The following is a 71,015-nucleotide window of genomic DNA, read 5'->3' on the forward strand; positions in this document are numbered from 1 at the left end:
TTCCCTAGTCAGACCTTACCTGGAATACTGTGTCCAGTTCTGGGCACCAAGATTTGAGAAAGATACAGAAAAATTAGAAAGGGTCCAGAGGACAGCAACAAAAATTATCCAGGGCTTGGAGACACTGCCCTGTGAGGAGAGACTGGGAGAACTGGGCATGTTCAGCCTTGAGAAGAGAAGGCTGAGGGGGGACATGATATCTCTCTATAAGTGCCTCAAGGGCTGTCAAAAAGAGGAAGGCCAAGAGCTCTTCTTGCTGATGCCGGAGTGCAGGGCACGGAATAATCAGTTCAAGTTGCGACAACCCAGATCCAGGCTGGACATCAGGAGAAGCTTCCTCACTGTCAGAGCAATACAACGGTGGGACCAGCTGGCTGGAGAGGTGGGGGGCTCTCCCCCACTGGAGACATTCAGAAGGAAACTGGGCAGCCCTCTGAGTGGGATAGTGTAACATGGTGTCTTGCAACAGCAGGGGGTTGGACTGGATGGCCTTCATGGCCCCTTCCAGCTCTGCTATTCTCTAATTCTAAGTGCAGTCAAGGGGTGGTATGGACAGGCATTGGTTCTGCTTTGAGCACCGGCATAGACCTTCCACAAGGCATGCGCAGGCATGTCGACCTCTTTCCCAGTGGGAGAACAGCTCCCCTCTTTCCAAATAGCGGCAGATCTGCTATTGTTTAGCCATTTCCGGAGTGGTAGTGAATTTGCTCCCTGCATCACCTCAGCAGCTTCCAGTCTCCTCCCTTCTTGTCCCATGCATTGTTATGACATTACATTTATACCCCAACTTTTTCCCTCTTGAAGGAGCTTGCATATTCGTCCACCTTTCTATTTTATCTTTGCAAAGCCCCCAATGAAGTAGGTTAGGCTGAGAGTCCATGATTGGCCCCAAGTCCTGTGGTGAACTTGCCGGAGCTTCCTGGGTTTTAGAACCTGGATCTGCAGACTCCCTGTCCTGCTTTCCAGCCACCGCACCTCGCTGGTTCTGCCAAAAATCTTGCAACCCGGAGCCACAAGGCTGTCCTCGGGCCAAGCTTCAGCACTGTCCCCCATTGTGGAGACATCGTGACCTTCCTCCCCCAGTGCCTCCATCTGACTCAGCATCTGCAGCAGAGCAAAAAACTGTGGCAGCTGGGTTGGAGTGTAGCATTACACTGTAGACGGGGGTAGGAGAGCCCGCTCAACTTCATCCCACTGCTTTAGAAAGGGCAGAGATGATGAGCTGTGTGGAAAAAGCCACTCAAGGAAGGCATTTTCAAAATCGCCCTCTTTTCAAGGGAACTTTAGCCCTACATTAGGGTTAGGGGTGTGCACCAGGGTAGGGTTAGGGTTACAAAAACGAGGTGTCCAGGTTTGATTTTGATGGTTGGAATGTGTTGAGAATGGGCAGAAATGTTGAGCTGTGCCAAAAAATCTACTCAAGGAAGGCTTTGTCAAAATTGCCCTCTTTTCAATGGAACTTGACCCCTATATTAGGGTTAGGGGTGTGTGCAGCTTAGAGTCCCGCACTGAGCAGGGGACTGGACCTGCTGGCCTTCTTGGCCCCTTCCAAGTATTCCTATCCCACCTTTCTCCCCTTGTGGAACTCAAGGTGGCTCCATACGGTTCCCAGGCGGTCTCCCCTCCAAGCTCAGGCCAGCCTCAGACGTGCTTAGCTTCACCCCGGTGGTTGCCTTATGCCCCTTCAGACCATCCCGGTTGCTGGGGGATGCGAGTGGGAGGGGGCTGCTGAGCCATGCCTGGTTTGAGGGCTTCCCCAGACATCCAGGTGGCTCCTGTGAGCACAGAACGCTGGCCTGGACGACCCTTGGTCCAATCCAGAAGGCCTCTTCTTCAAGGCAGATGTGCTCCTTTTCCCTGTGGCCACCACCTGCCCACAAGCCACGTGACGCATGGAGTGGGCACAGTACAACCGACGGCCTTCCAAAAATTGCGTGCCAGCCAGTTTTTCCATGAGCCGACTATTGCAGCAGGCAAGCCCTCTCCCTCCAGCTTTCCCTACTGCCCACTCTATCCCAATCCCCAATATTTAGCTGCAAAAAATAATATGCATAATATGAATAATTGGGATGTTTTGGGAAGGAGTCCTGTAATGAGTCCTCAAGAGCAGGGATTGGCTGTTCCCCTTTGAAGGCGCCTGTAGTATCCAGTTGTAAAGCCACTCACAGGATGATAGGTTATTTGGGTCCTGGTTACCTGAAGGAGCGCTCACATCCATATATGCCCGGCTGCCCCTTGAGATCGGCGGGAGAGGCCCTTCTCCGGGAACCCTCCGTGAAGGAAATTAGGAGGGTGGCTACTCGGAGGAGGGCTTTCTCAGCGGTGGCGCCCAATCTATGGAATGCGCTCCCCAGAGAGGTCCGCCTGGCACCGTCGTTATTTGTTTTTCGGCGCCAGGTGAAGACCTTTTTATTTAAGCGGCATTTTAACTGTTAATATTATTAGATTTTATCTGGCCAGGGCAGCTTATTTTATATTGTATTTTTGTATTTTTAATCTAAAGTTTATATTTTTTTAAATTTAATATTATAATTTTTTTAAATTTATTGTTGTAAGCCGCCCCGAGGCTTCTGCGAATGGGGCGGCATAAAAATGTTTTAATAAATAAATAATAAATTTGCCATTATGATTATATTAACCACAGAATTCTTGCACTAGCAACTCGCCATCTAGTGACACAATGTGGAACTGCAAGCAAAGCACAGTTCATTAGCTTTCCATCCTTAGCTTTTCTAATACAATTTTAACTCGTCCCATTGATTTAAGTGGGTCTACAATGCCTAAGATTAAATCCTGATCCAACCAAATATTCCGTAGCCACTCCAGATCTTCTTTGCTTTCCGTGAACCAAGCTGTATCATCTGCACCTCAGGCGTTGATATTCCAGCCGCCGATGTTGACCCCAGTGGTGGTTTCTTCCAAATGTTCATTCCTCATAACTATTTCTGTGTGTAGGCTGAATAGTGTACGTGACAGGATGCGACCTCGCCAAGTGCCTTTTTCAACTCTGAACCGTTTTGTGTCTCCATATTCCATTGTTACAGTGGCTTCCTGATCAGAGTACAAATCATGGAAATGATCTTGTCTCAACAAGTGTATTTTTATTTATTGGATGCCTGTATAAATAGGCTTGCTTCCTTATGACCACAGATCTAATCACCGTGAAAGCAAGACTGGTGTATCTTGAGGCAGAGGGCAAAATTCAGGTCTCATCCTGTTTCTTCCCTCTGCCGAACATTTGGTGATTTCTTGCCTTTACAATTTCCTTCCTGCAAAGATACATTTTTCCTAAAAGATTGAAAATTCTGGGCAGTGCTGGACATTTTCCCATCAAACAAACTTAAGTTTGTGCCCTTAGTTGTTTGGTAAACATACCTCGAAAGCACAAAAGAGTGTAAAGAGCAGAATCTATCTCCTTGGAAAGACCACAGGAATGAGCAGAGCTGGCTGGAGTCGGGGGTCAGACTAGATGGCCCAGGAGACCCCTTCTGTTTCTATGTTTCTTATCCACAGGCATAGCCCAGCCCAGCCAGCCTTCTCCATTTGCAGATTAGAGGTTAATTAGCTATCAGGCCCCAGGAGATTTAGTCTCTCATGATGAGAGGTGAATTTTGGATGGTAATTGGGATTCTTGGCATTCAGAGCTGTAATTGTGCTGACGCAGAATCTGCTTCTCTCAGTCCTTTCTGTTGGCACAGAGCTCATCAGAGTGAAAGAAAATGTGTCTTATTTTTTATTTTTAAATTTAAAATTGTCCAGACCTTTGGGTTGCCCCCAGACCTGCTTGCTGGGGGTTGCAGTGCAAGGTCGGGTTGAGGGAGGGTGGCATGAGGCTGCTTGTGAGAAGGGCCCTCTTTCGTTTTTATTTTGAAAAACAGTTTCTGCACTTCTGCGAATGGTCAGGAGTTTCCAGGCCTGCTGATAACTTTCTCTGCCTCACTCCTCTGTGTGTGTGTGTGTGTGTGTGTGTGTGTGTGTGTGTGTGTGTGTGTGTGTGTATTGGCTCCACGAGCAATTTTACTCACAGCATAAGCTTCATAAACAGATGAGACAGGACTTTAAGAGCCAAGGGTTCATGCAGGCTGGCATTCTGCTCACACAGGGGTTCAATAGCTACCCATGGGCCCCCCAAGTTGGACAGGAATGCAACAGCACCCTCTAACCCATGTTCCCCAGCACCTTGTGCACTTGGGCATATGGCCACTGAGCCAGGAGGCGGCGCAAAGCCTCCATTCCTCCAGGAATTTACCCAGTCACCTTTGAACGGGCGGCCATCAGACCTCTAGTGACAAATTCCAAAGGTGAACGATGAATTCCAAAGTTTAGCCATCCGCCGTACAAAGAAATCCTTCCTTCCTTCAGGTCTGAACCTCTCAGCAAGCAGATGGCCCTGGGTTCTAGTTATGAGAGTGCAAAATGCATGGTGTGGACTTCTTCCTCACCATGCATAATTTTGCACACCTCCGGCACGTCTGCCCTTGCTTGCCTTTCTTTCTAAGCAAAGCAAACCCGGCTGCTGAAACCTTTCCTCATGGGAGGAGCTGCAGCCCCTTCAGCATTTTAGTTGCCCTTATCTGCACTTTTTGCAACTCCACAAGATTTTTCTACTCCAGCTTTAAGAAAAAGAACTACTACTCTGCTTTTAAATCAGTCCCAGGCAGTTTGTTTCAGAGTAAACGGATGTATCATAGGATAGGCAGGGAACTGCCTTCAGCAAAGCATCACAGCAAATGCAGAGGGCAAATCAGGAAGTGGATTATACAAAGACAGTGTGAGCTAGTGGTTAGAGTTTTGCCTGGGTCTTGGGAGAGCTGGGTTCTAGTCCCTACTCGGCCATGAAGCTCACGGAATGACTTTGAGCCAGTCCATCAGCCTAGCCTGCCTCACAGAGTTTTCATAAGGACCAAATGGCAAGGAAGGGGAGGATTGTGTTTGCTGCTGGAAAAAATACTTTGAATAATTGAATATGCCTGGTCTTTGGTCTTTCCAGTTCCATTTGGCCTGCACTGGCTGGCAGGAACTTTCGGGGGTTTATGGAGAGGGGTCTTTTCCAGTCACACCTGGAGGGGCCAAGGATAGAAACATAGAAACAGAACGAGTCAGAAGGGGCCTCCCGGGTTATCTAGTCTGACCCCCAGCTCCAGCCGGCTTCGCTCATGACACGCCCACCATGTGCACATCCAGCCTATCCTTGAACACCTTCACCGATGGGGCCTCAACGACCTCTCATGGAAGCCCATTCCACACCCTCGGGGTCCTGACTGTCAGGAAGCACTTCCTGGGATCCAACTTGAACCTTGGCTCCCTGAGCTTTGCTCTGTTGGAGCGCGTCCTGCCTTCCTCTGCGGGGGAGAACAGGTCTCTACCCACCTCCGTGTGACGCCCCCTCACGTACCTGTATGTCGCCAACAGATCCCCTCGGAGTCTCCTCTTCTCCAGGCTGAAGAGACCCAGTTTCCTCAGTCTTGCCTCATATGGCATCCCCTGCAAACCGGCCACCAACCTTGTGGCCCTACGCTGCACTGACTCCAACCTGGCTATATCCTTCCTGTAATGAGGGGCCCAGAACTGAGCACAGTACTCCAGTTGCGGGTGCACCAGAGTTGTATAGAGTGGTAGTAATACCTCTCTTGATCTAGAACCAGGATGGAATCTTAGACCTTCTCTTCCACATATTTTTTTCTCAGGGAATTCCCTCCTTAGGATAAGAACAGATTTGCAGAGCTTCTGTGGTTCAGGAAGAGAATCCATTTTTAAAGATGAACCTTTGTAAGAGGACAAAAAGGACCGGATGCCTGCCCTGCCCATTCTGAAGGTGGAGTGTGCCTCAGCCGGTGTTGACAACGAAATGCTTTGCAGCGCACGGGCACCCGTCTCACAAATTTAACCTTTTAAGTGGTGGTTTTACTGCACACTGGTTAGTCTTTAATTATAACAGCAGTTATTATTATTACGATGCAATTGTATTATTAGAGTTCTTTCCCTTAAAGGAGCAATAGATCACACTCTTCCCCACCCCCCCACCCTTTGTCTCTGCCACTCTCTTCAGAATTAAAGTTTATTTTGTGTCCATCTCTCTCTTGGTGTAACCCAGCAAATCGGCACTTTGAGTCATTGAAATATCACTTCTGGAGCAAGGGGACACATTTCAGTGGAACGCTTTCAGTTCATGCGAGAAGCAATTTCAAATGACAGGCCTTTCTGACCAGCAAAAAGATGCCTATAATTATTCCTAACCTTCTGTAGAACATTTTCAAAACCTGATGCTAATGCATAATTACTCTAATTCCCTATTCAATATTCCAGCAAGTAGGTACAAATTTCTTTTAATAATAACAATAACAATATAAAAATTCTTTTGTTAACTGCAATTTATTCTGTTTGGTTGGCTTTAATTATTTGAAGTGAATAGTTGAATATTGTTTGGTCTTTTTTTTCTTTTTAATTCCTTTATTACCTTCAGAATTTATGCTGAATATCAAGGAGGAAATAAAAGTATCTGTCAGTTTTATTCAGCAGAAATGATCAATCCCAAATAAAGCAAATAAACTGCCTTCTCTTAAAAGCATACGGCGCAGGCCTTGTTTCTCTCCAAAATGTTAACAAAATCATGCCCTATCAAGCCATCAAAATCAGTGGCTAAATCACAGAACTAGGGGCTCTCTGTCCCCTCTGATAATTTCTGCCACCTCCATCAAATTTTGGGATTCCCAAATCACACGCCCAAGTGAGGAACATCATGGCATGGAGAAATGTGATTTATTTACCCAAAGAAGAGCTCTGCAGAGAAAGAAAGTGCACCCTTCCAATCCCTTCTAGTTTGTATCCGTAATGTCTGCAACAGCTGGAAATTTGGAAGGGAAGACGCTCCTTACGCAGACTTCCATCAGCACATGCCCAAGAAGAGTCCGAAAGTCCAGGCAACGGCACAACTGCCTGCTCAAGACCCAGCCGCGTCACATTTTGCAATGGATAGAGGGGGCGTCGCATTGCTTTGCAGAAATGCGCGTTCCTTCAGCAGCTCAGCTTAGGGAAAGCAGAGAAAACCGAGAGGGGGCTGGAGGATGCTGGGGTCTCCGGGCTTTGAAAAGGTGGCAGCGCCATCATTCCAGTGTGGCGTAGTGGTTAGGAGCTGGGACTGGGACTCAGGCGATCCGGGTTCGAGTCCCCGCTCAGCCATGGAGCCCACTGGGTGACTCTGGGCCAGTCACAGTCTCTCAGCCCAACCTACCTCACAGGGTGGTTGTTGTGGGGATAAGATGGAGGAGGAGAAGGATGTAAGCTGCCTTGAGCCCTTTGTAGGAAAAAGGCAGGATATGAATCAGAAAAATAAATAAGTAAATTCCTGCAAGCCCTGGTTCCACAACAGCCGAGGCCAGGATCAGGAAGGGGTACGCTGGAGCCCCCATACAACTAGGTTTACACCGGTCCTTTAAGCTGGTGCTAGAAATGCACCAACAGCCGTCAGAGGTCACAACAGGTTGGAGTTGCGTGCGTCCTGAAGGCATCCACAACCAATCTCCAGGTGTCCATATTCTGCCCCCACTGAGGCTGCCCAGTTGTCCTCAAGGGCGGTCCCATGTGGAGCACAGTACAGCAGTCCAGCCTGGAGGCAACAGAACATTCAGAGGAACTCAAAGGCCCTCGTGGCCTAGGCCTCCCCCTGAGCTGCCCTCCAGGAGCATCCCCAGGATGGTGCGCTTGGTCATTCAAGGGGAGTGCAACCCCCTCGGTTCCTCCATCCAGACTGGCCAGTTTCCCTACCTGCAGTGCCTCCATCTTGTCTGGACTAAGCCTTGACTTCTTTCCCGCCTCCATCCCCAAACACCTCCAGGCACCAGTTCCTGCCTTTGGCACCTCCAGCCCCAGGAGAGCCAGTACTGAGGCCACCGGTGCTGTGAAGGTCCTTCAGCCCAAACCTTTGAACCAGGTTCAGATAAAACCTGGGGGAATCCGTCCCTCTTCAGCTTGCAGGCTTTCCTCTCCTGGCCAGGCCAGGCCAGTCTTGGAAAGCGAGCTGAGCCAAGGGGAGGCCCACAAACTCTCACGGAATGAAGGCTGCACAATCAGCAATCTTCTTCCACAGCAGGTGCAGCGCTATAAATGGTTACGGCAGGTGGCACGGGGGGTGGACGTGATCCCTGGTGTGGGCACAGTCCCCAGGAGCCTGGACTCGGGGCTGCCGCAAGCGGGCGGAGGGATTCCCAGGCCCAGGACGGATTCCTCCACCTCACTACCTTTGAATGACGTCTCCCACAGTTCCATGGAGAGGTTGAGATGTACGGGCACCCCTGTTCCACTGAAAGGCAGCGCCTCGAGGGCCCTCCAGTGGCCCCAGGACGCAGCCGAATTCCCCCACATGCTCAATACATGCATGTAGCGATCTGGCAGCTGTGGAAGTACAACACAATCTCTGCAGCAGCACAATCCCTGATCGGTGAAATGTTCCTGAGTGACCTTGAGTGCTACAGAGGATGCATTGCCCTCCCTTGTTTCCGGGAAATCGGGGTGCGGGAATCCCAGCTGCATGACCGAAGGAGCGCCACTGGCTTGTCAAAATAATTGCTATTTTGGACTTTACGGTCTTTCTTCTTCTTGCCCTCTGACAATCTACTTCTCACTGCACACAGCCATGGATTCACTCTCGGTGTATATTGGTTCTTGCAAGAAACAGCTTCTGTTTTCCTAATCAAGGCATTTTGCCCATGAGGCAAACCCACTTCACAGAGAGAGACAGAGAGAGAGAGAGAGAAAGTGCTTGAGGGACTATGCTTTCCTGATCATTCTCCAGGCTGTAATTGCTTGTAATTCTTACGCTTCGATTTCAGAGACTTCCAGGGAGCCCTGATTCAATCGCAGTGTGGGCTGATTTGTTTTTTTCACACCAATTGACTTTTGAAGTAATTAGGACTGTGCTGCTGAGCTTTCCACAAAACAGAACAGAATGATGCCTGCACACACAAGACGAAAGATGGCCAAAGTCCATGAACTGTTAATTTCTTAACGGGGCTTTCCAGTTCCAAAGTGACCGTCTTGTCGTTACTAGTACTGAGAAAGCCTGGGGCACTTCAGCATTAGACTGCTGTCCATGGTACTGAAAGCAATTTCAATCACAAACTTGATCCAAACACTTGTCCCCCATCAGGAAGTTTTCCATGATCCCCACAGACCACGGTGGCTTATTCAACCCACAGTGGATTGTGCTGCTCTCTGGTAGACATTTTGAAAATCCATCCCCTGTTGTATGATTACCATGGCTTGTCTTGTCATCCAAACTGGGGCAGAAAGGTTTGCTTGAAGGTTAAATAGCCCTCAAGTAACCCTAAGAGAGATCATGGGTTATTTGAGGGCAGTTTAACCCTCGAACAAGCCCTGCAACCCAGGTTCAGGTGACACCACAGTCACGAAAAACCACAGCTGGGCTGTAATGACCTGAATAAATAATTCAAATGGCTGTCAGCACATGCCTTAAAAAATCCACGGTGTGCTCTGGGGGCCATGCGAAGCCTCACCTGAGCCATGCCCAGAGCAGGTAACTCAAAAGTCCCAATGGGGTGGCACATTTGGTCAAAGTCATTCCTAACAACCTCTTATACTTCTGCTTCCTCAATTGCGCCATATCAACAAAGCTGTCACAAGAAGCGTCGAACCTGTTCCGTGTTGCTCTGGGGGGTCAGACTAGACCCCAACCTGTGGGAATTGCAAGAAGCAAATTCCTAAGACCAAACTTTCTGATTTTAGGAGCTGACCAGCAATAAATTAGAAACGGCGCGCTGTCTTTCCATGCAGGTTTTTAGGAAAAGGCGGGATTGCTTGAGCCGCCTCCTGCAGGGTGATGCTTTGTGCAGGACCCGTTAGTGGATGGCTGCCAAATCCCCTTCTCCCCAGATGATTCCCAGACCCACAACGAGGTGTGCAGGGCTCTCTCGACCGCTGGGCCCCTCGTCGATGCACAATCCCTGCACTGCCCTTCGTCCACCTGCCGCCCCTGCCGTTCCAGTGGGGCAAATCCCGACAATGGGCAGGCATGAGGTGTTTCATTTCTTAATTGCACGAACCCCTCCCCCGCTTCTTTTTGTTCGATGACACAGAAAAGATGGAATGCCTGTTGAGCAAGCCACTGAATGAGCAGTGGTTGCATCTGTTGAGGGAAGGGACAGAGGTAAAAAATGGAAGAGGCAGAGAAAATGAAGCTGACCATGTGGAAAGTGGGGAGGGTTGTATTATATCCTCTGCTGTTGGGTAAAGTGGTTGCTTTTGAAGGCGTGAGCACTGATTGCTGTGCTCAGTGGGCATGCGGCTCATGGGGCGGAGGGAGAGGGCCCCATCGTGTGCCAGATCTTGTGGGGGGCGAGGGTCACAAGAGCATAATAAGAGCTGTGCTGGATTGGACCAGGGGTCCGTCGAGCGTTCCCCCAGCCACCCAGAGCAAACTCACAAACAGGAGAGGATTGCAACTGTACTCTCCTACCTATGCTCCCCAGCATCTTGCCTCTGGTGCTGGAGCAACATAGAGCCACTGGGACTAGCTGCACGGGGTGCCTCCTCCTCCACGCATTTGTCCAGTCTCCAAATGCCGGCCAGAGCGGTGGCCATCGTGACATCTTGCGAAAGTCTAGAGTTACACCACGCATTATCTGGAAGAGGCTCCCACCAGTCCGACCTCATGGGATGAGCCGAGTGGATTCTGGTATTGTGCGAGAAGGCACACGACTGCTCCCGTATCCACCTTTTGAACACCGTGCCTCGTTTCGTCATGCTCTTCTCATTTTCCTGAGCTAGTGTTCCAGCAGTGAGATGTTTGGAGTTGCTGGCCTGGGGGGGGGGGGGGGGGGGGGGGGGGGGCGTGCAGGGGACTGCCCTCCACATCTTCCCCCAACCGCACCAGTGGGAATGACCCCTGACCAGGCAACGAGGTTGCGGCTCCAGCTACATGATCCCACCGTCTCCATCCATGTGGAAGATCCAGAGTGACTTCTTCAGCAACCGGTGTCAAAATGAGGCCTTCTTGTCTGAGGGAATCAATTGCACAAGGCTGTTCAGGGACTGGTGGACGGGCTTCCTTGCCAGCCTGGGTAAGAGCGGGCCTCCCCTCCTCCAAGCCCCTGGAGCACTGAGCCCCTGCTACTAGCAAGCTAGGAAAACGATTTGCAGGCCAGTCAGTTTTGTGGGCTCGTTTGCCAGGCTGCAAATGACAAGCAAGCATTTAGCCTGCGCCATGTCCGCACCTCCACCCTGGCCACCGTTTTTCTGAAGACAGTTTGACAAAATGAGTATTTTCCTTGCAAACTTCCGTGGTTGGTTCCCTCTGTGCTGCCTGTCTGCATAAACACACTGCAAATTGGAAATGAATTTCAGAGATTGTAGTATTTGGAGGCTGACACACACACACACACACACACACACTCATCATCCAGAAGGAAAAGGGGGCAAAACCTTTTATGTCCTTAAATTAGTCAGATTCTGGCACCATTTTCAAGTCCTTTGAGGATTCCCATACAGATGATGAAAGTTCTCTGGCGCCGCATCTTATGTGAGATGAAAAGCTGCTTTGAACTTCTAAGTACTTCCAAAGTCCTGCAGCAGGAGAAATCACAGTGCTGCCCAGAAGAATATTATTTCCATATTCACAACAGGACATATGAATATCAGAATTACTAGAGATCCCCTTTCTGTTCTGTTCTGTTAGCCCTGAAGAGGATGGATACATCTTAATCCGGTGTCAATCCGCTTTGACCCTTCTGCCATGGGTCACCCTGCTAGGAGACCAGCCTAGCAAGACAGTCTGGCTTGTTCTCAGCTCCTCTGACACTCCCAAGCACCCCACACTCTAAGCATGCTAAGAGGGAGGCTTCCAGGAAGCGGAAAAGGGAAAAGGGAATCCCTTCCAGAGACCTCGTTTCTCTCTCTTTGGCCACCCTGCACCCGAGTCCTCGACAGCACCACCAGTGTCCTATCAGAGGCTGGGGAACCACCACAAGTCTTTGCCTTTCATGTTTCCCCAAAGTAGATGCCCACTGACTATTCCTGTTAGAGTTGTCACGTTCGTTTGCCATGTAATGGGGCATTTTTTGCTGTTTTGGAAGGTGTATTAACTATCATGTCTTCAGAGCTGGTGTTATGAGAGAGATCAGCCTTTTTCCCCTGTGGTAAAAGCGTGGGAATTGATATATGAAGCCACACCCTTCTGTCTTTCCCGTTTTCCCGTTTTCTTTTCTCATCCCTATTCCATTGCCAACATCGCACAGCTCTCTTGCTTGTGGCATTTTGTTACCTGGAAAGTTGTCTATTTTCATAAAGATGCAAGGAGATCCCCTTGCCTTTTTATGGAGAGAATAGATGTTGGAAAATTGCACCGTGCAGAAAATTGCACCATGCAGAAAGTGCAAGCCAAAACAAACGGCAGGATAACTGATCATTGCAGGGGCTGATAGTGTCTGTGGTTATTTTCCAAACTCTCTCTCCCCCCCCACCCCCACCATCCATGTAAGCTTCATGGTGAGTGTGGTCGAGATGCTGGCTCTCCCAAATCTTAGTCCTACACTCTTAAAACAAGCAAACATCCTCTCTCTTTCCGCAAGTAAAATGGAAGGCAAGTACTCTCCCAACATGGAATAGAAATGGGATCGCCTACAGCACTCTGAAATGGTGTAGACTTTTCCACTGGACCCATGGAAGTATTCGCCACCTTGTTCCCAGCTTGTTCTGCTGCATGCGGAGGCCTCATACTGGCTGGCAAGCTGAGATGTGGGAGCCCTTTCCCTGTTGCTGGTACATTAAGGAACTCAGCAAGCGGATTCAGTGGTGACAGATCGCCCTGTACACTCACAAAGACCCCGTGGGACTCAGCCCCGAATGGCCTGTGAACACCATCCTAAGGAAAATTCCCCCCTTCACCAAATCCTTTTCTACTTCCAGTCCCCTGTCACCGGCCCCTTATTTTTTATATCTGAAAACTCAAGTCAGCTATCCAAGAGAAGTACATTTTTGGAAAGCTGAGGAGTAGGTGAGTCAAAAGCCCACAGAGAATTAGTTAGAAACCAGATGATTTGTTCAGCAAAACAAGAGTCGGGAGAAATCTTATTTGCTAATTGTCTTCATGATTTGCAGAATAAATCAGTTGCATGACAGGCTGTTCTGAGCCTTGCAAGCAGTCAGATATCAAAGAAATAAATATGCAGGACTCCCCGGGGGTGAAAAACCTGGATTGCTAATGCCAACATCAGTAACACTAATCCTGCCTAATCGAGAGCACGCAATGAGCTACATCCTCTGGCCCATTCTGGTCATTTGCTTATGGAAAACTATGCTTCATGTTTGAAAATAAGGGTTGTCTTTATGAAACTTCAATTATGTTATGTAGATAATGGAAATTACTAAACCGCAGAGAAACATTTTGTCTTTTGGGCAGATGCTGTGTATGAATGCTGAACAAGATTAACATTGGGAACACCGTAATCTGTTCTGAACGACTAATATTGCTCTGGAAGAGAGAGAGAGAGAGAGAGAGAGAGAGAGAGAGAGAGAGAGAGAGAGAGAGAGAATATTTCTACTCCTCTGTTGTTCAGCATCTGGGAACTCAAATGGCTCCTCACTTTCCATCTACAGATTTCTCAAGGTGCGCTCGAGAGGTGCAATCATTTATCATCTTGAGCAGGGACTGCAAGATTTAAATAATTTCCTTCCCCAACCTGGAGCCGTGCAGATGTTTGGGTTACAGCTTCCTGGGGCTGGGGCCAATGGGCACGGAAGTCCAATTCATCTGGAGAAGAACAGGTTAAGGATGGCTGTGCTGTAACAGTTGTCGAAAGGAAGGAGTTTGGATTTGAGATTTATGTAGTCACATCTCCATGCTAGACATAAGTCACCGGCTTGAAAAACCTGCCAGGTGGGCCATCGATAACATCACAACTAACTTGGAACTCTTTCTAGGTAGAGGCTGTGCTGGCTGAAGATTATGGGAGTTACAGTCCAACACATCTGGAAAGAACATTTTTAGAGGAACTGTGAGTTGGTGGTGTGCCAGCTCTGCCGAGGATTGGAAAGGCGCTTGTTCTGGGTGGGTGAAGCAGGAGTGGACAATGGGAGAATCCCTGGAGGCTTCTACAGACATAAATGAGTTTGCACAATCATGGGGGGAAATACACCACAGCAGCAGATTGTGAGCCCCTCGTTAGCATAATAACCCTCGCAGGATCCCAGTTGCTGAGACAGCTGAACCCAACAAAACTATGGGATGGTTTACCATAGTGCAGTGCTGACAATTCCTCCCACGTTTCTTCTGACCGTCCACATCCAACTTCATTGGAAAGAAACTCAAAGGAGAAAATAAAACCAGATATTCAGACTGTTTCAGATCAGGAAGGCCACCCGGCAGACCAGAATATCGGAGAGTTGTGCCTGCACAAGTAGCTCAGCTGCTTCACGGTAATTAGGCAAGGTCAAACGCCACCAAAAGAAATTCAAGATGAATTATAAAATGTCCCGCGAATAACCCTGCAGGGGAAGATGAAGGATGACAGAACGGAGAAGGCACTTGTTCCGGCTGCTAGAACGGAATAGGGCTCCCAGTCCAGTAATTTTGCTCGGCCTCATGCCCACCCCTTCCTTAGAGATCAGTGGCAAACATTCCCTAAGCCTAGCCTTGCTCCTGGGACAAGAAAAGCATCCCTTCAATAACCTCCAGCTATTTTCCCTTTCAGCTATTCTGATCTTGGCTGCCTAAAGCACAGTCCTTGCTGCAAGACATGCCTCTTGACACTTCGGAGAGGGGCCAACTCTTAGGCCGCTGCCGGAAGGCGTTCTGCCTTGGTTTCTCCAAAGGAAGAGGGAAGTACGGCAAACAAATTTAGCCGCAGAGACTGAAAGGGGGAAACCATCTGCCGATAAGGCGGACAGCAGTGTGAGACACAGTCCCTGAGGCATGAATATAGAAGGAGGCAGGGCGGTTTCAGGAGCGGTAAGCCTCACAATCCCCAGCCTCATACTTATGGAAGAGTTCCTTCCCCCTTGGCAGCAAAAGCGGCAGGTTGTTGGAAAGATAGGAATCGAGAGGGATTACTGCCAAGCAAACCTGAGTTTCCAAAGCACATCTGCCTGGTTCGCTGTGTTTTATGTAGGCCACGGTGGGTAATTTCATGCCTGGGGCACGTGCTTTATTTCACTAAAATCTTCACCAACTGGAGCCTGGTGCAGAAGGTGCAGAATTACAGGATTCAGGATGTGGCACTTGCTCCGAGTACCAACACTGAGTTCCTCCACACCGCCAACCACTCCCAGTCCAGCAAATCCTGATCTGCCCAGCTTTGCCTTAAGAGACCAGTAGCAAAGCTTTCCCTCCGTCTCCCACTGCTTCTCGGACCTATACGATACACACACCGATTTCCTCTCAACCATTACTGATTTTGGTTGCATCGATAGGCAAAGAGCTTTATGTGTGTTCTCAAAGGGAAGCACATTCACACGTGCACCGGCTCATTGCTGAGGGTTACTTTTGAGCATCTTGCCCTGCATCACTTTCAGGAAGCACTTGTAGGACAATGGGTTCGATGGAAACAGTCCAGTGTTTTGAATGTCGGCTTTTAATAACTGAATTATTTCATATTTAGTCCACTCATTCTCCACCCACACATTCCTCAAACTTATCTTTTATTATCTTAAAAATAACAACTGGGCCAGAAACAAAATGCTCTATCTATCTATCTATCTATCTATCTATCTATCTATCTATATAAAAAAAATAAATGGGGTGTGGACAAATGCAGTAATACAATGCATAATGGGGGAAGAGCCAGTGCAGCGCAGTTGGCAAGAGCGTGGGACTGGGACTCAGGTGATGGAGGTCCTGGTCCTCACTCAGCCATGGAGGCCACTGGGTGACTTTGGGCCAGCCACAGACTCTCAGCCCAACCTACCTCACAGGGTTGTTGGTGTGAGGATAAGGTGAGAGGAGGAAGAGAATTGATAAGTCACCCTGAGCTCCCTGAAAGGATAAAAAGCTGGGATATAAATATGACAACTAGAATATTTAATAAGTCTCATTCAAATTTAGTCGAAACTGGCCAAAAGCAAATTTAACCATTATTCTTGGGATAGTGGATTAACCAAGATACATTAAAAGTATGTATCTTATTTCACCAGTTCACTAGCAATTTCATTAAGAAACCTGCAAACACCCTGCACTTCCAGACTAGTCCATTTAATATCAGATCCCTCAACTTAGGTCTTAGAACTTGCTCAGGAATTCTGCTCTTGGTCTGAAAGACGGGCAACACCCCTCATGGAACACTCAGGGCAAGGCTACGGGGATGCTTAGGGCAAAATCCATCTTCTTGGTATTAGCTGTTGCCCAGAAAGGATGTTCTATGAATTTCTAAAGACATTGCCCAAATGGATTGAACAAACCGGTAATTCCTTCAACTGACTGCACTGTGTCTGATTATTTTAAGACAGGCCTTCTTGGGGTTGTGCGTAATTCAGTCTTTCACATGCAAGCCCAGAATTTGGTATCTAGAATGAGATTCAGCCTACTGAAAAGGCTCCCTGACTATCAAAGGGGACTGATATACGCCACTGCAGAAACAAAAGACCACTAGCAGCTACACACTGCAGATTCCCTGGCTGAGCAAAATGACAATATTGGAAAACTAGAAATGCATCTTTCATAACCCAGGACACCCTTCATTTTCACTCAAACATTCCAAACAGGTTTTCAGACCTGGACAATTAAGACATCGCATCAAAATAATTGCTTTCCACCCCAGTAAGGTAAAATGCCGTAATCTTTTAGTGTGATGTACCCTGCTCTCACTCTTCCCAGCCCAGCAGAAAAGCCAGTTTTAACCAAGAGCTGTTCTCTCTGTGACTTACTTGGGGGGTGGCGAGACTATAATTCAAGCCCAACAGCATGGATGGTCTGGCATAGAAACAGGAGGTGAAGGAGCGAGGAGATACAGAGTCCAAGGGCCAAGTCACACAGGGAGTCAAGTCTTCAGACATCTGCTCCCAGAGTCAGAATGTGAGACTCCAAAGTGAGTTTTAACAAGCAAGCTCCTAACCTGAGGATACACTTGGCAGGAAGATCCATTTTCGGTATGTCGCATCCCAGAACAGGATGTTTACTGGGATGTTTCAGGTATCAGTGCAAAGCAGCCAGTCAAGTACTGGATTTAGAGTGGATGCACACTTCTTCTGACTGGGGCCCATTGCTACTTTTGCTGTTCATGGCAGGATGCTGTGTGGACCTTTCCTATGATTGTGGGCAGTATCTTCCTTGAGCTGCTATATTTACAGACCAGCAGCATACCCTGCTGGAAGTTTGGAAAAGTACAACATCTATCTTTATTAAGTAAGGCTGCATCACTTGAAGGGGAAATCTGAAAAGAAGCCCGCAGCTCCCAGCATGCCCCAAGCCAAAAGGCCCAGGACTGTGTGCTAAACCTTTCTGTGTATTAACAGTGGCCCCCCATAGAATTATTATATTGCTGAGAAGCATTTGAGATTAACATTCCCTAAACATAGCCAAAGCAGCCTGCCCTTCCGAATGCAACTTCTATTTCTCAAAAATGGTTTGTTAGTCACCTGGATGCTTGCCAAATCCATATACAGATAAATTTTTACAGTATAATTTGCCCATAAGCTGTGCACCCAGTGCCAAAGGTCCTGTTAGTTAAGCAGAAAATTAAAAGTAGGCACTATTAGGCAAGAAAGATTCAAATTTGGGGGTAGAACTTACAACAGAGAGGTCACTGGCTCAAAGAGTGTGGAGAATTTGGGAAAGGTTGAGCCCAATGCAGTTAGCCACAGAGATAAGGGGAACTAATATTCCAAGACCAGCTCACTCAAGCATCACTGCAACAGTTTTGATTTCCTGTCTATATAAACGGTGGCTAAATTGATCTCTCTCCACAAATTTGCAGAAAGGGGCGAATGGATAAAAAGCGCCCGACGCTGCCCCTGCTTCTTAACAGCGCAGAGAGAAGGAACGTAACTGGAAATATGCAGGCTGAGTATCTGTCCTGCCGGCAGCAGCCAGGACCCCCCACAGAAAGGGAGGCCTAGACTAGACAGTGAGGACAAGCGCACACAGCCATGGTTTTATTCATTTTAATGACGACTATTGGATGTCCAAATTAGGCAGCATTGAGGGGAGGGAGAAGAGCCAGGCAGTCCCTGGGTGCGCAAACAATGCGGATTTGAATACACATGATAAATGTCATATTAACAACAACAGTAAAAAGGTGACTTCCTGGTGAGGTTTCATTTCTGGTTGTCCGCTTTATTCCTCTAATGTCTCCTTTTTGCCAGTCTCTTGTCCCTCAAAGAGCGGGTATTTGGCCTCCACATCAGCCCAAGTTATGTTCCCGTTGGCAAGGTCCCGAACTATGGCAGGAAGCTCAGAGATCTGGAAGCAGGCACCGAAATGCACTATCAGACATCACTGGGCATGATTTGCACAGCAGAAATCAATACAAAGCCAGAGAAATCCTACAGTCCCAGTTGCAAGAAGGGAGCTGGAATGTTCCATCTTGCCCCTTGAGACATGCAGAACACAGTAAGCACAGATCAGAGTACATATAAGGTTCTTGTACCTTTACCCCAAGGCTCTCCACCTTTGGTTACTTAGTACTTCGTTTTTTCCCAGCTTCCTTGGAGTCTCACTGAATTAGGGTAATAATTCCGAAGGCTAGCAAGGACTAGGAGCCCTTGCAGAATCTCCAGAAAGCTGTGCAGCTAAAGCAAGCCTCTCCTTCTCCTGCAACTGTGTCTTCTTTCTACCTGTACAGGCGACCATCTTTTCTTCCTCCTCAGTGGATCATTCTTTTAGCTCCCTCTGTCCATAATGTCATGGGCACATCCCAGCCACAAAAGAGGCCAAGCTTCAGCGTACGTTGAACTTTCAGAGTCACCCATGTATTTTTTCCTGAAGTTGCTTGCTCTGCCACCCACCCCAAAGATACGGTCCACATGCAGTGGCAACACATTGAGTTAATCAATTGGCCCAACTGGAGGCTGTAGCATGACGTGTGAACCTGGACATGAAGGGTTATCTGTGGGTTAAACAACCCAAAGGTAATCTATAGCTTGTTCTTCAGTTAAATTTGGGCCATCTAAAACAGTGTCCCGATTCACATGTCACATGCAACAACTTTTCGTCAGCAGCTTGTATGAGCGCACAACCTGGATGACAGTGGGTCAATTAACCTTCAATTTGCTGCTATTATGCATGAACAGGGCCAGCGTGTCGTGTCATACCTCAGCTCTTATCTGCCGCATCGAGTCCCGGTCTCTTAAGGTGGCAGTGTGGGGTGTCCTGTTGACAGTGTCAAAGTCAATTGTGATCCCAAAAGCCACACCAATCTCATCTGTTCGGGCGTAACGCCGGCCGATGGACCCGGATGAGTCATCCACCTTGTGGGAGACCCCGTTTCTGGTGAGAGCGTCAGCTGATAGAAGAGCAGTGGGAAAGCAGAGATGAGAACAATTCTTATCTATTTGGCTGGCTTTAGAGAACTGAAAACGGAATAGCCACAGAACTTTGCTTCTGGAAGCCTCCACTCATACAAGTTTGACACAAGTTAACTGTATTTGAAGTTGGGACTTTCTGTGAGCAGCAGCCCTCCCCGCATCCCAGGCTTAAGGCAAAATATATCTTTTAAAGCTGGGGTGGGCAGAAGGTAGATCTGGATGCAGTGGCAGATGGCCAAGAAATTTGCAGTGGATCATTAAGTGTTACTCACTCCCAAATTTTTCACAAGAGCAGCAGCAAAGGTACTGCAAAAATATGCTGCGGAAACAAAAACAGACCGGAGTGACCAGGCGTGGGTTTGTGTGTGCAAGGAGAGCGAGTTCTATTCAGTTCTGGTCCTCAAGACAAATTCCTAGGTTCACTGATCTTGCTGTTTTGAATGTACCATTTAAAATGCACTAAAATCCAATTGGTGGATCTCAGGAATCTAGTAAATCAATGACAGTGACAATGACAGGCCCACAAGCCTGTGTCCACTCATTTTACCGCACACAAACAAACAGCGTAAGGAAAAACTGCATTCTACAAGAAGCTAAAGCAGTAAAAGATGCAACACAGAAGATCACAATCCATATTCATTCCTAATACGAAAGGGGTAATAAAAGGGCATTGATACTGAAAGGGAAACAAGCATAAACAGCAGAATTCCTAGCCATTTTTTTTTTATCGTGCAGGCACACGTGATGCAAGGTTGGTCACAAGAAATATCCACCACTAGGAATTTGGAACTGTTCCTGAAATTCTGCTGCCAAGCAAGCGTTGCATGGAGAAGACATTTCCCCTATTTTCCCACAGTCCATCAGCACAGTTCACAATCTGCTCACACAGGGGGCTGACAGCATTAGATCTACTCACATAGTTCCTTCACATATGGTATGAAATCTTGGTTCTGGCTCAAGGGAAGGACGGAGCATTTGAATGGTGCCACAACAGCAGGGAAACTGAAGTACTGCAGCAAAAATAAAAGAAACAGATGCTCAGAATAGGTGAAGCTGACAGATCAGTTGTGTGTGCGTGTAAAAATGATCACAGCTTACCAAAGGAGAGGAAGAGATTTTATTTGGATTTTATGAGAGTTAGAAGTGAGCACAGGGTAGCTCAGTTCTACTCTATAAAAGCTATGAGTTTTGTTACTAGAAAATCAAACTTAACAATCAGTTTAAGCTAGTAACGCTCATGCTTCATTTTGATCGTGCAATTTAGATAGCGCATGCTTTTCACAGACGTCAAATTCCTCCAATCTGCCAAAGCACTTTTCCAGGAATGGGAAAAGTGGGCTGAAACTCAATATTGAAAGGGATAATGGCTCCTCCGGGGCAGATACAGCTGCTGAAGGTGGGAGAAGGCAGGGTTGGGACAGGTCAGGAGGAGGAGAAGCAGCCTAGAACTTACGCTGGATGAGTACACCCTCTTCTGCTCACCCATTGTATAATAATCTATACCTAAAGCAAAGTGGATTCTTACCGTTCGCTGTTCGTCCCCCTCCCGGATGCAGAATGTGTGCTCAAATACTGTATACATGATTCTTCCAATACCAAATGAAGGCTCGATCACATTGGGAATGATCTCTTCCACTGAGGAAATAAAAGGCGATAACAGAAGGGCAGGAAACGCATTTTCCAGGACCAACCTGGGCTGATGTCCAACTACATGAGCTTTAGCATTTAAAAGGACTCGATCAGCAGCATAAATGCTTCAGCACTGCAACAGCAGCCCGTGCAGTGGCTGAAGGGTTATGCCCAAGCTAGCAGGGCCCCGGATAGCTGAAGCGCCACCATGGGAAATAACGATTCAGTCCAGTCAAGCCACATGACTGGCTTACCTGGTCACAAGTGAGCAATTTCAGTGGTTGTCACATTTTCAAGGAAAGAAACTGAGCCACGGCTACCTATCCCACAGTTAATGGGGAAACTCCCACTGATTTTGAGGGACATCTCCCAACAGCGAATTTTTAACAAACAGCAGGGGCAGTGAGACTTACCATGTAAAGTTTTCTGGAATCTCTTCACCGAGACCATATCCTTGGTTAACTGAAAAGTTTTCCCTTCAGTTTCAATAGAAAATTCCCTGTAAAAAGGAAAAAGGGCTTCAAAATCAGAGCCAGCCTTCTCTGTGGAGGGAAATCCACCACCGAGTTCGGGAGAATTTAACGGAGAAGAGGTAAAGGACAACCAAACAGAGCAATAACCACCACTGAAAAAGGGGCCCAGCCAAGTTGGAAGTCATCCCGAGCAGAGGTGACTGCACACACCCCAAAAAGATAAAAAAGTGAGCAAATCAAAGACCAGCAGCCAAAGCAAGGCAGGTACCAGCAACTGAGTCCTGACTGGGTTTCCTCTTCTACAAGCCCCTGGAGGAGATTAGATTTGTGCCCTTCCGCAAACATCTGGAAGGACAGCATCAGGCAGCTTCATGTCTCCTCCACAAGTGTGGACATTCTTAAGCTAAAATCAAAATGCTCAGTACGTTTAAGTACTGCAGCCATAATATTTCATTAGGGCAACTATACAAATGAGATAAATATTCCAGTGCCGTTCTCTCTTGGCTGTTTGTATATCGGAAGGAATTTGGAATATTTGGTTTATTTTCAGACACTCCCAGAGAATTTTTCAAGGCTTGCAAGAGCAGGCCTAACTTTTTCAATGTGTGGCTGATTCAGCTCCCTTTCGCTCATGTATTTTTCAAGAGAAGCTGTTCTATTGTATTTCAATGTATTTTATTGTGTTGTAAGCCGCCCTGAGGCTTCGGCAAGGGGCGGCATAGAAATGTTATAATAATAATAATAATACCCTTTTTATCCTTCCCAAAATTTTGGAATGCTAGCAGAGGATAAATGTAGTACTGGTCCCTTATAGGCCAAGAGGAAATTCCATCTCATGAGAAACAGGTATTTCTACATAGTGGAGAGCTGTGGCACAAATTACATTTTGCTAGCTGTATTATTAAGAACATCTAGCCATTCCAAGATCAGAAAGTGAACCAAGCTACACTCCAGATGGTTACGAAGGCAGCTGTGTGTTATCTCAGTGTATTTTTTGTATTTTTGTATTTATTGGTAATTTATTATGTTCTATTGTATTTCAATGTATTTATTGTGTTGTAAGCCGCCCCGAGGCTTCGGCAAGGGGCGGCATAGAAATGTTATCATCATCATCATCATCATCATCATCATCATCATCATCATCCGTGCCTCAGCCAGAGCACCATAGCACTAACACAAGAGAAACAGCGCAGCACCCTTTTTCCCAGGATCAGCTCACCCTTTTTCATTCAATAGTTTTTCCATCTCACTGATGTAGCACTCATCGCAGATGGAGAGGTATTCCAGCACCAGCTTGGCATCCTTCTTGTAAGCCTTGCCAACAGCTCCCTTATTGGCTTCAAACTGAACAACATTCACTGCTTTGTGCAGCTGACATTAAGGAATCCAAAGGAAAGTGCAGCGTGTTTTCCATATTACGTCATGCAGGGCAAGTTAACGCGAGCTCTGCTGCCTGTTGTTATTGTTCCTTTAACTGCATCTTCTGAATTCCTACTTGCACTCTGTCTTCCACACAGAATGCCACTCACAAAGGAAGGACCCTGGGTTTTTACACATGGGCTCAAGCTCCTTCCACATAAAGCCACGCCAAGCTCTAGTTCAGACACAGTCTGACAATGAAGGCACCTCAGCGCATTCCACCTGCAGCGCAGCGTCGCTCAGGAGCCACCTGAGTGGACGTGGCTGCCTCAGTGGAAGGCAAAAGCGATTCGTGGTGGGACGCCATCAACCCAAAGTCAATGCCACAAGGAGCGGGGGAGACAATGAGGCCCTCCCAGGACACACGATGTTGAACTACGGCGCGGCTAGCATGGACCTATTCTGCTGGTAACACTTGCAGAAATTTCCTTAGATTATTTTGCCAGCTTTGAAAAATTAGCTCAGAAATGGAAAGCTGAAGAGCTTCTTCTTCCAGAGCAATTCTTGGCATTTAATTTATTCTGAGTTGTCCATCTGTCATTTATTTTATCTCATAGTACACACACTGTGATGAGCCCGGACCTCAAGAGGCTTCCTTACCCACGGCCTCACACACACTTTCCATCTCTCTGCAGCTTGCCTAGCCGTCTGGAGCTGGCCAGCTGACCAGTCCCTTCCTGCAATCCGTGAAACATCCAGAGCATTCTGGGATGCCACTGGGCCAGACAACGCTCTTGGTCAAGCCTGCATTCCATCAGGAGCGAGTCACTGGAATGCCATGGGGTATTGATGCACAAGCTAACCTGAGCAAGGGGAACATGACAACCTCCGATACCTGATTCCAGGCTTACAGCAGCCTCAGGGGAAATTTGTGGCTGGCAGTTGGCTTCAAGCAGCTTCTTAACGGAGTCCCATGAGAGCACAATCTGCAGAGAGGGGGCCTGTCTCTCGCACACTGCAGTTGGCTCAGGTGGATTCGTCTGATTCCAAGGACGTGGCGGAGGAACAGGAGGACAGGGCTGGGTCATTTCGAGGTTACCTGGGGGAGTTCCTCAGGCAGAGGGTGAGAACTGGCCCCCCATGGAAAGAGAGGAAGACTTTTCAGGGCTGGAGCAGGTGGAGGTGCAGGGAGAGCTCCTTGACGCGATCAGAAGGGGACAGGCAAGGCAGGCGGACCAACTGAAAAGTGCCCAGCACGCCTGCCCTCCAGCCTGCAAGCGGCCAGAGCCACCCTGAGGGTGCAAACAGAAGCTTTCCTGAAAGGGAGGGAAGCTGGGGAAGCTCCAGTGTGGATCCAGCTCTTCACATGTGCCGATGCCTCTCCCAGCTCTCAAGGAGAAGGCTGCCCTGACTTGAGAGTCTTCTATGGCCAGTTAAGTTTTAGTCAAAGCACCGGGCTTCTAAGGTTCCACTTGAAGTGGAACTAGGGAAAAGCCCTGCTCACAACGCAATCCTATGTGAGTCTAGACAGGGAAGAAGCCCACAGCCCTCCTCCCGCTCAGGCAGAAATCCAGGATGTGGATCCAAAGATCCTCTGCTCCTGCCAAAAGAAGTCTTCCTCGTGAAATGACCCTCTCGTTTCCGAAAGGATATGGGCTCCTTCAGGGGTTTCTCCGCTACGAGAGGGACTTTGGTGGCTCTGGCATGGCAGGAGAGGTCATAGCAGGAGCGGTCAGCACAGCCAACAATCTCGATCCACCCCTGGAAAATCGAAGGAAGACGTCTCATCTCTGCAGACAGCAACGTCTGATGGATCCTCACGCACCTCCACACACCTGAGGCTCACTAGATCCCGTGCAAGGCCCAGAATGTTGGCAGCAGAGCCCCCTAGGCTTACCCCCCTCTCCCCCTGCATCCAGTTCAACCCCTCCCACGACACGTCCAAAAGCCTCCCCTCCCCCACAAACGAACAAGCCTATCAAGGCACTTACATAGGATGTTCTGGACTCTGCATCCCAGCAGTCACAGGCATAGTGTGCCATCTCGTTCTCCATGTGCTGCCGGAAGCGCAGTTTGCTGGGAGAGATGCCAACTTTGACTAGGTAGAGGTAGATGCGGCCGATGAAGTAACCCAGCACCGAGTTATTGATCACCCCCTTGAAGAAGAAAGAGAAGGCACCGCGAGGCTCACCAATGGCTTCCTCCGGAAAATGCACGCTGGCGTACGAAGCAGAATTACATACAAAAGGTTCCACAGAAGTCTGATTTGGAAGAACGTTTGCGATTCAAAAAATCAAGCCTACATTTACAACTCATTCACATTGCTGGTTCATTGCTTGGCAGAAGGGCCCGCGTGGAATCTCAGCCCCGATGAAAAACGGGACAGATTGCAACAGCAAGCTCCTGTCCCAGCAAGCCTTCCCCCAGTACATCCCCAAAGGTCTTGTGCGTGGAAGGTGCCACAAATTCAGAAATCCCTAGCTCACTGGAGCACAATTCCCAGGGTGCCCTGGGGAAGGTACCATCACAGTTAAAACTGGCTTAAGCCTGGGCAGGCAGCAAAGTCCACGGAGCTGCCTCCAGCCTGCCTTCTTTCTTACTACATGAACGCTTGCGTTACCTGCTCAACGGCATCCCCCAGGCGCATGACATGAGCTGACTGCCCACTGGTCTGAGCTTTGGAGGAATACAGGAGAATGTGGAGGTCTGCTACACTCTGGAACTTGGGGTGATGCTTCTCACTGGGATCCACGAAGTGTTCAATTTCTGCCATTGTGAATTCCCTAAAACCACAAGCCAGGATCTACGTTTAACAGCTATTCTGTCTGTCATTTTAAAACCTTCTGAAAGCTAAGAACCCATGTGCTTTGCACAGCCCCACAGACACAAGCTAAACTTATCATTTCGAAGGCACGACACACAAGGAAAAAATGGTGAAAGGAGGAAGAAATAAACCCGCTCAAACAGCTCGTTTTAAAGCTATACGATGTTTAAGGCTGGGGGGAGGAATATAAGTAATCCCCAGCACACAAAGGGGATAATATGTAGTGCACCCGCCACAAACTCCAGCCGTGCTCCTGCTTTGTGTTTGCTTTCACGACCTACGCTCTACAGTTTGCAAATACCTGCTCTCTGTAAAAATGCAAGGGGGTTTTGGGGGAACAGGACAGTGAAACGCTGCAGCAGGGCAGCGGCCACTGGCAGGAGCCTGTCAGCGCCTCCAGGGGCTGTGATGCAGGGGGAGCAGCACAATACGCTTTTGCATCTTTATGACACACTTAAAGTAAACAAGACTTGGCTTGAGGGTTGGACGCCAGCGCCAAATGCAAGCACTTGCAGCCAGGGGGTCGGGAGAGGATCCAGATTTCTGGAAAGCGGTACAAGGAAAGGATTTCTTTTCTTGCAACCGAAAAGCACCATGCAGTATGAAAAGGCCATTTTTAAACCTTACTTCCCCCATCGCACATTTATCACTCTACACTCAGCCTAATTCACCCTCCTTACATATCGAGAGAGAGGCACGTATTCAGGGAAGCAGCGTGCCACTGCTGAATTCATAAGAGCTTCCATGTAGCCTGAAGTGTCTGATCCGGCCTAATCTTGGAAGCTAAGCAGGGTCAGGCCTGGGCAGAAGTGGGATGGGTGACTTGAGTGTATGATTCTATGATCATTGCTGTCAACTGCCTAGAGAGCTTTGGCTATGGGCAGTATAAAAATGTAGTAATAATAATAATAATAATAGTGCAAAGACAGTCCATGTTGGACAACAATGCATGTTTGAATTATATACATTTCCGGACATCAGCTTAAGACTGTACAACGAGTCCCTTAGAAAGCAGCACCCCCATCTTGAGCAGAGAAAGAGGGTGACCGTGAGGAAGAGGCGCTGCCTTAGAAAATACTGTCACCAACTTGACTGTGGCAAGGACAAGGCTGTGCTCTGTTCAGGAAAAAGAGGATCGCTTTCCCAGCTCCTCTGCATGGGAGGAAGCTCACAGTACCTGACTCTGATGAGGCCTGAGCGAGGAGAGATTTCATTTCGGAAGGAATTCCCGATCTGAGCAGCAGCAAAAGGCAGTTTGCCTTGGTTGAATTCCAAAAGGCGTTTGAAGTTCAGGAAGATCCCCTGGGCTGTTTCTGGCCTCAGGTAACTGAAAGGCACACAGACAATGCAGCTGTAGCAAAGGCTATGAAGCAAGGAGGCAAGCCGGTTCCCCCGACCGCAGCTTTGGCACAACTCGTTCTACAAAAGGGACACGCAGCATCTTAACGGCCGGCCCGCCGGGGTTCAGCCAGCATCCCCTCCCAGGCCGCTCCTCTGCCTTGCACTGGCTCACGTGACTGGAATGAGGGGCCACGGTTCTGAACCTCAAGGCCTCCCTGGCAGGCTGCCCCCCGTTCCTCTTTCCTTGTCCCTGATTTGGTACACTAAGAAAAGCAGCAATAACCATCGTTCAGCTATCAGCTGATTTTCATGGAGGGCGCGACCCCTCCAAACTGGCATCCTATAGAAGGACACCGTCATTCTCAAAGGCTTCCAAATGGCCAGCGCCCTGCTGGGCTGCTGCCAACAAGGGAGGGGAGGAGGCCAAGTGCAGCCCTGCATACACTCTCCCCACTTTCTCCTCCAGGTAAGCAACTGAGCGCGCACAGAGGAAGTGTGTGATCGGGGGCGAGGGTGGGGCTGAAGAGGCCACAGGGCTTCTTGGTATCCTGGAGTCCCACTGAAAGGCCTCTTCTGGACCTCTGCAAGGGTCCTCCAAGGCTGCTTTTGCAACCTGAGAAAGCAGGCCACACAGTTTTTTCTGCAGCTGCTGCGAGAGGCTGAGGAAGAAAGCGTATTTCAGAGTTGCCCTCCCAAAGCAGCAGCAGCAGCAGCATCCAGAGCTTCAGGAAGGGGAATCTGACAAGTCGCACCGTCCTTGGGATGCGTTCCAGGGGCAGCCTGTTTGCACTCTTAATCATCCGACTATACTGGCACGCTTGGTCGACAGCTGGAAGTGTCACGGCTCTTCTTCTCATCAGTCATATCAGTATATAATCACACCCTTGCACACCTCCCTGCTCCTCTACCCCTCTTCCCTTCAGCCTCACAGCTAGGATGCAGAATAGCTGCCCTGTAAATGGATCAAAAACTCTACCACCTCTTCCAGATGAGGAGGGCTGACTGGACAAAAATGGATGAACGGATAATCCAGGCCCTCCTCACCAAGCAACAGAAAATTGAAGAAAAGATGTCGATGTTTAATATACCCCGGCATGTTTCCTCCTGGCCCAATAGAGGTCTGGAACATAAGGTTGAACGACACAGGAGGAGTGAGGTCATTTCCGGTGATGGGGGACTTCACATTGTAATTCACAAACAGGTCTGCAAGCTCTTCCTGACTGTAGTTGTCCAACTAGGAGCAAAACGAGAAAGATATGCAAATTAACACGGGAAGTTACAGGAGGGCGCTCTCTGTGCAACCCCTTCTGCTCTTCGAAAGGACATGAGCCTCTTCAGAGCAAACTGCGTGATGCCGCAATGGCAAAGCCCGCCGGATGGCTGTCCTGGTGTTCGAATGGGGAAGGAAAAGGACCTATTTTCTCGGACAGCATCCAGTGAGAGTTGTCCTGGTCACAGAGTAAGGCTCTAAAGCAGAGGTGCTCCATGAGCAACGAGGGACACGCTGTTCTCAGTGCCTGAATAACGCAAGGGAAGATACACCTGGACAGTAAATTAAAACAAGGCCCACACCACAATGCTGTGGAATCGCCACATATCCCAAGAGCAAAGTCCCCAGCCTTTGGGGCAGACGAGATTATTTCCTCGCCCACTCCTTAGAAAATCAGCCACCGTCGCACTCCGCAGTGCTTGCCCCTTTCCTTCCTGTGAATTTAATTTGCACCAATGCCCAGAACAAGCAGGCAGAAACTGCTGTTCCTTCTCCTTGTTCCCAACACCATCCGCTTTGGCAAGCTAACACTGAGCAAGTTTGAGTGGAAGCGGCAGGCAGACAGGCTGGGTCTCTGGGGGTTTCCCTGGGCCTCCAGCCCCAGCTCCTCTCGTCTCAGCAGTGCTGCGGCGTCCGTGCTCAACGCCTAGATCAGCAAAGGGAGTTTTTGCTCTCTACACATCACAGCCCAAGGGACGAATGAATCTACCACTGAGATGCGACATGCGGGAAGTTCTCGTTATCTTACGTCATCCGGGGAAGATAAAGCACTAGAAGGCACCCACCTCCCCTTCAACTTGCCAGACCACCTACTGACCTGCGTTAGCACATTCTCCATTTCAGTCTTTTTCTCCACTGTGCATTTCTTGTCAGACATCAGCTTCTGCAAATGAGCTGCAAGGAGGGGAAGGAAGGAAAGAGGTGCTCAAGTGCAAACCGGAGAGCAAGAGTGGTGGCTTTCAAGCGGGTCAGACAAGAGCAGCAGTGGCACACAAGCTTCCCCAGGAGTGGGTCTACCCACCACCGCCCGCCTTTTGCTGCAAAGCACAGCCGCAGGGCACGTTCCAGGCCAAACTCTCAGTCCAAAGAGGTGCCACTGAGGCCCAAAAGCACAGACCGGTGCACGCTGCAGTATCTCTGGATATTCACAGAGAATGCACTAGAATTTCCTCAGTACAAAGGACGACATGGACAGTGGTGGTCAAGCCTGGAAGTCCCTGAACCAGAGGAACATGATGAGTGGAGAGGATCCATGGCCGATGCAGGTCAGGGGGATTTACTGAGGGTTCAAAATATATCTGTAGGAAACAGCTTACATCCCCATCAAGACCGCATGCCTCGTGTTGCCATTTTAATTCTTCCCTTCTAAAGGACACTAACAAACTGAGGCACCCAGCTGGAACGCTTCCTCAGAAAGAGCTTCCTTCGCTCAGAGTCCTCCTTGGTATGCTCTAGCAGATGCAGAGTGCTGCAGAAAAGAGCCGTCTTAGGCAATCCCAGGCCCAGAGCCCATACCTTGTTTCTTTGATTATTGGAAGCAAATCATGGAGCTGTTATAAAAGGAGCTGATGGCTAAGAAGCGAGACTGCAGGTGCAGCTCTGTAGGAGAAATAATTCATGGATAATAAATGTAATTAAGTAGACGCCATGCTATCATGACAGGTGTCTACCTATATCTAAGTCCATAAAGACGACGTTTGCTGCAAAGGACTCCATCCTTTTGCACTCAGCAGTCACTCCCTGTATCTCTACTTGAGACATACTTTATAAATAGAAGCTTATACATCATATTTGAAGCATTTATTAATAGCAAGCAAGTGTAATTAGGACAACTCTTTAAAGAAATTGACACCATGGTATTTGCTGGCAAAGGTTACGAGAAGAAAAGGAAAAGGGACCAAGCAGGATGCACATGATACCAGCGCAGATTTCTGCCAGCAGAGCTTATTCCCTGCTGGAAGCATCCCCGCCGACGACTGCGGCGGTGGGAGCAGAAGTGACGGAGAGGGACAGAGGTCCTGGCAAGAGGCAGCCAGGCCGGCGGCAAAGGAGAAACAAGGTACAAGTGAGGGTCAGATCCCAGTCAAGTGGGGCAGGACAGACAGAGGGGAAATGGCAAGGGTCAGATCTGAGGCAAATGTGTGGTAGGCCGAGGCACAGTCCTCCACAGGACAAGAGCAGATTCGGGAACAGGCAGCGGCCAAGCTGTGGAAGACGACACTGCGGGACCGGAGGCAGAAGCCAATCCAGAATGTGCAGCCGCCGCCACAAAGACGCGTGTTGCTGTGAGGAACCAGGCCGGGCTGAGCAGCCTTCCGCAGCTCCCCCTGTGCCTACCAGCTTGTTTCCAGGGTCGAAGTAGTTCCAGCCTCTGCAAGCTGGATCTGCCCTGCAATGCTTCCCAGGTGAATCAGGCTTCCGACTCTGAGCCACCAGGGGGAGCTGCACTGCGCCCCAGACCCCCCACAGCCCGCCTTTTGACACTGTCTTAAAGAAGGCTGATGAACAAAGCAACTTGATGCATCAAAGTAATCAAAAGTACCAAAGAAACGGGCTTTCCATACAGAAGCTGACAGAGCAGAATCCTGAAAGGGATTAACCAAAAGAGGAATAACCCAAACCAGGACACCCTCTCCCTCTTCCAAGAGCTAGAACTGAAGGACAGCGAAAGCCAAAACTGTGAAACTCATCAATCTCGATCAAACAAAGCAAGGGAAGCTCAGGACACCCAGGGTCAAATACAAGCAGGACTTCATGAATACAATACACATATAGGTCCACCACCTCGACAGATTATTTCTGGGGAAAACCCAACTCTCACTGTTCTATTTTTACAAAGAGGTAATCCGGCAGCCCTGACTTCTGTTGGCGTTAACGTCTTGCAAATATGAAGCTTCAAGAAGTGTCAGTTTCCCAGTATGTACTTATGCTGACGTGACTTTTGCAGGATTGACCTAAAAAACTTCTGAGAGATTTGTTGGATTATCGCCTGCACAGGCAAGATAACCTCCATGAAACGCTCCGGTCAGCCCTGATTCTGCCGTAGTGCATACCTTTGAGAAGATGGTCAGCTCGAAAACACTCCCCGTTTTTCACATCCTTCACCATGAAGTCTGCAAATTTATCTACGTGGCCAGAGGTCCTGCAATGGCAAACAGCATTATCATTCGAAAGAGCATCAATGCACGTTGCTGAGCAACTTGCAGCAGAAAAGTAACATTTAAGAAGTCACAGAATGGACATCAAAACCGACTGGTACAGCAGCAAACTAGTCAGCCTCCATTGTGCCTGCGCAGATGATCTTGTACACGCACTATTTTTCTGTTCATGAAATTCCTCAATAGTACAGTTAGCTCGGTGCTCAAATTGCTAACTGATGCTCCACTTTCAATGAACCAGGACATTTCCTTTGTAGCTTTTGAAAATAACCTCCTTGGTCCAACTAATTAACTTCTAGAAACTTGCCCTTGCTTCTAGAAAGTTCTAGGCCTTCGCTTATGTCTCAGCAAAGACACGCAGACAGCAGTGAGCCAAAGTTCTGGTGGTGAGCTACTCTGTGTTTCAGAGGTACAGGTAGGACTAGGGTGCTGCAGAAAAGTGATCAAAGAGATTACAGAAATCAAGACAGAAAGCATAAGCGAAAACAGAAGCACTAGAAAGAAGGCAGGGCAATTCAGTGTGCAGTCCCATGCATTTATTTCCACGTTTTTATGGCAGAAGTTACCAGGTATAGAACAGACAATGTAAGAATTACGGAAGTATCTTTTCAGATTGTGGAAATGCTCTGCTTAGCCGGACGCTATCATTAATGCCACCAAGAAAATTCACAGCTAGCCCGTATTTGAACTTGGGACTTCCAATGTTTGAGGTTCTCATTCTCAACTCACATGGTTAGTGACATCCGGTGGGAAGGGAAGAATAGAAAAGGAATTGCTGCAGCCCTCGAAGAAGCAGCGAACATTTTTAGGGTAATACTGAGACCTTAGGGTTGCAACTTTATCGCGGTCCTGTAGTTCACAAGTGTTAAGCCCTGCAGCTTGCAAGTTATTTGTCTGTACGGGGAAAAGGAATGTCCGTGAGGGTTTGTTCGTTTGCTGAGCATTCCATGAGAACAAACCCTCTGACGTGCCACTCCGGAATGTGCAGGCACAGAAACGGTGAAGCGCTTACTTCAGAACAGGCTCCGGCGTTAGCATGGTGCAGTCGATCTCCAGGATCTGCTCTTCCTGGATGAAGTGCTGCCTCCAGGCCTGAATGAGGTTGTTCTTCAAAGCACATCCAACTGGGCCAAAATCATACAGGCCACTCACACCTGTGTGTGTGAGAGAGAGAGAGAGACAGACAGACAGACTGTGAGCACACTCAATTCCAGGCAGGACCAGAACTCCACCCGAAACTTCTTCACTTTCAGGAACACTCTATGCTGAAACACAATTCTGCCTCTCCCTCCTTGGCATGCACCCGACTGGGCCCTCAACACAACAGCTCACAGCCCGAATGAGGTTACAGATCCATGTGTAACAAAGGGGGCTCCAGACAAGAGCCAGCTTCAAACACTGCAACCAAGGTGGCTGATTCGCTGTGCTCTTTCCAAGCCAGAATCTATAAAACTAGGAACAAACCTTGATATACAATCCTGGCTTGTAAACAATGCAGCAAACCAAGATCCCCAATCTGGATGTTATTGTAAGTTTTTAAATGCAAGTTAGTTCAGCTGTTCACACTCAAAGAAGAAAATAAATGCAAGCAAGCAGGCTGGAGATGTGAGCATACAACCATCGGGTCCAATCCCCACCTCAGCGCAGGACTCCAAGTCACATCATCCCTCTCCAATGGCTGTCCAGCTGCATCTTGAATGCCTCCAGTGTGGGAGAGCCCCCTGCCTCCCTAGGTCATGGGTTCCATTGTCCTATTGCTCTAATGGTCAGGAAGATTTTGCTGATTTTCAGGCAGAATCTGGTTTCCTGTAACTTGAGCTGGTTATTCGATGTCCTGCACTCCAGCATGATCCGAGAAATGATCCTGGCCTTTCTCTGAGTGACCCCCTTTCAAGTACCTGAACAGTCCTATCATCTTCTCCCTCAGTCTTCTCTTCTCAAGGCTAAACATACCCACTTCTTCCTGTCTCTCCTCATGGGGCTTTGTTTCCAGTCCCCAGATTATCCTTCTTGCCCTCCTCTGAATCCTTGCCAGCTTGTCTTCACCTTTCTTAAACTGTGGTGACCAAAACTGGACACAGGACTCCAGGTGATTAGTGCTAAATAGAGGGGTACCACTGCCTCATGTGATTTGGATGTTATACCTCTGTTAATGCCGCCCAAAATGATATTTTTTTTGCAGCCACATCACACTGTTGGCTCATCTTCAGCTTGCACTCTACAGCAATTCCAAGATCCTTCCTGCTTGTAGCATTGCTGAGCCAAGTATTCCCCATCTTGTAATGAAGCATTTGGTTTCCTTTTTCTAGGTGCAGAAGTTGGCATTTGTCCTTATTAAGTTCTTCCCTGCTGGTCCAGTCCAGCACTGCAACCTATCGAGATCATTTTGCATTTTGTTTCTGTCATCCTTGCCCCTTATTTAACTCTTTCGGGGGCATTGTCAGAGAACCGAGAACCTAAAAAAAGCCCTGCTGGATCAGACCCCAAGCTCCACCTAGTCCAGCACTCCGTATGCATGGTGATAAACCAGCTGCCCACAGGATCCCTCTAGCGGGGGGGGGGGGTGCAGACCCCCTCCTGCCCAGTTCATCAGCAACTGATGCATGCAGGCAGTCCACCTCTGGTAAAGGAGGAAGCACAGCAAAGCTACTGGCCACTGACAGCCTCCTCCCTCACAAACCTGCCCAGCTAACTGGAAAGAGCTCTTCTCCCCAACCTGTACAGGACCCAAGAGAAAGCTTTCCATCTTTTCCTGAGCCAGAAATATCGTGTTCTTATTTTATACCCAAGTTGGGGTATGCAGATTGCTGGCTGGCTTACAGCAGTAAATCTGCTCAGCACTACCGTGACAAAACAAAACAGGTTACCTTTGGCTGTAAGTCCTATCTTGACTCATATGAGAGCAAACACTTCCGATCATATCTCTCTATCTTGGAGGTCTGCTGACCAGTTCACGTAGCTGAAAACTTCACCTTGATTCAGCCAAGGTAAAAGGCAAAACAATCATTCACAAACACGAAGATCTTGCCAACCCCTGAGGCCAACCTATTTCAACTGGTCTGAAAATTCTGCTCTCTAAATTAAATGGTTTATAGATCAGAAATCTTTGCGATTGGAACAATTTCCCCCTGCCACTGAAAGGATGAATTAATTGGCTTAATAAAAAAAAAAAAAAAAAAAAAGACAGCGTGGAGCAGTAGTAAAAAGCACAAGGCTGGGACTCAGGCAATCTGGGTTCTAGTCCCCGCTCAGCCATGCAGCCAACTGGATCAGTCCAATTCCCAGTACAACCTGCCTCACAGGGTTGTTTTTGTGGGACTAAGTTTGAGAGCAGGAGGATGAATGTTATATAAATTGCTTTGAGTTCTTTGTAAGAAAAAAGGTGGGATATAAATCTAATTAAAAAGGACTATTTCTTGCCGATAACAATTCAAAAAGCAGAACTATTAAATTCTGTCTTACGGCATGAAATACTGCAAAACCTTTTATAGATGCTCATGTTTCATTTCACTCTTAGCATGATCTCAGGATTTCCGTTTTATTGCTTGTCTTATGTTTAAAGTTGCAAACAGACCCAGCTTTGCACTGGTTGGAAAAGCACCTACTGCAACACAGCAAAGCCCTCAGGCAAGGTCACACAGCTGACAGAGTTGCATATAGTGCTCCCTGTAGCTCCCTGACAGCAAGGGGAGGGGACAACCATGTAGCTTCAGCCCTCACACAGCTCTCCTCAGGTTTTGAACCACACCAGTTGCAAAATAGGCATGCCTAGGGACATCTGCCACCTAGTGACTGACAGCAGAACTGCAGGCTTTAACACAGAGATGCATTTAAATGTATTTAAATGTATTAATACAGATTTAACACCCGTTCACCCAAGGTGCACACTAATGGGGTCCTTTTAGTAAAAAAAAAAAAAAGGTCCAAGTTTCAGGTGCCTAGGTCTCATGGCTGTTGTGACAAACACACATCCTTTCTTTCTCATAGAAGACTGACCTGTATATCCTGCACCCTGCCTTTTATTAGGTTCGACAGCAGCAAAATGTGAGCAGGGCAGGAAGCCATGCAATGAATAACTCACAACTGCTATTGTAATTATTGTGTACCTCCATAAATCGCAAACGCTTGGTCATAGAAAAATCTTCGTTTCAGCGTGTCTTCCATTTTAGATCTGTCAACGATATCATCCTTAGGCTGCAAAGACAGTTCCTGAAAAACAGAGTAAATGTTCAGCAAAGCCAGGTCTTTCCCGTTTGAAAAGTTACCTTTTCTCCATTTTACGCTTCACTGGACCAGCCAACGATGCAGATTAAGCACAACTGCAGGTTGCGTAGCATTCTGTTGCCTCAGAACGGTGAGGCCGAGATTGACCTTGCAGGCAGAGGAGATGGTAATGGCATTCGTGTTGGTGCTTAAGAGACATGAATAACACAGGAAGTAGTGTGCAGCAGTTTACACAACACGACAAGCAACCAACACAGTTCCAGAGATTCTCCCTACCAGGACTGCTTGCTGTGCCATCCGAACCCAGACAACACAAGCCTTCCGGGTAGACAGTGCTGCTCTTCCCAAGCAGCTCCCCAAAGGACGCAGCTGACAGCGGCCCCCGTTTGAGGCAGCTGCCAGGGGTGTCCCAATTCCTCTTGCCCTAGAAACCTTCTTTCACGCATGAGTGGGAAGGGAAAGCGTCAGCTGGCAGCAGCGCCCCCACCTGGGACAACCCTCCCCAGCTGACTGCCCTCTGGATCAGCTGGGCTCCTCAGCCCCACTCCTGCCTGAGGCAAAACCCCTCAGAGGCAAGCAGGGGGCCGGCAAGCAGCTAGGCAGTGCTGCCCCACGTACCCCCCTGGGATTCCCCCGCTCCTGCCCGAGGCGCCTTTTCTTAAGCAGGAGTGAGGCAGGGAGAGCCTCAGCTAGGCGAGGATTCTTCTTTCTCACCAGTCCCTGCCCCACGCTCCGCTTCAGCTGGAGAGAAGGCTACTCAAGCAAGAGCTGGGAAGGGGGAGCCTGAGGTAGGTGAGACAAGCTGAGAACGGAACCCCCCGGCTTCGCCCATGTTCCTCCTTCCCACTCTTGCTCGAACTCCTTTCTCCCCAGCAGGAGCAACCATGAGGGCAAGCCCACCCCACCTGGGATAAAGGCACCAGGTTGGGGAGCCCATTCTCCCTTCCCCGCTCCTGCTCAGGCCGGGGCAGGGAAGGAGCAGAACACCCTCCGATGCAGTGCCGCCCAGCTGACCGCCCACGCCCCACAGTGGGGGAATCAGCGGAGCAGCCCTTCCCTTGCGCCTGGGAGTAGAACGGGCACCCTGCTGTACCACGCCAGAAAACAACCCACAGTGGCTGAGCTCACAGGCAGACCCGAAACACAGTTGTGAGGACGAGCCAATGTGAGCCCAGGCCTCGCACATGCTCCCTCCCCACCAGCGCGATCACACAATGCTCTGCTTTCATTTTAGACTAAGCTTAGATTGCAAATCTAAGAAAGAAAATATGATTAACCTTAAATATGGTTAGAAGATACCGGGCGCTGTTTACAAAGTTGTGCAGGCTTTCCATAACTGCGGTTAAGATTAATGTTACACCTCAGTTGTACCTTGTGGTCAATCCTAAAGAGAAGCAGAAGCGCCTCTCTCCTAAGCAACTGTGCTGCGAAAGGGAAGGTGGTTCAGCCTCACACTGCTGAATGATGGCTTAAAGTTACTGGCAAACAGGTCCATTTACTCCGGCAGAAGAGGAAAAACCAAAACGCACCAGAAATGATTCCAAGGCTCACCTTTGCTTCTAGGGCTCTCTTCCGAGCCTTGAGCTCAGCTACCGCCTTGTCTACATCCACCTGAGGAGCCTTCTCCTCCTTCAACTTTCGAACAAGTTCTCCCTGGAAGAATTGCAAACAGTTCAGATACAGCTTCTGGTCTATAACATCCTATGAAAAGTGGAGGCAGAACTCACAACATAGGTATGGATTTGAGGGGGCAACCTGACCCATAGTTGCCCTAGGGAGAGGGGTGTCTCTCTTGAAGAAATACGGGCAGTATCTTATTATTTTCTGAAAGATGTGAAGATGAGCAAAAACTGCCAGAGGAGGGTTATTAAAGCACTTTCAGTAAAAATCACGTAACTTTTAAAAACAAACACACACCAATGCAGTTCACTGAAAAAATCCTGCTGAGGACTTAAGAGATTGGTTCCACAGGTACCAATGGACAGATTTTCAAGAATGCAGTTGGGATTAACAGTCCGTGCTACCACCGACTTCATTTCCTTGTATTCCCAACAGTCCTGGAACCTTCCGTGCATGCCAGCTTTCAGGTTCGATTCATGCCCTACGCATATATAGCCTCGGAACTCGCTCACCAAATTCCTTACCTCAAGTTCAGATTGTACATGTGGCACTTTACAGTCCATACCTACTCGGAAGGCAGAGTGGGAAGTCACAATAACACAACTCCCAGATGGCATACACCAGTCTTCCAAAGTACATGCCCTCTAGAAGTGTCAGACTACAACTCCCATCATGCTTATGCAGGACAGGTGATGGAAGTTGTAGTCCAGCACATCTGGAGGGCACCAGGCTGAACAGGCTGGTGCGCTCAAAGAAACAGCTACAGGTATGGTGTGGGGGGGGCACATAAGGGACCCACAGGTAGCAGAGCCAGGAATGTTCACCGCCTGAGCCTAGGGAGAGTCGGTGCCAGTAGCCAAGATCGTTCGGGGCTCCATGGACCAACACACTGAGACTGCCCACATGATTATCTCTCCGTTTAAAGGACTGACTCAGTTATTTTCCTAGTTTCACACTTCTCCATTTAGCCACCTTATCATCCTCCTACTAATCTTTTCCTTACTTGAAGGACTTCCTTCATACTGCTTAAAATAATAATGGTTTTACAGTGATGGGCTTGTTTTCATCCTCTTGTACCACAGAAAGCGATGCACAGGAGAGCAAAAGCTAGAGAAGAGCATTTATCCCTGCTAGTAAGACAGATGGATGGGGGAGGCGGGGGGGGGGGGGGGAGACAGCTCCATATGTACAAGGATTTCCTGGTTTCACAAGATCTAATTAAGAGAGGGATGCAAAGCAGGCCAGGCCAGAAAGTTAATGGGGAGACGGGTGGATCTGCCGATTCTGCAGCAGACAGCAGAACCACCAGCATTGCTCTAACTGTGAAACTTTCACTCTAAGTCACTGCAGTTGCACGCTAACGTGGCAGGAGGGAGGGAACTGAACGATTTAAAAAAAAATCCAACATACTGGAAACCAAGAAAGGAGAAGGGGCCTGCTGAAAGAAAAATCCTAATAAAGCAGTTGCTGTCGACACCAAAAGAGAGGCACTGTAAATTTGTGCGGCTGTTACCCACTGAGAAAGCGAAAAACTGTTCGGAAAAGGCGGACAGCACAGTGTGCAAGTGCCATTTCAAATGACAAAGGAGAGCCCCGTTCACACAGGAGGGTATTCTAGCAGGACAGGATTTGCTCGAGGGGACCTGGCCAAAGAAAGTACAAGAAAGCAGTCCTGATGTGGCAGTTTTCACTGCAGCTTTGTCCCTTATGACAGGGGAAGGGATCCACCCTCTAACACAGCAGCTTATTGCATCAGGCACTGCTGCAGGAGCAAAACATTAACCCGCCCGGCCTGACTGATCTCTCGATCAAGGAGATCTCTCCAGAGGTGTAATTAAAGTGCTCCTTCCTTTTTCTAACGAAGGAATGAGGACTCGTTTGTTTGTAGAGCACACCAGTATGGGTCCCCATATGCCACCTCTGCAATTGCCAGATTTCAGCCTCCCTTTTTGGATAATTTTACATTACACTGCAGATTCTGCACCTCTCCCACACCAAGCCTTACTCTGCGCATTTGCCTCTTCTTCCAGAAAGGAAAAGCTAGAATATTTCTTTTAAAAAACACCCTGTGCTTGTGTACCTGAACTACAGAGGGGTTTTTTCCTCTTTTTTAATGGTAGCTTCTGACCCTTGTGTCAAGACAGTCTAATTTTATTTGCTAAGAATGCCCTACAAACAAGTAATTTAGGATTATGTACAATGATTCAGGAAAAAAAATCAGAAGCCTATTATAATTAAGACACTCCCCATCCTGTTGTGTAAAGGACAACAATCTGCATTCTTCTTATATGACTAGCTCAGCAAGAATATCATGAATGGAGAACTTAACACAAATTAAACCATACACTCAAAAACTTGTCAAATACAGATATATAGGTTTAAAATACGAGTCATTTGTTCAGCTGTCAAATATGATACAGTCAGACAGGTCCAACCCTATATGCAGCCCTATAAGCCAACATTCATAGGATAAGATATAAAAGACCCTTGCAGGAATCAAATAGTTCAAAAGTCAAGAGGGGTGAAGGGAAGAAAAGCTCTTCTTTCAATAGGAAAGCCCACACAAAAAGTTCTATTAGTGAAATGCACTGGCTCTGCACATGAAGGAAACAGGTGCGTGGCTCTCGTGGAAGTTTTAATATATCCCAAAGGCCCAATCCTTATGGAAGTGGGAAAGACCATGGAAGATGCGGATCAATGAATGAGAAAGCACAGCAGCGCTATCTAGGCATCACCACAAAAGACAAATTAAAAGTCCCATTTTGCGTAATGAATCTAAACTGCAGCAGGCGAAAATTGCACAGAACTCACTTTACATGTGAGTAAGCCCCATGAAATTCAATGGGACTTACTCATCTCTTACACTGTATGTACACTTCGGAAAATATGCTTAGAACTGCATTGCAAGCGTAGGCCAGAGTTGAAAGTGATACTCCACATGGCCTCTACCCTTGACAGGAAGAGGGCTTACATTTTATTTCACTCTCTAACAAGAAAAGAGCATCCTGCACACATTATCCACCTATTACAGCATGACAACCAAAGCAATGCAAAGAGCTGGAAGATACCAGATCAAAGGCTGTACTTGGGGAGCAGAAAAAAAGAGACTTTCGGTCCTAGGCAGAACAGAGGGCCAAACTACTGCTCAGCTTAGTATATTGAGAAGTTCCCCAGACCATGAGGCTGGTTTAAAGACAGAAAAAGGGACCTCTCACAATTATAATGGGAGAGCCACAAAAACATTATGGGATTTTCTATATAAAAGAGAATGCCACAGGAAAAATTAGCTTGTACAGGTAAAGGGAACCTTGCAAGAACATTGGTACCATGGGAGCATAAAAACATTATATGGGGAAAAAACTACACAGAAATAGTGAAGCAAAGTCCCCATGTAGATTTAATGACTCTAATGTCAGACATAAAGAGCAAAAATTTGGGGGATTCTAATGGATCTGTTAGCTATAATTTTGGAGGTCTGTGTGTAGTCTACAGATAAAAACCCCTAACTGCAGGTAAAAGATCCTTTAAAATGTCCAATCTAAGATCCCTATAAATATCTCCTAATTCTACAGCCACCATACTAATGGTGGAAGAGTGATGCACAGATCTAAATGTAGAAAACAGACCATAGCAAAGCTTGTACCAACTCATAGATTAAGTGTTTCAGGTTTTAAGGGAACAGCAGCATATGCAAATCAAGCCCTATAGGGGCAATTATAGGGGAGGGAATCCTCTGAAACACGAAGATCTAGCAATCTTATGATTAGGGCCTAAGGGTGAAGTCCTATGCCGGTTAAGACAGAGGAAAGCCCTATAACTCCCAGAGAAATGCCGGGAACAGTAGGGCTTTAACCCCCCCCCCCCACGTGGAAACTTGCATGAGTCCCGAAGGTATTTTCAGGGTGTCCTTCAAGGTCCAAGATCCCGATGGGCTAGAAAGAGCTCCCAGATGGGGAACTTTAAAGCCTTTCTTGCCCACCACTGCCACTCCCCCATAAGTCCCGCAAGAACTACATCCTGACCTACCTCAGAGGGTTGTTGTGAGGATAAAAATGGAGGGTTATGTAGGCTGCCTTGGGTCCCCTGTGGGAAGCAAGGCATGCTGATCATAAGCATGTGAAACCGTAACCCAAAACCGAGAGACCCCCGATTCTGCAGGGGCGGATCTGGCCCTCGCAGTGGGGCGGGCGCCGGGGCACCGGGGCCGGGCGGATTCGGGGTGCGGACAGGCGGGCCTCACCTGCTGCCGCACCGCCTGCCGGAGCGGGGCCAGGAGCGCCTCGGCGGCGGGGCCGTCCATGCTGGGGTCGGCGGGGAGGGCGGCGAGGTCGGGTCTCCCGGCGAGCGCTGTGGCCCGAGGTCGCGGCGGGGCGGCTGCCTGGCTCTCCGGCCGCGGGTGGCTCCGGCCCGCCGTGTGCAGCGGGGCGGCGGGGCGAGGCGGGCGGCGGAGAAGGGCAGCGGCGGCGGGCGTGTGGCAGCGGCGGCGGATGCTGCTGAGGCGGCCGAGCGAGGCGGCGCGGAAGACGCTAAGGGGCCACGGCATGGAGCAGCAGAGGAGGAGCCCGGGCGCGGCGGCGGCCAGGCCCAGCCCCCCGCATGATGAAATCCCGGCCGGCGCGGCCTCTTCCCTGCTCGGCCCCGCCCCGCCGGGAGCCGCACTCCGCCAGGCGGCCCACGCGGCCCACGCGGCCCACGCGGCGCGGCGCGGCGCGGCACTGCGAGCGCGCTCGACGGGGCGGAGCCCGGGAGCGTGCCGGCTCCGGCTTCCCTCCCTCAGCCGCAGATTCCACACAGCCGAGGAGGAAGAGGCGGGGACGGGCCTAACCCACGCAGGCCTGGCCTCGCCTGGAGCCGGAGTAGGCCGCGCCGGTTGCTAAGGCAACAGCGTTGTCTGTCCCTCCGTCTCCTAGAGCGGCCGCTTGGGGGCGCTCGAAGCCCAAGCGGAGGCGCGGCTGCCCACGCATGCTCAGTGCATGCCGTGAGGGTCAAGCGAGCTCCTGGCAACGCCGGAGATCCGCCCGGTTGGCGGGCGTGCCGCAGAACCAAGCGAAGGAGAAACGGAGCGGTGCGGAAGGAAGAGGAGGCGTCCCTTTGAATGCTTCCTCCACCGCGTGAAAAGTGACTCCGTTTCCTGCAAGCGGGAAAGCAGTCGTGTCGAGGCGAAAAGAGGGTGTTTCTCGAGATGCTTGATTTCCGTCTGCGGGGAGGCGAGTTTTCAAAACCGCATTGGCTGCCTGCAGTCCGAAGCGGTGCATTTTTGCGTAGCAGCTTGAAGCTTCGTCACTATCCCACTTCAGGGGTTGGATCGGGACCCCAGTGCTGGGGACTGGAGGACGTGAACTGTCCCTTGAACAGTTTGCTGTCCCAGATTGTCCCAATCCCAAACTGAGGATTGGCACGGAGCTGCTACTGATCCCGCAAAGGTTGTGGAAGAGAGCTCAGATGCGTGTCCCGCCTAATTCTGGAGGACTTCTTCGGTCAGGGTAAACGCTTGCAGTGCTGGAGCTCCTGTTTATAACCTGCATTCTCTTCTTTATATTAAAAGCAGCTCACGCTCTGATTCAGAACTCCATCATGAAATGCAGGCATCCAAAGAACACCAATAAAATCCCACAGTTAGGTTTATGGGGCATCCCTACCCATAAATGTGATTTATGGGGCATCCCTACCCACCTACCAATAGATATTTGGACTCCGAGCCTTTCTTCTGACTGCAGAGTCAAACCTTGGGCCGCTTTAGCCAACGGCCCTCGCCAGCTAAAACCGAAGCTTTTGCTTTCAACTAAGCATACTAACAGTCTTGCAAAGCGGTGCTGCCGTTTTAATTTCCAGGAGTGCCATCAAGGGAAAGGTGTCTCCGCCTCTCTTTGATGCTTTGGCCTCTCTTTTGATTTCGCTAGGCAGATGTGGGGCAAACAGGAGTAAACTTGAAAGCCTCGTTTTCCCTTCATCCCCTTGCTGGAACAAGGGGGAGCTGCCTGCTTAAATTCTTGAACCAGCGGACGATACTCTTGCTTTGGTTCTTAGAAAAACCACGAGTCCCTTCTGCTTTCCTGCTTCACTTATTTTTGCAAAACATGCATTGAGACCCAGTGTCGTGAGGTGATGACAGCGCTGGACTGGGAGATGCGGGTTCGAGTCCCCGCTCAGACATGAAGCTCACTTGAGTGACTTTGGGCCAGTCACAAACTCTCAGCCCAACCTACCTCACAGGGTTGTTGTTGCAAGAATAAAAAGGAGATGCATAAGCTGCCTTGAGTTTCTAACAAGAGGAAGAAACGCAAGATAGACATTGTAGACTGAATCAGAATCAGACAGAATCTGATGGATTCCTGAAGGCCCTGGGGGATTTTCCGGTTGACAAGGCTGGTGTTCCTGTCGATGCCTTGGTTGAACTGTGGAATGATGAGATGACCAGGGCTATTGACACGATCGCTCCCAGGCGTCCTCTCCCACATGGCAGAGCCCATTCATCTCCTTGGTACACTCCTGAATTACGGGTGATGAAGCGGGTTGGGAGATGTCTAGAGCGTAGGTGGAGGAGATCACGGGGTGATTCTGACCGAATGCACTTAAGAGCCCATTATCGGGCCTTTTCTGTGGCGGTGAGGGCGGCGAAGAAGAAATTCTTCTCCGCTTCCATTGCCTCCTCACAATGCCGTCCGGTGGAGCTCTTTTGGGTGGTGCAGGGGCTGGTAAACCCAGGCCCAAAGAAAGATCTGGTGCCACCCTCGAAGGCCCACTGTGACGACTTCGCCAAGCATTTCAGGGAGAAAATCGCTCAGATTCGTCACAAGCTGGACTCTACTATTGAATCAGATTCTTTGGAGGTGCCAAAGACGCCGTCGAGTCCTCAATTGATGGATGAATTTCAGTTGTTGCGGCCCGATGATGTGGACAAGGCGCTTGGACAAGTATGTCCTACCACCTGCTTACTAGACCCATGCCCATCTTGGCTACTTAAGAAAGCCAAGGACGGGATTGGGACCTGGATCCAGGAGGTGGTCAACGCCTCTTTAAGAGACGGCCGGGTACCTGCCCCTTTAAAAGAAGCGTTAGTCCGGCCAGTCCTAAAGAAGGCATCCCTGAATCCAGAGGTGGCCGCCAATTATAGACCGGTGGCCAACATCGCCTTCTTGGGCAAGGTGCTAGAGCGGGTGGTGGCGGGACAACTCCAGGCACTCTTGGATGAAACTGATTATCTGGACCCATTTCAGTCCGGCTTCAGGCCCAGGTATGGCACTGAATCTGCCTTGGTCGCCCTGTACGATGACCTGTGCAGGGAGAGAGAAAGGGGGAGTGCATCCCTGTTGGTTCTCCTGGACCTCTCAGCGGCTTTCGATACCATCGACCATGGTATCCTTCTGGATAGGCTAGCGGGATTGGGGGTTGGAGGCACTGCTTTGCAGTGGTTCCACTCCTATCTCAACGGTCGATTCCGGAAGGTAGTGCTGGGGGACTATGGCTCTGCACCATGGCAGCTATGCCATGGAGTACTGCAGGGGTCCATTTTGTCCCCCTTGCTGTTCAACATCTACATGAAACCACTGGGAGAGGTCATCAGGAGGTGTGGGCTGTGGAATCATCAGTACGCTGATGATACCCAGCTCTACCTCTCGTTTCCCACCAATCCAGGTGAGGCAGTGGCTGTGCTGAACCGGTGCCTGGCCGAGGTAATGGGCTGGATGAGGGCCAACAAACTGAAGCTCAATCCAGACAAGACGGAGGTCCTGTTGGTGGGTGGCTCGGGCCTCGGGATGGGGGACTTGGGCCTTGTCCTAAATGGGGTTGCACTCCCTCTGAGGGACAGTGTCCGCAGCTTGGGAGTGCTCCTCGACCCGGAGCTGTCTCTAGAAGCCCAGGTGACGGCGGTGGCGAGGAGCGCCTTCCTTCAGCTTCGGCTGATCCATCAGCTGCGTCCCTTCCTGGAGAACAACTGCCTGGCGACAGTGACACACATGTTGGTGACTTCCCGATTAGATTTCTGTAATGCGCTCTACGTGGGGCTACCCTTGAAGACAGTCCAGATACTTCAGTTGGTGCAGAATAGAGCTGCCAGGTTGCTGACGGGGACGGGGCGTTGTTCTCATATAACCCCAGTTCTCCATCAGCTCCACTGGCTCCCTATTGAAGTCCGGGTCCAATTCAAGGTGTTGGTCATGACCTATAAAGCCCTCAACGGCTTGGGTCCTGGTTACCTAAAGGAACGTCTGCGTCCATATATGCCCTCCCGCCCCTTACGATCGGCAGCAGATGCCCTTCTCCGGGAACCCTCCGTGAATGATATTAGGAGGGCGAGTACCCGGAGGAGGGCCTTCTCTGCGGTGGCGCCCCACCTATGGAATGTGCTCCCCAGAGAGGTCCGCCTGGCGCTGTCGTTATTTGCTTTGCAGTGCCAGGTGAAGACCTTTTTATTTAAAAGTTATTTTAACTGTTAATTTATTATTATTGTATTTACAGATTTTAATATATATAGCCAAGATGGTTCCAGTTTTTAAATCATTAATTGTAGTTTTTATGAATGTTGTGAGCCGCCCTGAGGCTTTGTTGCGATGGGGCGGCATAGAAATGTTTTAAATAAATAAATAAATAATAGTCCAGCACGACTGGAAGGCATCAAGTTGGCAAAGCATCGAGGTGCCATTCTCTGCGTGTTCAGACAGAAAAGGTCTTGCAGCTCAGCATCCATGCTGGCTGGAGAACTCTAGAAGTTATAGGACCTTTTTAATTTTTTTATTTTGGAGTTGTTAGACTTTCTGCTGCCTAAACATGCATAGGATGTGCTCTTTCCAGATTGTTTCCCGAAGAGGAAGTTGTCAGCTTCTCCTCCTGCAATGAGTGGCAGAAAATTCCTGCCTGCACAACTCAAGTTTGTTTGGGTCCCAAATATGCCTTTTCTCCAGAGGGCGACTTCGCAGTTTGGACCACTGGTTGATTCATTGCAGCCTCGCAAGCTGAGAAACTTGCTTTCCACCGCTGCCTGACTGACGCACACGTTTCTCCACGTACCCAATTTGTTCCTTGCGTGGGTGGGTTGTTTGCATGCTTCAGAAAACGAACAGAAAAGGACAGCAACCTCACAAGCTCCTGAAAACACCAGGAAAGGATAAATGTAGGTAGAAGGAGTGATTATTTCACGCTTCGCCAACCCTAAGTAATAATCTGGAAGGGAAGCAATCTGTCACTGACTAAAAGCACAGGGCAGATTCGAGGAAGGTGAAACTCACAGGGCTGTCTCCCCCGTGCTCCCACCCAGTCACTGAGGGCATCCGGTGGCAGGTTGCTGGTGGTTCCACAGGGGGTCCACCGCCCACCGGTCGTCTGTCCTTCAAATGTGGCAGCCCCCTCTCTCTGGAAGTCCAAGCCATCCTGAACCGACCACCCACGGTTTTAATTTTGCCTTTTCACACATTGCCTTATTCTTTGGTCTCTTGTTCCTGCTCCAGAATCACCGTACCAGAATATGGGGCAGGATATAAATCGTGCAAATACATAAATAAATAGCTCAGTCTTATAATTATCATCACATTTATATCCCACCTTTCTTCCTCTTGCAAGGAACCCAAGGCCACGTACAAGGTTCTCCTGCTCTCCAGCTTATCCTCACAACAACAGCCCTGTGGGGTAGGCTAGGCTAAGAGTCGGCAGCTGGTCCGAAGTCACCCAATGGGCTTCATGGCATGTGGGGGCCTCCTCAGGCCCAGTCCTGTGCTCATAAATGGCCGTGCACAAAAGATCTGGGTTCAGTCTCTGCTCTCTCTCCAGGCTAAGGAGCCCGACTTTCTGGAACCCCAAAAGCTGCTGTGGTATGACTAGCTGCCCGCAAAACATTTTGTACTTCAGCTTGCACCAGCCTCAGCCAGTGATCCAGATTGCAGAGAGTTGTGTACCAAACCAGGTCCTGGGATGGGGAAAATGCTGAATGAGATGGGCCCGCGGTTGCATCTGGGACACACCTGCCCTCTCTGAGTCATCGCCAGGCAACAGCTGGGCATACGAGAGGGCAGAATGCAGAGCCTTAGACACCTGAAGAGCGGTGCCCACGCGCCATAGAAATGTGCAGTGGCAGAACCAGCCTGGATCATAGCACAGATCAGCCCAAATCAGCATCCTGGTACCCACAGAGCCCAGCCAGGTTTTTATGGGAGGACTAACAGGGTGGCGTAGTATTGGATTAGGACTCAGGAGATCTGGGTTCCAGTCCCCCTGAACCAGTGCTGGCGAGCCTACAGCACGCGTGCCACAGCAGGCAGGCAGAGCCCTCTCTGTCGGCACGCGAGCCAAGTCACCCCAGCATCGCCCCAGCGGCTGAACATCAGATAACAGCGCACACAGGGGCCATGCGCATGCTCGGAAAGGAGCAGTGGTGCCAGGTGATGGCATCATGAGCCGCGACTCGTCCAAGCTTTCGCATGGCCTGTCAGTGCACTGCCAAGGATATAAATATTTGCTTGGACTGGCTGTGAGCTGTTTTTTCTAAACCAAAACCTCAGTATTCAGGTTTTATTGTAGTGTTTGCACTTTGCGATAAATAAGTGGGTTTTGGGTTGCAGCTTGGGCACTCGGTCTCTAAAAGGTTCACCATCACTGCCCTAGACCATGAAACTCACTGAGTGACCTTGAGCCAGGCACTGACTCTTGGTCTAACCCACCTTATAGGGTTATTATGAGATAAATGGAGAGGAGAAAGAGCATATGGGGCACAGTAAAGATTATATAAGCCACCTTGGGTGGGTTCCTTGCAGGAAAAATGGTGAGATGTAAATATAAGAAGTAAATACATGGGAGGACCGCCTGCAGGGCTTGTGGGAAAGCTCCTCCTCCTTCTCCTTCTCCTTCTCCTTCTCCTTCTCCTTCTCCTTCTCCTTCTCCTTCTCTGTATAAAGGGAGTCCCTTTTGCACCCGAAAGGCCCTAATTCAATTTTGGAGATGCACTTGGGCTGCATTCTGGTGGTGAGCAGAGCCAAAGGCAAACAGTCCGGGCTCCAGGGCCAATTATACGAGCATGTTTTAGCTTCATGCATTTGTTGCTAGCGACCAGGATGAACCCGAGTCCTTTCAGACTTTTAGAAGTAGAGAGAGGAGGAAAGCCATGAAAAAGCAGGAGACCACCAAACGGTTGGGGGTGGTGGGACTAGGGCAGGACCGTGTGGAAGACCTGAGAGTGAACCCTGGAAGATAAGAGCTACCCTTCTTGAATTTGTCCAATCCCCTTTGGAAGGCATCTAAGCTGTAAAACTTTCCCTCGCAGCAAGACAAAGTTGCATCTGTTGTGCTTCAAGGAACATCTTGAGAAGGCCGGACTTCCAGGAGAAGACCATCATTCTAGGGGAAGTTGAAGAAGAGAAAACCCCAATGCAAGACGGATGGACTCCATCAAGGAAGTCACAGCCTTGAATCTCATGGTTCGGACATTTCGGAGAGCTTTCCTTCAACAACTACATGCTACAAAAGCGATCGCCACGTACAGCAGAATGTGCTGTGTCAAGGCATGCTTTCTTCGGGTGTCCCGTATCCCCCTGCCGAGCGAGCTTGTTGGATGATCCTGATTCTCCCACCGGGGGCCACATCTTCTCCACCATGCCGAATTCTTTAAGCCCTCGTCATGCCGGTGCTCGGAGCTGAGCAGCGATTGAGCCTTTGGGCAGCCAGCTCCACTGGCTGGAGAAATGAGAGTACGGAGCTTGAGAGGGCCCCACAATTACGTCCTAGTAAACAAAATCGGGATATGTAATAGTACCACAGGGAGCAGCAGGACCATATCTGGCATCCTTGCATCTTGTTATCAAGTGGCACACTGTCCTTTGAGTTCTAGCTTGGAATGTGCAGAGGATGGGAATTCGGGTGATGCAAAATTGGAGGCTAGCGCTGCTGGGGAGATGTAAAACACGGGTGGCAAAATTTAGCAGAGGGACCGCATTTGAGATGTCCGGCATCAAGGAATGCCAAATTTAGCCACACCTGGATCTGCCAGTAAATTTAGCCCATTTAACCAGATGGGCAGCTTTCCCTGTGAGTTTTTTGTAAAAAGGGTCCATTGCACCTCTGTTACCAGGGAATGTTTTTTGGATTTTGCATAAACAAGGAAGGAAGGGTTGTGGTGTGCTTCCAAGGAGCACGGTTGTCTCCATCTGCTCATCCTGATTCGAAGCATAAGGCCTCACAGCACGTGCTGTTAGGGAAATGCTCGGGGAGAAAGGGTGCTGTTAAACAAATCTGTAAGCTTAACCCAAGTGACACTAGCACCGTTTCTTTTGCATCCCTGATTGCGATACCTTTGCAATCATATGATGCAGATTCCAGCAGGATTTACTGGCACCACGCGGTTAAAGCCATACATCATGGCCACTGTAAACTACAAACCTGAAGTAGTACAGGATAGATCGTGGCGTACAGATGTGTACGCAGGGAGGACGGTTTAATTATCTTGTTTCACTTGTTGTTCTAAGAAATGGCAGCGTTTTAAAGAGTTCAAAAGTATAGTCCTGTGCACATTTCTTGTTGTTTCGTCCATCAACTTGTCTATCTGGGACAGCCCTCTTGTAAATAAACGGATGAGGCCTCTTTCTCAGAATTGATCCGTCTCGTAGCTGGCCTTCCTCTTCTTTTTCTGCCTCCGAATTTCCCCGGCATGATTGTCTTCGCCAGGGAGTCTTGCCTTCTCCCGATGTGTTTGAAGTATAACAGCTCCGGTTTTGTCATACTGGCTTCCGGAGGAAGTTCTGCCTTGATTTGGTTTTATTCATTCACTTACTCATCTTTCTGTTGGCCCGGGGTATTTGCAAAGCTATTCCGTGTTGCGGCTTCTCATGCACCCATCCCTGTCTTCCTCATATTTTGGAGGGCGTTCCTTCATAGGGTCGCCCTAAGTTGGAGAAGACTTGGTGACACATAACAGCAGACCCCCCCGCAACCATATTTAGGTGCAACCCTGCCCACATGTAGCCGGAAACTAAGGCCTGCAGCTGCCTGCATGCCCAACTTGCTTCTGTCCAAACACGCAAAGGATTCTGCCCCAAAGCACTTCGTAACCTGCCTTTGGTCCTGCCCACTGCTTGTGTGCGGGAATCCCAAGCACTCTTAATCCCTGCTGCAGCTTTGCATGTTCCAACAGCTTATTTGCCTGAGATGATCTCCATTGTCTGGTTCCTGACCCTAGTGAATCACTGTGGCTATTTTGTCACGTGAAGAAATGTTGGAAATATTTTCCTGGCATAAATTGCTAGTTGCAAACTGACCCCATGCACAACACTCCTCCAGGCCCTCCTGTCCTCCACCATCCTCCGGAGTCCACTCAAGCTCACGCCGACTGCTTCAGTGACTCCATCCAGCCACCTCATCCTCTGCCGTCCCCTTCTTCCTTTGCTGTCAATTGTTCCCAGCATCAGGCTCTTCTCCAGGGAGTCCTTCCTCCTCATTAGGAGGCCAAAGTATTTGAGTTTCATCTTCAGGATCTGACCTTCTAAAGAGCAGTCGGGGTTGATCTCCTCTAGGACTGACCAGTTTGATCGCCTTGTGGTCCAAGGGACTCGCAGAGTCTCCTCCAGCACCACAATTCAAGGGCCTCAATCCTTTTGCTCTCAGCCTTCCTCATGGTCCAGCTTTCACAGCCATGCATTGCAACTGGGAAACCCATAGCCTTGACTATCCGCACTTTTGTTGGCAGGGTGATGTCTCTGCTTTTTAGTATGCTGTCTAGACTTGCCATAGCTTTCCTCCCCAGGAGCAAGCGTCTTTTAATTTCTTGGCTGCAGTCCCCATCTACGGTGATCTTGGAGCCCAAGAAAACAAAATCTATCACTACCTCCATTTCTCAGGTGTCAATACCCTGCTAGAAATTCAGCAGCAACCTTGTGCCACTTAATGACATTGAAATTGGTAGGGCCAACTTCCAGGTAAACACAGATAGGATCCAGCTGTGAAACTCCACTGCACCTGTATGCTAAGGAATACCCTTTGAAGCCCCTCTCTGGAGAGTCAGTGTTGCCAACTTTTTATTATTATTATTATTATTATTATTATTATTACATTTCTATGCCGCCCCTTGCCGAAATCTCGGGGCGGCTTACAACATGAGAAAATACATTGAAATACAACTTGCAGCTATTATGAAAGTGCAACTTGATCCGCTGAGAAATTAAGCATTCTGTCAAGCGAGAGTCTTCAGTTTCTACAAGTGAACTGTTGTGGCCGGTTTACTGCCCTCCCTGCTCCAGAAAAGGCCACGGCAGAACATTCACTTGCCAACAGAGGTGCGGTCTTAAACATAGCAACTCCAACTCAACACAGTGCCATGCATTTCGAAAACAAACATTCTCAAAGTTGTGCTGTGCATTAAAATAAGCGGAGAAAGGCCTTCTGTCAAAGCCCAAGCCAGACACCACACAAGAAATTATCTGATTCATGGAAAGTACGATGTTTTAAGGCAGTTTTTCTTGTTACCTGGTGCAGAGCTTGGAGGAAGGTGAGAATTTTCTGTGACATGACCCTCCTGTACTTCATGTTGCCTATCCAGGCAGCAGTGCTCTTGCTGCTAAGTTATGCAGACATATTGTGTGCCTAAACACTTTGCGCATTACCGCAGTCGTGCAGGAGCAACTGGTGGGCTTAGCTGCAACCGCAAGGCTCTGGTCCTCATGAAAAGCAGTTTGCAGGCCAAATCGGACTGGGAGCTAGTTTTTTCCTGGCATTCTGCAAATTCCTCCCACCTACTAAGAGACAGAAATAAAACAAGAGAAAGGGAAACCCCGGCATCCATGCTTTCCACAATGGTACCTTGGTCAGGTTCACATGATCAGAAAGCAATATAAGTCACCGTGCTCCATGCAATCAAATTTCCATAATAACCTTGCCAAGTTGAGCCCACACAACAAATTACGCCTTGTAAGAGCAATTATGGTAATTTGCACAAATTATCTAGCATGTACAGGATGAGAAAATTGGTTTATTTTCCTTTCCAGGTCATGTGAACTCAGTCGCTATGACGAGGTTTGCATATGACATTAAGTTATGATTAGTTTAACCCATGGTTTGTCACCTCACCCAAAGTTTGTTTGTCAGATAATCATACAAACCATGGTTTGTGTTCCTCAGTCCTTGAGTTATCCTTTTCTTCCTCTTTCACCTGATCCGTCTGTAGGTCCCCATGGCATGCTTGCCCACCAGGCAAAACAGCCTGGCAGAGCAAACAATGGTTCTGAGTTCGCATGTAATGACAACCCATGTTTTCAACAACCCAGAGTACCAATCTACCCGCAGCAAATCATGGATACATTTTGTGAGTTTCTTATGGCTAACAAAGCATGCTAGGCTGTAGTCACACATTACAGTGACCCAGAATTCAACAATTTATAGCAATGGGGACGGCATATAGAAACTTTAAATAAATAAATAAATTATAGGTTAGAGAAACCAGGGGTTAGTGTTACATGTGAACCAGGTCTAAAAGTCCACCTGCATGCCACAATCAGAGGTTATTTGAAGAACTGCCTACCCCAAAAGACACCTCTCTAAATACTGAGAATACTGAGTTGTAGGATTTCTTTCTCATTTCACACATACAGGATTGTACCCTTGGTGGGTTCTCAGAAGATTTCTTTGGATGCTTCCACCCCTGTTGAGTGATACAGATGGATAAGCCAGGCAGATTTTTATTTTTATTTTAATAATGGTGCCTCAGCTTTAAAACTGCTTTCACTGATTCCATTCGCCCACTGCTAAATCTGACTTCCTTTAGGCATTAAGTTCAAAACAGCTTTTGTCTAACCTACCTTTTAATAGGGTTTAGATCAGGTTTAGCAGCTACTGAATATTCTACTGGCCTTTTGATATGCCACTTTTACTGTTGTTCATAATTAATAAATTCTTTAGGATAATTTTAATTATATGTTTACTGTCTTGAAAGTCATTCGCAAAAAGATGAGATAGAACTACTGTAAGCAAAGGAAAAACACCATTTTTGGCATTCCTGAAGCCAGTGGGAGACTGCAGCATTCTGTCCTGGAAGGGAAGGTTGTGCCGTGTGGACCCTAAGACCTGGTAGTTTGCCAGGAATCCTGCTTTTGTGAGGGTCATTCATAACCGACATTGTTCCTCGAGAGAACGGTGATCTCCTTGAATCAGACCTCCCTTCTGAATTATCAGTCATTTTGGAAAAGCAGCCTTTTTTCTCTTTGCATGGGAATTTTCTGGCTTGCTTATGTGACCAAGGAGTAAACTAAAAGCAACCAGCCTAGTTGAAAACATGAGATTCTGGCTTTCTCCTCCAGCCAAAGATAAGCCAGTGTGGTATAGTGGTGACCATGTTGGACCAGGACGGGCAACCCAGGTTCTAGTCCCCACTCAGGCCCCAGTGCTCACGGGGTGATTCTGGGCACGTCCCCGACTCAGCCTCGCCAGCCTTACAGGGTTGAAGCCGTGAGGAGGACCCAAGCAAGCCACCTTGGATTCCTTGAAGAGGAAAAATGGCGAGATTTGAATGCGACGGCAGAGGCAGATGTTTTGGGTGACCAGCTACTGCTGTGGGAGGGTCCCAGCAAGAAGAGACTGGAGATGACAAGCCGGGGCAGCGCCGACTGCCGTATATATCCCTTGGATGTCCAGTCTTAGCAGGTTGGGACCCACAAAGGCGGTGCTACCTTTGCCTGTCCGTCAGGAGCCAAGCACGACCCACCGATTAGACAAGAACCGCTTTTCTTTGAGCTGCTGATAAATCTAGAAAGCGCTCGGTTGCGGGAGGGCAGGACAACTTTGTTGCCCGACATAAGCTACACTCCAACACGTGATACAAACGCAAAGTCACAGGCGGGTTCCAATGCACCGGAAGGCCCCCCAGGGAGCAGGCCAGCTGCCCCGTCCTGTAGCCCCAGATCGCGCTGTTGCCTCTTGAGAAGCAGAGACCTTAAAGGGACTGCGAGCTTGCGTGGATTCTTGCACGCCCACCTGCTGGTCTCGTTGCCGTCTTTTGGTCTTGTTGGTATCTTTGCAAGCGGGGAGAGAGAGATGGCGAGGCTGCAGGGACAGGGAGGTGGTAGTTCTCTAGGAGGGGACTAACCCATGTAGGTCTGGGGGCTGGATCGGTATTAATATGGGGCTCTACCTTTCTGCTCTGCGGGTGCAGCGGTGTCAAGGTCTAGGGCGTGAGCAGCTGGGATCAGAGCTGGGTGCCAGGACCCAAGCAAGAGAGCCCAGGACCAGGCAGGGGCCAGCAAGGGGCAGGAGCTCAGAGCTGGGCCAGGAGCTGTCCAGAGGCTGAACGCCAGGCAGGACAAGGCAGGAAGAGCAGGGAAACGGGGAAGGTGTGGGGAAGCACCGGCACCTGGCTGCGGAAGGCTGGCAGGGTCTGGGGTCAGGGCGAGGCGAGGGTTGGGCGGGGGGTCCAGCAACGCAGGGCCGGAACCTGGGCCACACGAGTCCAGGAGACGCGAAGCAGCACAGCACGTCAGGAGGGCCTTTGCTGCCCAGGTGAAGGCTGCAGAGCCTGTCTCACACAGTTCTTCCTGCAGGTCTCCCGGCTGGTGCTCCCGGGAGTCAGAGCGCCTCCTCCGGCACTCGCTGCCGCCGCTGTTCTGGTTCTGGCAGCAGATGGCGCTGTGGAGCCGCTCAGCCGGGACAGTCCTTGGTACTCCCCTTGGGAAGCCAAGCCATGGGAGGCTGCGTCAGTTCCTTGGTCCACCAGTGGGGCCTCTTCCGTGGGATGGCCGTGGCCTCGTGGCCTCCGGTTGCCCATCCCTTCCTGGGCAAATGCAGGGTTGCTCTCTCCTACAGCTGGGTGGTCCTGCGTAGCCGAGCACAACTGCGGGGCCACAGGATCCTTTGCTCATCGTGGGGCACACGCAGGGCTTCCTGACAGAATCGCCATATCCCAGTCAGCAGGAGATTTGTGGTGAAGGCAGTAGCTTTGCCTGTCCCTTCATCCCCCTAATAACAAACAGAGTCGCTGCTTCCCAGCAGCCTGGCAGGAGGGTGGGCCTGTGGGAGGAGAGGATTCGACCATCTCCAGGACCTTGGAAAATTCCTCCGCATCTCAGCTCCCTGCTTTCGTTTGCATCCAAAATAACAATTCATCACCAGGGGAGGTTATGTAACTGTTGACAAGAAACACCCACTAGATGGCGCAGCTCCACCTTCTCCTGCTTCCCTTGGCATGCCCTTCCCACTCCCCCCCCCCACCCCGCCGTCATGCAAGCCCCATTTCCCTTTAATGAGGCCCCCTCAGCTCCAATGCTCCCTCTGGCCTGGCTTTATTTCCCGCCTTTCATGGAATCCGCCAAACTTTCCATGCTGAGGCACCTCACAAGAAGAGCCGTCCTTGCAACACCACCAAAAAAAATAGGAGCTCTTTCTTGCAGCCGTAACGGGTCGGGCTGCAGCAGACCAGCAGCCAAGGGGGTCCGGCGACTGTATGTCTTGCTCGGCTGTCCTTCCAGAAGGCCTTGTGGCACAAAGAGACCGAAGGATGCAAGGCATCGGCCCAGACCTTGCTGTGGCACAGGCAAGGGCAGAGACAAGGCAAAAAACCAGAGCAAGGGATATTTCGGTGATGCCGACCCACTGGCCTGATGACCCCTTCCAACTCTGCTATTCTGTGATTCTGTGAGGGCTCTCCCAGAACGGCAAGACGTTGTGGAAGGATCGGAGCACTCGACTGGTGGAATCCAAGGGTCAAAAGCCGCCCTGGCCCAGTGGCTAGCGTGCTGGACTCGGACTCGGGAGAGCCGGTTCTAGCCCCCACTCAGCCGTGAAGCTCACCGGGAGACTTTGGGCCAGTCTCGGACTCTCAGCCTATCCGTCTTGCTGGGTTGTGGTGAGGATCACACGGATGGAAGGAGAGCCAGGGACACTGTCTTAGACACCTTGGAAGACGAGGGAAGGAAGGAAAGTAGGAAAGAAAGAGAATGAACAAACAATCATAGAATCGTAGAATAGTAGAGTTGGAAGGGGCCATGAAGGCCGTATGAGGCGAGACTGAGGGAGCTGGGTCTCTTCAGCCTGGAGAAGAGGAGACTCAGAGGGGATCTGTTGGTGACACACAGGCATGCGAGGGGATGTCACACGGAGGTGGGTAGAGACCTGTTCTCCCCTGCAGAGGAAGGCAGAAGGCGCTCCAACAGAGCCAAGCTCAAGGAACCAAGGTTCAATTTGGATGCCAGGAAGCACTTCCTGACAGGACCCCGAGGGTGTGGAATGGGCTTCCACGGGAAGAAGTTGAGGCCCCATCGGTGCGGATGTTCAAAGATAGGCTGGACGTGCACATGGTGGGCATGTCGTGAGCGGAGTCAGCTGGTGCCGGGGGTCAGACTAGATGGCCCGGGAGACCCCTTCTGTCTCGCTCTGTTTCTATGTTTCTATGAGTCCAACCCCCTGTTGTTGCAGGACGCCAAGTTACACCAGATGTTCATGGCCTCCAAGGCAAAAAGAGTCCTTGAAGGGGATGCTTTCCTGGGACCCATTACAACCAGCATGAGCAGCACCGTAACCCTCCCAGTCAGCAGCTGGGGCCTGCATGTGCGACTGTGCTGGGTGCAGAAGCTGGTCTCCAGGGTAAGAATAGGCCATGCAGTTTCTGCCCAGATCCCCTCCCTGTACTTAGGAAATGGGAGACACCCCCCCCCCGCCCCTTTATGGCTTGAAGAATGCGGGGGGGGGTTGACACGTCATGGGGAAGCAATTTTGCTCCCGCCATCCGCAGTCACGTTCCCCCGAGGCCCCCTGGTCTGTCAGCTGCAAAGGGCGCCATTCACACCCCGGGGGTTGCGTTCCCAGTGGGTGAAGCTCCACAGCTGGCACACCCATGCTGCACGGGGCCGGTCCATGTGACACTCATGCGCGCTCCCAAAAGCAGTCACACGCAGGGCTGGCATCGAAGGTCGGCGTAGCCGAGCCCTTGCCAAGGGACCAGGCCTCATCAGGAGAGGGGGGGCTAACAAGAGCCCCCTGGACCTGCTGGGGCTGCAAGTCCACCCCCCTCCAGCTCTGCTGGGAAAGAGCAGAGGTACCTGCCAGGGCACCTGCTGGATCACCACCTGGAAAGCGGTGGATGAAGAAGAGGAATGGCAGAAGAGATAAACAGCAGTGGCGAGCGAGCAGGCCGAGCGGGGGGCCTGAGGGCACTCCAAACCCCCCGCCCAGCACTGCTGGTCCAGCCCACCCCATTTCTTCCTTCAGCCCCCGTTTCCCAGCAGCAGTTCTAGTGGGTTGCACCTGGGAAAGCACGCCGGTCCCGCTGCCCTAGCCAATCACGGCCTATCCAGAGTTGGCTAAAGCAAGCTGCCTCGGTCTTGGGGAGCAAGCCTGAAAAGCCCTTTCAGCCTAGTCTGCCCTCCCGAATTTGGAGATTATAGGGCAAAGATTTCTTCCCAGGTTTCATTTTCAAGCAACGTGGAATGAGAACCATCCCAATGGGGCAGCCATGTTAGATCTGTGGCAAGAAAAGGGTTTGCAGGATGTTGACGATCTTCAAATTTATTATGGCAAAAGCTCACGTGATCTGGAGGCCATGGCTCGTGAAGATGCCCAAAACACATGAGGCCTTTTGCTGCTCCTGCCGGAACGATTTGGCAATGCAGTTTTCTCTGGACCAAGGACAAGAACATCTCAAGAGCTTCTGCAAAGGAAGGCAGTGCTAACGAAGTGGATATTGAGGGGCCTTTGAAAAAAGAGTTATTACGAAGCAGAGAGTTTGTGCCGCAGAGATGAGGCAACGCTGAGAGAACGGGAGGGCTCACTGGAAAGTTAGCCGAACGCGTGGGTGCCTCAAAGAGAAATGAAGACGTGAAGAAGCAAGATCAAGGAGAGCATGAACAGTGAGAAGACACGGAGATTAAATACGGAGAGGCAAAGGAAGCTGGCAGATGGAGCTGAAGCCAAGTTGGCCATGGAAGTGCTGCATGGATTTCAGTGCCCCAGTTCTCTGCCTTGCCTCTGAAGATTGGCCGTAGGGTTGGTGTTGAGCCATGGGGCCTCTGAGGGTTTCGTCTTTCCGGAGCAGCCGTCTAGAAGGGAAGCACCCGCACGGGGCAGGGGTGGGGAGCCTGAGGTCTGGTCTTGCAAACCTCCCGTAGTGCGTAGTTTAGATCAGGAGTTACGGAGGCTGGAACTGAGGACGTTCATCTCTGAACCACAGCAAGGCTCCTCCTTGGACCATCCGCCCAAGCTGTAGAGTGTCCTCAGTTCCCAGGCAAGCCTTGCCCAGCCGAGAAGACCACACGTGCTTCCTGCTTGGGCCGGGAGCTGACCTAGGCAACAGTGCTCTGCCTGGCACTGCTGTGTCTTTGGTCTGGGGGGCAAGACGCCCTCAGTGCCCCCTCCCTTACGGAGTCTACCTGCTTACCATCCTCACATCTGGACATCTGCCCACCCTGCTTCTGGCCGTCTTGCTTGCTCTGAGCTTTTGAGATCAGACCTGGGATGCACGCAATTAGGCTGACGTGGCTACGCATGACCTGGTGGTGCAAGGTGCCTCTCAGGCGTCCTCAAGTGACGCACCGGGGCGACGGCTGATGGAAATGGCCCAAGGCAAGCAGAGCCAGGGCTCACCCAGAGACTGCAGCCTGAAGGCACAGTAGGCATCCCTTGGGTTGAAGCTAAGCAGGTCCTGGGCTGGCCTGAGCTTGGAGGGGAGACCACCTGGGTAGTACATGCAGCCACCTGAAGTTCCACAAGGGGAGAAAGGTGAGAGAGAAAATTAATTAATTAATGGGCCGAAGAGGAAGGCAAACTCGGGAGCACAGTGCAGAGGAACCTCCTGCAGCTCTCTGCTGGGCTTTGTGGTTGAACTGGCCCTAATCCTGCAAAGGCCCACAGGTCTGGTGCTCATCCCGCAAATACTTACAAGGTAAACCAGGCTGCCTTCTCCACCGCAGCACCAGGGGGCGCTGCATGGCTTTGCCAACCCGGACTTTGCCCGCCCCTGGTTTAAAGCCACAGGGGTCTTGGCGATGCACAGGCACCGTGGCCTGACAGCGCCATGACATCATGAGCGATGTGGATTAGGGTTGCACATAGACTCTGGCAGAGGAGGGCAGTCCAAGAGGTGTCCATTGCACGCTGGGCCTTGAGAATCCATTTGCTGCCGTCGTGTGGAAACTCCTCAGAGTTTCACCTGCGAGCGCGCTTTGGATCCTCCCCGAGGACTGCACAACCCTACCGTTCACACACAGCACAGCAACCTAAAATTCTGCAGGTTTTTACTGCAAAGCATCCAAACAATTGGCAATTGGGGGTTTTCTTTCTCTCTTTCTTTTTTAATGTATATTTCGCCCAGTGCATTAAAACTGATTTAACCCCCTTAGAAAAACTCCAGTGTTTATGAGGTTTGGCTCTGGTCCATTGAAATGGCTTGGGTTTAAGTGTCAATTTTAATATATAGGCTTGAGTCAGCTTGCTAAAAATAGCATTATGGACACTTTTACTGCCACCCAGGGGTTATCAAGCAGGATAAAAATGTGGACCTCTAATTTCAGGAAAGCCAGTGCCTTGGAAGAATGACTCTCCCCTTCCACAAATTAATTTCCTCTGCAGAATTAATTGCTTTAATGCTACTGTAGTCAATAAAAGTTATACAGCTGTCAATACAACTGTAGACCCTTGGCTGCTGGAAGAGCGGGGGGGTTCCCATTGGATATTCCCATACAAAGCACTAGAAAAAAGGATGGAGGAAGTCCAAGGTCATTTTCCGTCTGGACCGTTCCATAGCCAACGGGGCGATCTGATGGCCCCCAGGCAGCATAGATGGCTGTAACAATTTTTGGAGACCCATCTGCAAAGTTGGAACATCTTAGGGGCAGGAGGGCAGATAGGGAAAAAGCTGTTCCTTCAGGTATCCTGGTCCCAAGCCGTTTAGGGCTTTATAGGTCAACACCAGCACCTTAAATTGTGCCTGGGCTTCAATGGGGAGCCACTGAAGCTGATCGAGGACCGGTGTTATGTGAGAATAGCGACTGGCCCCCGACAGCAATCTGGCAGCTCTGTTTTGGACCAGCTGACGTACCCAGACTGTCTTCAAGGGCAGCCCCACCGCCGTGCCCTGCTCCCTCATCTGGTTAGCCCTTCGATCCTGACTCTGCTTCGTGGAATCAGGAGTCATACCAGGCTCGGCTGGCTCCTGGCACTCCTGTTCCGCACACCCTTCCGGCAGCTGCAGGGTTGACGCTTCCTGGCCCAGGGGACGTGAATCCACATGCTGCAGGAGTGTAGATCAACAGGATTTCCCAGGGGCTCCTCAAAGGCCGCTCCGCATGCAGCCGGCATGTGGTCCCTTCGTCGCTGCAGCCAGATAGATTTGTGGCTCAACAAGAAGGGTGCATGCTGAGGAGGAGCGGGGTGCGGGGGCTATTCGTCAGTCCCCCCCCCCAGACAAGATGTGGCCCCTGGCAGGGCCGAACCATGACACCTGGCCTGGGCATCCTGCCCCACATTAAGAAAGAGGCATGTTAACTCCTGTGGTTTCCCGAATAGGCACTCCATAGGGCTGAATGGGGTAGTGCTCAGGCAGGAAGTATGCATTAAACTGGTCCACATTGGCCCTTGAATAGCATTTTTCTCGTAACCATGGGTTTTCCTGCAACAAAGAATCTCAGGATATAAGAAGACAGTCAAGTGCCTTCTCTTCTCTTGTATCTGCAAACCGATGCTTTTCCTTCCTTGATTCCCTGCCTCTCTTTTATTCACTCAGGTATGATCAGCCATAAGCTCAGGGCTAGTCTTTCTTCCCAGTGAAATTGAAATAACTCAGGGACAGGGAAGGGTGGCCTTTCAAAAGCAGGGGGTGGCAAGATGCGGGGAGGTGACGGTGAACCTGTGCGTGGATTTCTTTCATCCATATCCCTATTTGTGATGAGCATTCAGTTCCTTTTAACTTAGTATTCTCGGGCGAATTTACATGACAAGCATTTCAATCTGACAAGCACGATGTTAAAAATAGGCTCTTCCGCATGGCGAATGCAGCTTTATTCTGCTCTGCTATTATGGATTTGGAGCAAGGGGCTGCTGCCGAGGGGAAGGGTCCAGGGTAGCAGAATTTTGTTCCAGCATACGTACATTTTGCATGGTGCAGAGCTCACCATCCAGGGCGATGGTCCAGCGTCCCCCTATCTGAGAAAGGGCCATTCAGTGAAGGAGGGTGGCCCCAGGGTTAGCGGTGTGGTATGCCCACTCTGGGACTGCAGGTGGCGCAGTGGTTTAAACCGCTGTGCTGCTGGGCTGGTTGATCGAAAGGTCGCCGGTTCGAATCCGTGCAATGGGTGAGCTCCCGTGCTCCGTCCCAGCTCCTGCCAGCCTTGCAGCTCAAAAGCATGCAAATGCAAGTAGATGAAAAGGTACCCCTTCGGTGGGCAGGTAACAGCGTTCCGTGCACTTTGGTGTTTAGTAATGTGGCCACATGAACACGGAGACTGTCTGTGGACAAACGCTGGCTCCCTCGGCTGGGAACGGAGATGAGCACCGCCCCCTAGAGTCAGGCATGACTGGACGTAACGTCAAGGGGAAACCGTTACCTTTACCTTTACGCCCACTCTGAGGTTTTGTTTGAAGGTATCTGTTGTGCTGAACCACTTGGCCGAGCCTCCCCCAAGCCCCTTCTGCCCAGACACAACACTCCACCTCTGGACCCTGCCTCGGGAGTCTCAGAAGGTGGCAGCTAGGGGAAGAGCCTCTTCAGTGGCGGCCCCCGTCTTTAGAACAACCTCCCAGCTACAGCTTGCCTTGCAGCAAATTTGCCATTTTTCCAGTGCCAGGTTAAGACAGCCCTCTTTGCAGAGACCTCTAAAGACCTTCCTGGTCATTCACAATTAGCCAAGTGCCTTTCTTTTATTCTTTTTTATTGTTGTTATTTTGCCTTTTTATTTTCTTCTAATGTTTTGTGCTGTTTTAAATCAACTTAAATTCTTTTAATGTTTTTATCGATTGTATTTTGTTGTCTTTATAGTTAGCTGCAAACCACCCAGAGAGCTTTGGCGACAGGCAGAATAGAAATAGAAATTATAATAATAATAATAGCAGCAACAGCAGCGATAACAGCAATATGTTATTCTTTTGTATTGACTTCTTTTATATTGTTTATTTATTTTATGTTGTTAATTTTAATTTTATATTGTTATTTTTGTATTTTATTGTATTTTATTGTGTTGTAAGCCGTCCCGAGGCTTTGGCAAGGGGCGGCATAGAAATGTTTTAATAAATAAATAAATAAATAAATAATAAAGGTGCAGCACCATGGAGAGCTCCTTAAACGTTCAAGCTGCAAGCCAGAATGGAGCTTCAAGCAGCAGCCCCCACGGAGCACAAGGTCAGTCTGTGGCTTCCGTCTGAATGAATTTGCACCGGAGTAAATGGAGGCCATGTGTTCCCAAGCACAGAAGCGTCACGGCCAAAGTCTCCAGCCGATCCGAGTTCCCCAGAATGCTCCATCTCACTCGTGCCGCATCTTATTCCGAATTTTGCTAAATGTCCTTCTGATGTACCAGGAGCCCCGACAACCAAACCATACAAACCCCAAATGCCCAGCTCATAAATCACGTATCTCCCGGTCTACAGAGACAGCCGTAAATAATGCAACGAGGCTTCCAGGCCTGCAGAAGCAGCTGAGGCTGAGAAAAATTCTGAGGGAATCTGGAAAGAGGGAGAAGAAATTAATGAGTGAAGTGAAACTTTCTTGCCCAAAGACCCAGGAATTTTATTGAGGGCCAAAGTGAAGGAGAAAGGGGGATACTGCAACCTTCTTTTTATTTAAAACACAGAGTTGTTGTTTCCTAAAACATTTTGAAAGCTACTGCCTTCTACCAGAAAGAGTGATGCCTTGTATTATCGGTGCTTCACATTAAATCCAGCCCAATTAGGTTGCTGTTGTATATCTTGGCCTTAAAGCTCCCTATTGAAAGGTGTTGACTACCAGGTGCATAGATGGAGCTGGTTGTGTATCTGGGATTCATTCACTTTGAAGGGAGATGCACTAGTTTTCCTGGAGTCCACGCAGATTTCCACATTAGGGCTGGGAATGGTCCTTCTGAAATCTGTCCCTCCAGGATCTGCAGTCTTCATCTCCATCTCAGCCCAGTCCGGCGAGGTGAGCCAAGCCAAGAGGAGGTCCACAAATGCTTGCAAACCCGCAGTTGCCAAACCAGCAACCTCCCCCATCCACTACGGTCGCCAACGATGGAGGGGAGGAAGGTTGGTCACCACGAATGCTGCCTGGCACATACAGAGCGTCTTCCTGGCCTGCGGCTTGTGCAGCATGGGACTCGATTCCTGGTGATCACCCCATGAATGCTGGGCACTCTCACCAGGAACTCAGACTCTGGACTGCTCAAAGTGGACCGGAGTCCAGGGATCCAAGCACAGGGAATCCGATGGATTCCCACCCTCAAACAGATTCCTTGCAGCCCCTGCCCCTTATCAGCCTGCTGGTCAGGTTTCTGGTTCGAGCGCCAGGAGTGGATTCACTAATATGGAGGGTTTGGCCTTGATGGAGAAAACACAGCTGACCTCTCCATATACAATGACTGGGTTCAGACAACACGGTAACACCACTCCTGGTTGCTAAAGGAGGAGACAAAGCCAGCTGAAGGAAGAGAGGCAGTCCGCCAGCATCCAGCATGGGGAGGTGAGGACTGAGCACGAAATGTACAGCTAAAGAATCAGCTGCCAGGGGCCGCTTAGGAGAAATGCAAGGAAAGCCAGAGAATGCATTTATTTATTTATTTACTTAAAACATTTCTATGCCGCCCCCATCGCAACAAAGCCTCGGGGCAGCTCACAACAAGAACAAAATTATACAATAAAAATATAAAAACCTGGTACATCTCGGCTTAAAAGATTTAAAAATCCTATAAATAACCAATAAATTAACAATTAAAATAAGTTTTAAATGAAAAGGTCTTAGCCTGGTGCCGAAAAACAAATAACGACGGCGCCAGGCGGACCTCTCTGGGGAGCGTATTCCATAGATTGGGCGCCACCGCAGAGAAGGCCCTCCTCCGGGTACCTACCCTCCTAATTTCCTTCATGGAGGGTTCCCGGAGAAGGGCCTCTCCCGCAGATCTCAGGGGGCGGGCAGGCGTATATGGACGCAAGCGTTCCTTTAGATACCCAGGACCCAAGCCGTTGAGGGCTTTATAGGTCATGACCAACACCTTGAATTGGGCCCGGACTTCAACCGGGAGCCAGTGGAGCTGATGGAGAACTGGGGTTATGTGAGAACAACGCCCAGTCCCCGTCATTTGAAGGAGCTGGGGATGGCATCAGTGCCGAGGCAGGGGCTGTGGCCGCGTGCTGCGGAAGAGGCGTTTCTGAAAGGAGCGTGCGTAAGGGGGCAGGACGCCCTCGTTCCCCTCTGCTCAGCACCGGTTAAGCCCCATCTTGAGTCTGGCATCCAGTTCTGGGAGCCACAGTTCAAGAAGGATGCAGACAAGCTGGGAAGGGTTCAGGGGAGGGGAGCAAGGATGATCTGGGGACTGGAAACACAGCCCTGTGAGGAGAGACTGGGAGGACTGGGCACATCTGGCCTCGAGAAGAGAAGGCTGAGGGGTGATGTTAGAAGTCCTTGAAAGGCTGGCACTAGAGGAAGCCCAGGATCTCTTCTTGATCATCCCAGAGTGCAAGACACGGAATAACAGGCTTAAGTTGCAGCAAGCCAAATTCCAGCTGGACATCAGGAAAATCCTCCTTATTATTAGCACAAAAGGACAGTGGAATCCATGACCTAAGGAGGTGGTGGGCTCTCCCACACTGGAGCCATTCAAGATGCAGCTGGACAGCCATCTGTCAAGGATGCTTTGACCTGGGCTGTTGCATTGAGTGGAGGGTTGGACCCGATGGCCGTCTTGGCCCCGTCCAGCTCTACCACTCTACGATTCCATGACTCTATGATTCTAAGAAGGCTTCCCGCCTTGACTTCTGTAACGTGCTCTACGTGGGGCTGCCCTTGAAGACGGTCCGGATACTTCAAATGGTTCAAAATAGAGCTGCCAGGCTGCTGACGGGGACTGGGTGTTATGTTCACATGACTCCAGTCCTCCGTCAGCTTCACTGGCTTCCCATTGAAGTCCGGGCCCAATTCAAGGTGTTGGTGATGATGTATAAAGCCCTTAACGGCTTGGGTCCTGGTTACCTGAAGGAGCGCTTGCGTCCATATATGCCCGACCACCCCTTGAGATCTGCGGGAGAGGCCCTTCTCCGGGAGCCCTCCATGAAGGAAATTAGGAGGGTGAGTACCCGGAGGAGGGCCTTCTCTGCAGTGGCGCCCCATCTGTGGAATGCGCTCCCCAGAGAGGTCCGTCTGGCGCCGTCGTTATTTGTTTTTTGGCGTCAGGCAAAGACCTTTATATTCAAATGTTATTTTAATTGTTAATATTATTTATTCATATTATTCTTTGGCCAGGGCAACTTAATTAATATTGTTAATTTATATTATTCTATTTTGAAGTTTATTTATGGTTGTGAGCCGCCCCGAGGCTTCGGCGAATGGGGCGGCATAGAAGTCTCCTAAATAAAATAAAATAAAATAAAATAAAATAAAATAAAATAAATAGTCCAAATGGTGGAAGCATCCATTGCATAACTTAGAAGACTCCCTCGAATCAGAGGACTGGTCATCTCGCACACAAGGAGAGCAGTTCTCTTGAGTCAACTTGGGCGGATTCGCCCAAGCAAATTATTCATTCCGTAATGACAGGAAAAGTATGTGATGAGTTATCCACTGAGCACTGTCAGTTTGAACATGAAGGCAGTTTTCTCTCTCCTTCTGTGCGTGTTCGCATGTAGTCACCACCCAATATCCGGGGATGGATCTTTACACCTCCAGTGCCGCTGGGATTCCTTTGCTCGTGGCTGCTCACCGGTTACGTGCCATCGTTCGGTGAGCCCGTGTGGTGTCGTGGTGAAGAATGCTGGATTGGGACTCGCAGGACGCTGGTCCTAGTCTCTGCTCAGTCCTGAAATTCACTGGGTGATGCTGGACTCTCAGCCTAACCAACCTTCCAGGGATGTTGCTGTGAGGGTAACACGGAGAGGAGAACCTTGGAAGCCACTTTGGGTGCCTTGCAAGAGAAAGGAAGGCAGGGTATAAATGCGAAATTCTGATGTGAGCTGTAGGGCACGGGGGGGATAGGGGCTCATGATCTCCTTGAGGAAGGTGCAGGCTAGAAACAACCCTTCCACTTTTCTGTGGGAAGAAACACACGGTTTCCCAGTGGGCCACAACTAGGAAAGGGGTGTTATAAATCAAGCCGCAGGCACTTTGACACCTGAGCAAATGGCTACTTATCCCCTTCTCTCCCTCCAGTACATCTGCTCAGAACCTCCCAAGTTGCATTTCACCCCACAGTGAGAAAGAGGAAGGAAACCGTGTCTCCCCCCCCCTCCCCGTGCATATTTCAAAGGGTTGCTTTCCTACGCATTTTTGAACAGATCAGCAAGAAAGAAAAGGGCTTCAGCAGCCCCTTTCTACTGCCTCTTCTTTTCTCTTAAAGACAGAACCCCAACCGGCCAGGTCTTCACCTGCCTTTTGGGTAATACCTGGTTGATCCTTTACTGTAAGGATTACGGAGGCGAGGCTAATGAGGTATTTGCAGCATGACCTACATGATAAGCGTGATTCTGCTGGAAAGGTGAGCCTCCGTTGTGTTTTCCGCCCGGGTCCCAGACTTCTGCATGCAAAGCGTGTTTTGCTGTTCAGAGAACATGGTAACTTGAACAGCCTAAAAATATGAGGCCTGATCTCATGACCAAGGGTGGCCCGCATTCCTCACCTCTGACATAACCTACTGGGAGGGTTCTTGCAGGGAACACAAACATGTTGTCCTCGTTGCCTTGGCTGGCTGGCTGGCTGGCTGGCTGGTGTGCTCACAGCGCAAGCAGCCCCACACAAGGCCCCAGATGCTCAGGCTGGTTTCAGCGTGCAGCTCGGCCATGCTCTCCGCCTCCGCCTCTGGTCCAGCAAAACCACACAGCTGCCTGCAGGGTCAGGGAGCGTCACTCCTCCGGGCCGGTGACAGCCGCGCTCTGCACACCCCGCAGAGGCCGCCCCACCCTCTCCGCCCCTCCAGGCCAGATGCGATCCCTGCACATCCAGGGAGAGGCGAAGCAGCCCGAGCGAAGGGAGCGGGGATGGTTTAGCTTTGAGGCGCTTCGGGGCGAGAGACCTGCCTTCCAGGAGATCGCTTCAAGAAGCCGGTAGATACGTTTGCTCTCTCCAGGCCATGGGTGGCTGTATTGCTCTAAACAGCATCCTCGGATTAACAAACGCGTTGTGTTCCGTAACTGCTCAGTTATTTGCCTTAGATTGATGGGGAACATTACAAACGCAGTGTGATTCAGGAAGAAAAACAGTTTCACACTGCAGACATAAGGTTTACCTTCTATTTATTTAGGCGTCAGCCCTGTGAAGCTAGTTCCACTAAGAGCCAGGAGAAGCCGCCCGGGCGGCATAAAAATGTTTTAATAAATAAATAAATAAATAAATAAATACATAAATAAATAAATAAAATAGAGGCCCGGACCCCGACCTTCCCAGTCCCAAGCCAACGCTTTAACCACCGTGTCCTGCTGGCTTTCTGAGGAAGAACACGCGACTCAGGAGGATGGCGTGGGAAGTCCCTGCCCAGCGATGACGCCACTCCATCTTGCAGCAGAGAAGTAGCGCCATGGAAACTGACTGGACTGCTCACCTGCCCTATATAAAGAGCCCTGCGGGATCCAACCAGTGGGCCACTTGGCGGGGCTTCCTGTTTCCCACAGTGGGCCACCAAGAGAGGGTCCGTGGCTAAGTGGCAAAGCACCTCAGGCTCAATCCCGTGCGTTGGTTATGGATGGAGGAGGAGACCCCTTCCTAGAACCTGGGAGAGCTCGGGTTCAAGCCCTCGGTACTGCCCCAGTACCTGAAACAGACAAACCAATGGCTTGGCTTGCACAAGGCAGGTCCCCTGTTGCCCTGGCAACCCTTCGAGCAGGACATGACGGCCTAGTCCACTCCCCGTCTCCCCTTCAGCAGCTTCTATCCCTAGGAATGTTGGGAGCTGCCCTGTATGTCCGGCATCCCTTGTCGCAGGGGGAGCGAGGCCAGCAGGCAGCCTGGGTAGGCATGCTTGGGCTCTGGTTGAGGGCCCGCAGCCCAGCAGGGGCCCACTGGCAAGCCCATTGGAGGGCTGCTCTTCACCACAGCAACGCGCTTGTCCCCCCACCTCTGGATCTGGTCCTGCCCACGGAGGTGGCGGGAATGAAGAGCAGCAGGGACCACGGCTGGCTTGCTCCTGGGCAGAACTGAGGAGAAGGAGGGTGAGGAGCTGTGCTGGGGATTGGGCCCACTGTTCCCACAATGCGGCCTTCAAGGCTGCCGACTCGGATTTGAATTCGGAAGCAGAAGACCAGGGTGGGCATGCGCTGCTGAAATGTCAAGGGTATGGGGCCCAGAGGCGAGATGCGCCATCGCGGGGAACCTGCCCGTTTCAAGTTCTGTGGGGGCTTCTCATGAGCAAGCAGAGAGGGGTTGCAGAGGACTTCCTTCATCAAACAGCATCACCTCAAGAGGGTGGACCATTCAAGAGATGCACCCACCAAGCCAGTCTAGCTGGTCAGCTTTAACATAATAAAGACTTCAGTAGGGAAGGCTTTTGTCCCGGTCTGCTTGGAAGGCGGGGAAGAAGACCGGCTGGTGGCCACGGAGGGGAGATGGTAGACTTGCCCAAGGAAGCAACCCATTGAGGGTGTTCTTGCCCAGTGGCCTTCAGAAATCCGGAACCGGCCTTGCCTGTCAGGAGATCCCAAAGCTTGGTCCCCCCACCCTTCCACCTGCAGAGAAAGGAGATCTGGGCAGAACCTCTGAGAGCTCAGATGCTAGAGAATGAACTTCCATGGCCTCTCCAAAGGGATGCCACAAACTTGCCACCATTCACCAATGTGGCTGATGAGAAAAATGACACTACCTTTCAGACAGGTTCTTGGATGATTAAGGGATCTATTTGGGTCGATCTCTGAGCAAACGTGTCGAAAAGCCTAATGACCCCAGTGTAAAAATAGCTGTGTGGCTTCAAGGTTCCATTATTTATAACGTGTTCCCATTTTTCATATCACATTTCCCTGGCTAAGGTAAAGATGGCTCGCCCAATTCAGAATGCTAGGGCCTACTTTGAAACCCCTAAACTGCTTTGGGAACAGGTATCTGAAGGAGCATCTACACCAGTCTCCCCCTGCTTTAATACATTTGGTAGGCCACCCAAAAGAAGCGCGGATTTCTCCCATGAGAGGATTTCTATAGATGGAATGCCACTACTAAAAATACCGTTCCCCTAATTTCTGCCAACTTCACTGACACAGAAGAGAACTCTGAACTCTCGAGTTCAAATGTGCCTGTGCACAGGGTCCTTCGTAGAAGAGGCTCCAGTCCAGAGCCCTGAAGTTCCCCTTTATGTTTCCCCTCCGGCAGGGCCTTCCCGCTTCCATTCCAAACCGGCTTCCACCTGTTGCTGAGATCTGTGCACCGTGGACAACCTGGACCTGTGTAAATGGGAAGCGTGTGAAGAGTGCAGGGGAAAAACTGAGCTGTGCCATGTGCCTTCTCTGCCAGACCTGAATGTCCCATTTCAGGCTGTAGGTTCTGCTGATGCTCTGCACCGCGGGATGCTGCTGTGGTCGGCTCTTGCACGTAGTCTGAAGAGACCAGGTTTCGCAAGAAAGCCCACCAGGAGTAGATCAGCACCATGGAAAGCCCCAAGTGGGGCTGAAGGATTGTTTTTGTGCTGCTCCAACGAGGTGCAGAGCAAGCTGGAGCCTTAAATAAGAGTTTGAGTACATCTGGCTGGTTGGTTCTGCCTCTGTACCAGTGGAGGCTTTGTGTGCCGGTTCTGTTTTAGCAATGTCAGGTTCCAGCAAGGTGGGAGTAGCACAAACGTGCTCATTTCTTCATACCTGGAGGTTTTTCTCATCACCCGTAACCTGATCTCCTTCCTTAGACTTCTTCTTGCCATCTTAGAAGATGGCAAGGACTTCAGACCTTCAACACCCATCTCGGTAGGTTCTCTGTCCATCTGGCAACCGGTCTTGAGAGTTTGCATCTTGTGTCACGTCCGTGGGAGAGATTAGGGGTTCTTTTGCTGAACTACCTGCCCTGCTTTTCAAGACCAGTTGGTTTTGGGGGTGCCAACCAGGCTGATGGTTTTGGGGGTGCCACCTTTCATCCCAAGGGCAACTTGTCTGGGGCAGCTCAGGATTTCATGAACTTCAGGACAACCATGGACTTGTCCTGACATGTCATCTGCCCTCCACACACGGCGGGTCATGCTCTGGGCCTGTCCAGACAGGCGTGGGAGTGGTGCTCTGAAGGGGAGAGACGTTATTCAGACCCTTGGTCACGGGCGGCTCACCACCTGCTGAAGCGGGGTTTTTTTTATTTTATTTTTTTTATTTTTCGATTTGTATCCTGCCTTTTTCCTACAAAGGGCTCAAGGCAGTTTACATCCTCCTCCTCCTCCATCTTATCCCCACAACAACAACCCTGTGGGGTAGGTTGGGCTGAGAGTCTGTGACTGGCCCAAAGCCACCCAGTTGGCTCCATGGCGGAGTGGGGACTCGAACCCGGATCGCCTGAGTCCCAGTCCCGCGCTCTTCACCACTGCGCCACCCTGGTTGGCAGCATTTCCTCTCTGCAGGACAGGGGGCGC

At 49.9% G+C, this 71,015-nt stretch overlaps 1 protein-coding gene across 1 annotated transcript; it reads right to left on the bottom strand.

Annotated features, from left to right (window-relative positions):
- Positions 1-18,091: 18,091 nt before the first annotated feature.
- GARS1 (glycyl-tRNA synthetase 1) lies at positions 18,092-41,795 on the bottom strand. The gene is made up of 17 exons (XM_044425133.1): positions 41,606-41,795; positions 37,297-37,398; positions 35,628-35,730; positions 32,534-32,675; positions 31,417-31,505; positions 29,181-29,257; positions 28,182-28,327; positions 26,930-27,079; positions 25,549-25,711; positions 24,920-25,084; positions 24,582-24,689; positions 22,789-22,934; positions 21,510-21,595; positions 20,993-21,102; positions 20,384-20,477; positions 19,255-19,445; positions 18,092-18,403 (listed from the first exon to the last, which is right to left on the bottom strand). Exons 1-17 carry the CDS (start codon positions 41,663-41,665, stop codon positions 18,278-18,280), a joined length of 2,058 nt encoding a protein of 685 aa, XP_044281068.1. The 5' UTR covers positions 41,666-41,795; the 3' UTR covers positions 18,092-18,277.
- Between the last annotated feature and the right edge of the window lie 29,220 nt (positions 41,796-71,015).

The sequence above is a fragment of the Varanus komodoensis genome, unplaced genomic scaffold (assembly GCF_004798865.1).
Source record: "Varanus komodoensis strain SLA01 unplaced genomic scaffold, ASM479886v1 scaffold15, whole genome shotgun sequence".
Lineage (NCBI taxonomy): Eukaryota > Metazoa > Chordata > Lepidosauria > Squamata > Varanidae > Varanus > Varanus komodoensis.

Excerpts from the sequence above, each read along its gene's own strand:
- GARS1 (XM_044425133.1), bottom strand. The coding sequence starts at position 41,665 with ATGGACGGCCCCGCCGCCGAGGCGCTCCTGGCCCCGCTCCGGCAGGCG. Across the intron at positions 21,596-22,788 it reads AAACTATTGAATGAAAAAGG|GGAATTTTCTATTGAAACTG; the intron begins GTGAGCTGATCC and ends TCCTTTTTACAG. Across the intron at positions 20,478-20,992 it reads AGGGGGACGAACAGCGAACG|TACTTCAGTTTCCCTGCTGT; the intron begins GTAAGAATCCAC and ends TTTTTGCTGCAG.